Source organism: Lissotriton vulgaris, unplaced genomic scaffold (assembly GCF_964263255.1).
Source record: "Lissotriton vulgaris unplaced genomic scaffold, aLisVul1.2 SCAFFOLD_2901, whole genome shotgun sequence".
Classification (NCBI taxonomy): domain Eukaryota; kingdom Metazoa; phylum Chordata; class Amphibia; order Caudata; family Salamandridae; genus Lissotriton; species Lissotriton vulgaris.
Window position 1 is genome coordinate 239279 of NW_028252987.1, and position 61232 is coordinate 300510.

Below are 61232 nucleotides of genomic sequence, written 5' to 3' on the forward strand. Positions count from 1 at the left end.
TATTATCCAAACGTAAGGATGTTGTAACAAGGAAGAAGCTTGAAGACCAGTGGGGTAGATGGGTGTTGATAGAATGTCTGATTAACAGTGCCTGGATAACTCTGGGGTCAATTTATGGCTCAACGGAAGATGATCCTGAGATTTGTAATTGTCTAGATTTAGAAATGGCTATGTGGGCCCCATGTGTTGTTCTTGCTGGGGATTTTAATATCAATGGGGCAGGGGTACTGGACTTAGATTCCAATGGGAGATACCAGGGCCGGAAAAAGAGAGTATGTCAGGCAATCCTCAGCCTCGCAAAGAATAATGCATTGGTGGATGTCGGGGGAAAACTAAAACCTAATGACTACAGGTTCACTTACTATTCGGCTCCCCATAAACTGTGTGTCAGGTTGGATTATTTTCACATATCAAACTCACTTTTATCAAAATTGCAAATCGAAAGACTCCCCCGGATCATTTCTGATCACAACCCTATGGTTTCATCCTTAGATGTATCAATTAGATGCAGGCAGGAACGGGTGTGGACCAGCCGTGGCCCGTGGAGGGAGTTACGGTGGGGCAGGCAGTTGGGGCGGGGAGGGGCCAGAATCTGGATGATTACAGGTAAGTAAACAATTCAATTAATAAAACGAACTTCGTAGCGTGCACTGCATCGCAAAATGCGATGCAGGGCGTGCTACGAAATTCGTTTTATTAAGTTGATTATCAACTTACCTGCAATCATCCAGATTCCGTTGTATATCCCCCGCCCCCACCCTGCCACTCCCCCGCCCCGCCTGCCTGCCCCACCGCAACGCCCTCCATGGGCCCCGGCTGGTGTGGACTTTCGAGAGGGGGCTATTGAAAGACGATAACTATATCCGGCATATGACAGAGTGGATTAAAAGCTTCTGGGAGATTAATTGGGGTACCACTGCACCAGGAATTGCTTGGGTTGCCTTTAAGGCGGGTGTTCTGTCACGAATTCCCTTCCACTTTACCTCACAATTTCACGTCTCCCCTTTCCCCCCCCAGGGGCACATATACAACTACAATTTTGTAATTCTTGTAATTGCTTATCACTGCTTTTCTGCCTATAATGTGAATTAAACATTATAGATGCATTTTTTGTTGACCTGATTTATTTAAATGGCTTCCAAATAGTATGTTCCTCTTTTTCACTGGGACCCCCTTATCCTTCCTTCTGGTAAAGCAGCAGGGCCAGATCAGATCCCAATTGATTTTTTTAAAACCTTCTGGGATGTAATTAGTATGGATCTTGTCACTACAATACAGCAGGCATAATTGGGGCATATGTACCAGCTACCTGGGCAGGAGCTGATATAGTGATTATTTTGAAGAAAGGGAAGCTGCCTGCAGAACCAGGGTCATATAGGCCGATCACGCTTATGAATTCAAATGCAAAGATCTTTTCTAAAGCATTTGCAGTTAGATTTGCAAGGGTAACAGGCACATTGGTGAGCGTTAATCAACATGGTTTCATCCCAGAAAGAGGCACGGTGCATCACATACGAAAGGTGATTACCTAATTTGACGCCATGGAAGTTCCGGGAGACCCGATGGCAGTTATGCTACTAGATGCCGAGAAAGCTTTAGATCGGGTCTCCTGGGATTTCCTATGGTTAACTCTAGGGCGAGGCTGCTTCGGGAGGGTTTTATTAAAGAAGTACAAGTACTATATAAAGCTCCTACAGCTCGACTTTGAGTGAATGCAGGATATACACTGCCTTTACAGATTAGACAAGGTACGAGACAGAGTTGTCCGTGCTCTCCACTTCTTTTTGCCATGTATATGGATCCTCTAATTCGTAAAATGCAGCTGAATGATGGGATTCCCCATTAGAGACCCATGGAGGACATTGTAAGATCCTGGCATATGCGGACGACGTGGCTGTTATTACCCCAGCACCCACGGAGGCTATAAGACAGGTTGAGGTGGAAGCTGTGCGCTTTGGTCAGGTTGAACAACTCTAAGACACAAATTATTAAGAATGGGAACGTAGAGTGCTCGGATTCTCGCATGGTGCAGTCTGGAATTTATTTAGGGGTAAGCATTACCGCTGATTTGGGTAGCGTAGTGGAGACAAACATACGGCCAATAATTAATAAAGCCAAGAAGGATCTCGATAGGTTAACAACCTTCATTTGTCTATAGTAGGGCGCACCAACATTGTCAAGATGATGCTTCTCCCAAAGTTTCTCTATCTATTTAGGGCAATCCCGCTTATGTTTGAGACAAAGTGGTTTACTATCATAGAGCAGATGATAAGCAGGTTTGTTTGGGTGCATGACAAGACTAGAAGACCGGACAGGTACATGTCGCTTCCTAGGGAGAGAGGAGGGAGGGCCTTTTAACGTATACATGAGCCCCCTCGCGACCATCGCACGCCAACACAACCTCAACATCATCTCCTACGCGGATGACACTCAACTGATCCTATCACTCACCAATGACTCTCGCACCGCCAAAACTAACCTACACGAAGGAATGAAAGAAGTTGCCGAATGGATGAAACATAGCCGTCTGAAACTGAACTCTGATAAAACAGAAGTCCTTATCTTAGGTACCTCCCCCTCTGCATGGGACGATTCTTGGTGGCCAGAAGCCCTTGGAAAAGCACCCATCCCGACAGACCATGCACGGAACCTGGGCGTCATCCTGGATTCCTCACTTTCGATGTACAAACAAGTCAACGCCGTCTCTTCATCCTGCTTCAACATTCTTCGCATGCTCAAAAAAACATTTCGTTGGATCCCCACCAAAACTAGGAAAACGGTCACCCACGCCCTGGTCACGAGCCGACTGGACTATGGAAACACCCTCTACGCCGGTACTACCGCTAAACTCCAGAAAAAACTCCAGCGAAATCCAAAACGCCTCAGCCAGGCTCATATTAGACATCCCGCGTAAAGAACATATCTCTGGTCACCTGAAAAACCTCCACTGGCTTCCCGTCAATAAGAGGATCACCTTCCGGCTCCTAACCCACACACACAAAGCACTCTACGAAATCGGACCAGAATGCCTCAACACACGACTGTCCTTCTACTCCCCCTCCCGCCAGCTGCGATCATTCAACCAAGCCCTTGCCACTGTACCTCGCATCAACAAAACCACCATGGGAGGTAGATCCTTCTCCTACCTGGCAGCTAAAACCTGGAACTCCCTTCCCACTCACCTTTGCCTTACTCAGAATCACCTAGCATTCAGAAAGCAACTTAAAACGTGGATATTTGACAAGTAATTCCCCTCCCCTCCTCAAGCGCCTTGAGACCCTCTGGGTATGTAGAGCGCTATATAAATTCTTTGACTTGACTTGACTACCCGACTTAAAGCTGTACTTTTGGGCAGCAGCCCTACAATATATGACGGGGTTGTTTGGGGGAGCAGAAATGGAGGTGGAGGATGTGCTAGGAACTGTAGCTATATATGCATTGGTGTTAGGTGCTGATGCAGAGAATGCCTTTCTAAAGTATACTGACCCTATCTACTTTAAAAGAACTAAATTCAAAACTGTGATTGCAGCGCACAGCATATGGACGGCGTTTATGAAAAATGTGGTTTGCGGAGGTTTAATGTGTATACTAGACTGATTGGTAACCCCACATTCCCTCGGGAAATATTTTCAGATGTTGTTACTGCAGATTGGGGGAGGCGGGGGCTAATCAAACTGGGAGATACTATGGGGGTCCAGGGAATTAAGCAATTCTCTGATATACGGACATCATATGGCCTTGACTCAAGGAGTTTTTTTTAATACTTGCAAGTTAGAAGTTTTTTAGTGGCTAAAAAAGGTGGACCGGCTGGCTTTGGGAAGAATTCAATTCTGGAAGTAATTCAAGGTGGAGCCGATTGTACGATAAAAAGATTCTATACCGAGCTGATTAATTGTAAGCAAGATGACTTCGAGAAATATGAAGCCAAATGGGCAGACAAGCTAGGGATAGGGCAGGAGTGTTTTCACTTGTCAGTAGAGCTGGGTCAGAAAATTCTATGCTCAGCACCCCTTCAGGCTCAGCATTAAAAGACACTCTACTCATTGTATTATACACCTGCAAGGATTGCACAGTGGGGAGGAAGAAATGGAGTCAACTGTCCTCGCTGTGACAGCGTAGAGGCTGACATAGCGCATATTTTCGCCACATGCCCACATCTGCAACCAATCCAGGGTGCAATAGAAATATTTCTAAAAAGGTCACAGGGAATAGAAACTACCTTCACGCCATCAATAATCTTGCTTGGGGTAAACGATGATGCCAGGCAGGCTCAATTTGGCCAATTTATATTTGTAGCTATGACAGTTTTGTGCATGTGCATTGCCTCGGCATGGCTTGATTGACTTCCACCTACTTTTTATCAATGGCTTGACAAACTTTTGTCTGCTTATAATTTAGAGAAGGCGATTTATGCAAGAAGGGGTCAAAAGGAAAGGAAATTAGGGTTACAAATATAGGAACGCATAAACAAATGGAAGGAAAAACAGCCTTAGTTTAATTACTTATCATTTGAGGTGTGTTACCGCTACAACGCATCTTTTACAACGCGTTCCGTTACAACGCGATTTTTACATCGCAAATACCATTACAATGCATGCCATTACAACGCATGGCATTACATAGCAGATGCTATTACAACGCATGGCATTACATCGTAAGTATTGGTAAGTATTTAATTTTTTTTTTATTTTATTTAATATTTTATAATTGATTTAATTATTATTAATTATTTAAAAATATTTATTTCGTTTTTAAATATTATAAATTAAATATATTAATTTAAGTATTTTTTAAAATAAGTATGAGTATAGGAGTATATGTTTTGGGGTACTGATGTATATGTTTTGGGGTGTTTGGGTATTTTTAGGTTTTAGGGCAGTGTTTGGGTTTTGGGGTACAGGGGTGTTTTTAGGTTTTAGGGCAGTGTTTGGGTTTTGGGGTACAGGGGTGTTTTTAGGTTTTAGGGCAGTGTTTGGGTTTCGGGGTACAGGGGTGTTTTTAGGTTTTAGGGCAGTGTTTGGGTTTTGGGGTACAGGGGTGTTTTTAGGTTTTAGGGCAGTGTTTGGGTTTTGGGGTACAGGGGTGTTTTTAGGTTTTAGGGCAGTGTTTGGGTTTTGGGGTACAGGGGTGTTTTTAGGTTTTAGGACTGGGTTTGGGTTTTGGGGTACAGGGGTGTTTTTAGGTTTTAGGGCTGGGTTTGGGTTTTGGGGTACAGGGGTGTTTTTAGGTTTTAGGGCAGTGTTTGGGTTTTGGGGTACAGGGGTGTTTTTAGGTTTTAGGGCAGTGTTTGGGTTTTGGGGTACAGGGGTGTTTTTAGGTTTTAGGGCAGTGTTTGGGTTTTGGGGTACAGGGGTGTTTTTAGGTTTTAGGGCAGGGTTTGGGTTTTGAGGTACAGGGGTGTTTTTAGGTTTTAGGACTGGGTTTGGGTTTTGGGGTACAGGGGTGTTTTTAGGTTTTAGGGCTGGGTTTGGGTTTTGGGGTACAGGGGTGTTTTTAGGTTTTAGGGCTGGGTTTGGGTTTTGGGGTACAGGGGTGTTTTTAGGTTTTAGGGCAGGGTTTGGGTTTTGGGGTACAGGGGTGTTTTTAGGTTTTAGGGCAGGGTTTGGGTTTTGGGGTACAGGGGTGTTTTTAGGTTTTAGGGCAGGGTTTGGGTTTTGGGGTACAGGGGTGTTTTTAGGTTTTAGGGCAGGGTTTGGGTTTTGGGGTACAGGGGTGTTTTTAGGTTTTAGGGCTGGGTTTGGGTTTTGGGGTACAGGGGTGTTTTTAGGTTTTAGGGCTGGGTTTGTTTTTTGGGGTACAGGGGTATTACGACTTTATATAAATTAAATTAATTAAATTAATTTTATTTAATTTAATTAAAATAATAACTATATTTACAATTATTAATTTAATTGTATTAATAAACGATTATAATTAAATTATATTATTTAAAAATGTTTAATTAATTAAATTCTTTTAATTTTATTAAATATAATTATATTATGTATTATTTATAACTTAATTAAATTATAATTATATTTATTGTTATTAATTACATTATATTATTTTCTATTTATAAATTTTTTATATATCATTAATTATATTATTTTAAATATATTAAATTAATATCAATTTTAATATTAATTAAATTACTATAATTAAATTAATTACTGTTTTAAAAATGTTATATTATTTTTATTATTTTAAATTAATTTAATTAACTTTATTACATTTTTTTTAAAAAAGATATACTTACCTATACTTACGATGTAATGCCATGCGTTGTAAAAGTATCTGCTATGTAATGCCATGCGTTGTAATGGCATGCATTGTAATGGTATTTGCGATGTAAAAAACGCATTGTAACGGAACGCGTTGTAATACATCGCGTTGTACTGACACCAATCCATCATTTGATATCAATTTTGAGTATATATGAGTAGTAAACATTTAAAACCCTCTGGGTGCTTCAGCTTATGTATGCTTATGTATATTTGTATGAATTTTTGTATAAATACTGTTTTTTCATTTTTCTTCATGTTTCACTGTGCCCTGTACAAAAAAAGGGAAAAAATACTTGAATAAAGATATTTAAAAAAAGAAAAAGAAACCTGTTTGGAGATTAACAAACCAACGCAAATTGGTGTTTGTGTTGGTATGTATGGAAAAGTAATGCAAAGCAGCGTAAAACACTGCTTTGCCTTACTTTGCATCATGGGGGTGTTACATGGGTGGCACTTGGGTGTTCCCATGCAACCACCCATGCTTTTTGATGCAAAACCCTATCTACTGAGGGGTAGTTTAGTGCAGAGTGTTGCGCCAAAAATTAACGCTGTGTAAAAGCAGGCATTAAAAGGAGAAATTGTTCACTTCTTCTTCCTTTTCTGACTTTGACTGTGTGCTGCACGGTTGTATGTTGGAGCAACAAGTTCCTCAACAAACGACTACAACAACGACTACCTAAATAGCGTGGTCTCTATTACGACCACGTCTCAACCATGATGTTTTTTTACCACTTATACCTTTACCATGAATTTTCGTGGTAAAGGAATGCATCGTGAACGGCCTTCTAACCCAACCCCCTCCCTCCTCCTCCTCCTCCAAAGGTCGCGCCCTCTCATCAGACTATGCCTCTTTCCTTGAAGTCTACCCCCTGCTTCCCATGGCTGTCTCGTCTCCATGCCATGTTTGGGATGTGGGAGTGGAGCAGCAGCCATATGTGCCGGGGTCTCTCGACCCTAATTGCACCCACAAACAGATGGTAGTCGCTTGGCGGGTCCAAACTGCTTTCAGTAAATTAAAAAGCTTTCCCGTTACGACTATGAAACATATTAGAGCCCCGCTGACAGTGCACTCTCATGCAAACTTCAAGTTGGATCCGCATTTCCAAACAAGGAAGTGGAAGGTCACCCTCTAGACACCCGCCCCACACATGGCTCAACACATAACTAACTCACCACATGCCTGAAGCCCCGCACCGTCCAAACCCACCACCGCCCGCCCATGCTGACACTCTCTTACCATGGTGAGTCCCCCACGGCCTCACTGATACTCTGTCCTTCTAGTTTGTCGGGTTCTCTCTTGCAGAGGCACTTATCACGTCTTTCACTCTCCCCTCGCTGTAGCCTCTCCCTTTCTGGACTTTTTTCTCCTAGTCTGCATGCTTTCTCTTGCAGGGAGCCCTCTCTCCTTGCTGTCTCTAAATATTCTCCCAGACACCCTTTTTACTGCTGACGTTTCGTATTACTTCTTACAGGCGGGGCACTCTCCTGGGGCTGTCTCCTTACCAGTGGCGGATCCTCCATGGGGGTGTTTGGGCGCCGCCCCACTGCTTTCTCGCCGTGAGAGAAGGCAGAAACAAATAGTAGAGAACTACCATTTGTTTCTGCCTTCTCGCACGGCGAGAAAGCAGAAGTTCCTGCTTGAGAGAGTGGGATGGGTTACTCGAGGGCAGGGGGGAGTGGCTTCCCCCACTGTTGTTAATATTGTCTGTTTGGGCAGCCTGAGAGGCTGTCCAAACAGACAGTATTAACTGTATTGATAACAGCGGGCAAGCCGCTCCCCCTGCCCTCGAGTAACCCCTCCCACTCTCCCTGTTCTCTGTATGCTGCAGCACACAGAGAAATGACATGGTGTTGGGGAGCCGGCCGAACCAATCACAGCGCTGTGCTGTGGTGGAGGGGAGGGAGGCTGCCTGGCTTCCTGCGTGACGATGAATTCAACAACAGGACGTCTGGAGTCAGAGCTAACTTGAAGGCAGGAAGCGGAAGGTAAGGTAAGTTAAGTTTATTGACTTTGTTTTATTATTTTCAATACCCAAACAATATTTTTGCACTGGCTTGATATTTGCAAAACTGGTAAGAGGGCAGTTGAAGGTGCTCTGAGCAGTTTCTATCAGTTTGTGTATTCCTGTGTGAAATGGCACTCTACGTGTTTCACTTCTTTTATCTTCGGTTTTATCTGCCTTTGCTAAAAATCTCCTACATACTTTAAGCCCTGAGATAGTCTAATTGTGTAATCCAACCTCTACCGTAATACAGATTGTGTTTTGCATTCTTTACATTTTCGGGTCACAAAAAGAAACAAAATTCCTTTTCGTGACTTGCCTTCACATCTGGATTTCTGTCACGTCCTTTTGCGCCCTAAGTTAACATTCTTGGAAATGGGATGCCTAATGGTTGTTTAATGTTTTCATTGTGAAGCATCACCTTGTGCACTGGGAACAGAGAGCCGACAATGGAATTTTGGTAGTTGTTTTAACAGTATGTGTTTTATCAGGGCGTGACAGATACAGTTTAATGAAAATTGAAGGGTCATGTGAAGAAATGCGAGGTGCACCCTTGATGCGTTCATGCTTGCTGGCTGCGCTTGCTCGCCACAGTGCGCCGTCCACAACTTTTACGCCCCGCCACTTTCAAATGTCACCAGCCGCGACTGCTCCTTACTGACACTTGTTTCCTCTGACCTCTCATGCTGTCTCTTGCATGGGGAACGCTCGCTCTCCCGGGGCTGTCTCGTTCTTCTCTTGATGACACGCCTTCGGTCTGCTGGCGTATGGTGGGGCAGGGGGCCAGTAGGGGGTGTTTTGGTTCCGCCAGTCTGAGATGTGGCGTCACCTGCACTCCCTCCTTCTGCTCTCCTGTACATCACAACACCCGAACCTCACACACCCACCTCTGCAGATCCAAAATCATATCTTATGTACCTACACCAGTGACCAGACCCACTGTCTGCCTCAGCAGCAGTAAACCTCGCGCTATACAACCATACAACCTCTCTACCATGGCTTAGCCTTAACCACACACATGCATAGTTAAGGCTATGTTGTTGTTCGAGCAAGTCTTGTTTGGCTTGCGTGACTCCGGAACTCGTTGTTCCGGAGTTGTCGTTCAGGATGTTTCCCTTGCTGCACTGTACTTTGCATGTGTGGTGCACTGTTCATCACCCATGCAAAGGAAAAGGTTTTAAACTTGTCTATCCATAGTATTTTGTACAGGAAGTACAGAACATATTGTAGACGCAAGCACACAGCCTAGCACTATGGCGCTGAGCTGTGTGCCTGGCGCACAGTTCAAAAAACAGCGCTGGCACCAGAGAGAGTGGAGGGGAGTACAACATCTCTGTAAACATGGCGCTCTTCTGCTCTCTTCCTGTCATGCAACCAGGGCAACCTCTTGGGTGCTGCTACCATGTGTCAAAATATAGTAAATAAGGCCCTCAATCCGATTGAAAATAAAGGGATTTCTAACCCACATACTCTTGTGATCTCACCGCTGTTACAGCCACTGCCAGCCTTGAGGGAACTCTGCTGTCTGATTCGGGTCTGCAGTGTGTCCGCGCACGTGCATTCTCGAAGCCAAAACAAAGCACACTTTGGGGAATATTTGTCACATATGTTTCTAAGCGCTTAAGAAGATCCCGCCTCCTCACTCACGTCCTGTGCCAGGCTGTATACATTGGTTTGAATTAAATGAATGGAGGACATTATGTGTACGGCTAGGCCAGGGCCCTGGGCATAATCCTATTTTCAGATTGTGGAGCTACCACGGTGACCTTCACACAACCAACCTTAAGAAGAAATTGGACATGGCATGGCTACTTAGTACTTATGGTTACAGGTGGTGGACGGCCAGGGCACTGCCTATATTAACTGATAAGCCTGGTCTGAAGGTGCTGCTGCCTGCCTTCAATGTTGTCCACAGATGACTCCTGTGCCGGGGCGTGGCATTCTAAAAAATATCTGCGCATGCTGCCTGACGCCCCTACCCCTGGCAAACCAAATCTAGCCGTGTACCATCCTCCCACCGGCAACACTAAAGTTAGAGCTGGCGGCGGCGCCTAAGGCAAATATGCAATACGCATGCAAGGTGGATATTTGAAGTAAATAATTATAGTTGGACCAGTAATAAATCATTATTCATATCATACGAATGTTGGCTCTGACAGCCGTAACACTTGTGCAGACGCGTGTAGACCGGGCCTTGGTGAATAAATGCGGTGCTTAGCACCGGAAAGCACTGGCACAAATTAAGCACTGGTCTGCACTGACTGTGGCTGGCAGGGGACATGGCAAGCATCATAAGTAATACCCTCCGTATCACCGCCCTGTGAAGACCTATAGGTGGCAAGAGAAGTTGAAAGGCCTATGGATATATTATTTGCCATTTCGTTGTCTGTTTCTCTTCTCTGAAGACCATGGGAAGGTGGAGAAACAACCGAAAACCGAATGCTTGCTGCACAGGGTGTCAGACACTTGAAAAACAAGCTATGTTTTTCCCTCCTCTGACGTTAGAGCAGTGAATAGCTGCGATTCACATATGGTGCTCACACTAGGCCCCTCTTTACAAGTCGAGCGTAAAATCTGATGCCGGCATACTGCACCCGTAATTACTCATACCAAAGGGTATCATAAACACAGGTTCCACAATTACCGAGCCATTACCAATTGTGACTGTAAGGAATAGGGAAGAACCTGAAGAAATCGGGGGCATATTATCAAGAAACAGCGTTAAAGTTATCACCGCTGTAGAGGCAGGAAACTGCTGCTAAAGGGGTGATAATGGGCTTGATAATATGCCCTTGTGAATTCCCATAGAAGCCCATGTTCTGGTGTGAACATTGGCTTCTATTGGAATTCTCCAGGGCATATTATCAAGCCCATTATCGCCTCTTTATTGGCACTTTCCTGCCGCTAAAGCGTCAATCATTTATTGCCCCTTAGTATTTTCACATTTACTTCTGCAGGGTTCCCCTCATTCCAAGACACTTTCTCTGGATAAAATCTGCCCGGTTTTCACTGCCAAATTAAAACTAGTGAGACTCGTGGAGGTTAGGGTTTGTTAGCACAATTCGGAATTTCTATTTAGCCTTGGTAAAGAACATTGCAATGTTAAAGAGCATTTTCGCGTATAAAAATATAATGTACTACAAAGAAAAGATTTTCTTTTATCACCTAGCTGGTGTTCATACCCTTACCCTGACCTCAACAAAATATGAGGTACTTACAAAGTCCTGGAATTATGGGATTATCTTCATTTCTCCTTTGTGTCCTAAATGTAGTGGGCACGTACAAGGTTAATAGTTGAATGTGTGTGTATCAATAATGCTCTGGAATCAGGAAGCAGCACCTGCGATACTTCTTGAGAATTCATTACATGTTTACATTACTCACTATGTCATTAAAGCATCAGATATGTACAGCCAATAAAAGGTATGCGTTGTTTCCTAACACGATTCTCCTCCCTCTTGTTACTGTATATATCGCTGCATGTCTCAGCTTTCATCACAGTCTTTCCTCGGTCACTGGTGGTCCTCCGATCCGGATATAGTATTCAGAAGAACTTTCTTTTTAGGAGGTACAGTATGACATTTATTTTTCTCTAGAAAGATAAATCGTCTGTCATATTTATTTGTGTGTAATAGTTATAGCAGGCAGTGCTGAAAGCCAGGTAAGAGGGTTGAGTGTTTTGCATGTTCTTTTACGGTGCAGAGAAAAGCTGTTTTAAAGACCAATTGGCCATACATAGGGTTAAAACACAACCCTTACATCAGTTAAAGATGAAAACGATGGAAAGTCCAGGACTGGACAAGAAGTGTCCGGTGACCTCTGGTCGTCGGGTGACCTTAGCAGAAATGTATTGCACTGGTCCCCAGCGCATTTGATTATCAGCCCATACCATACTGAAAGCAGCATTCAGGGAGTGGTGTTCATTATTGTTACAGGTATATATCCATGATGTGCTGCTGTGGATAAATAATGCTTCTGAGTACTGAAGCAGACATTGAAGTATTGCAGTATTTCATGAGTTCATTGACAAAACTGTCTGCAGCCCAGGGTTTTCTTGTCGGTATGAAGCGTGCTGTAAATGACCATCTTATACCTTAAAATGCAATATAGGTACAAGAAATCTCTTTTACCTAACGTTATTGTTTGGCATGAGCGCACTTGGTGCACCCCTCCCTTGGTGCAATACACTGTGTGAAAACACATTCCAGGGTTGATAATAGTTCCTAGACCAACTCTGGGCCAATCATGACTGCCCCGTAATCCTTTTTTGTAGGCGAGGGAGAGTGCTGCAGAGGGAAAATGTTATTTTGTCTGTTATACTGGACACCCTTGTATCGTTTCTATTAATATCTAGTGCAGTGTTTTCCAAACTGTGGGTCGCGACCTACTGGGGGTCGCCAGACGATTCTTGGTGGGTCGCAGAAGTCCAAGCAATAAATAAAGAAGCATTTAAATGTTGTGTTCATCTTGTCACATGTTATGTGCTTCAAAGACAGTGATGAAATGTCAGGCTAGGTCTCCTATGCATATTAATTTTCTTAACATGGGGATTGGTGCTTACGAACTCCTCTCACTTTGAAATCAGACAAGAAAAAAGTAAAGTGAATCATGTGACAATCTTGCTGGGGTAGAGGACGACTGAAAGGTAAAGCTGAAAATGTGGATAAAATGAGACTTTTAGCAGTTATGATAGCAAAAATGAAGCACATTTTTTCGTAATTCTGAAGTGTAATGGAAACAGAGTATAATAAGATCAAGCCAAATCAAGATACTTTACTTGCTGATTCACAAATGATAAATATTCACTGACGCCCGATTTCCACACATCATCCTTTGTGTGCAATATAGTTTTATCAATAAAACTGCGTGTCTGTGCACATTTTGTGGACCTTTCAATGGAAAATGTGGAGCGAAGTAGGTTACAAAAGCTTGTCATCCTAAAAGTTGTGTTGTGTTTCTAAAAAGCTTCCGAAGCACTGATCTAGTGTAAGATCTCATACCACCAAAAGAGGTAAGGCTACATAATATGTAAATTAAAAATAAAACATCGCAAGAAATAAAATAAATCGCCACCAAATGCTAGACTTCAACTTCCATTCAGGTCAGTCTGTTATGCACTGTATTTTAATCGTATATATTTTTTTAGCACTTACATTGATTAACCTATCCTTTTTTCACAGATAAGAAAACACTTTAATATGCACAGGCTAGAGTTTAATGGTTCGTAAGAAGCATATACATTTTAACTAAAAAACAATCATTAAATGTAATTAATGCTCTAGAAGATCTACCCTTGAGCTGCTAAGAGAAAATAATTGAAAATATTAAACGCTTTGGGCACGATTCACAATGGTAAAGTTAGACGAAAGTCCAACTTTACGACATTCAGTATTCACGAAGGGCATTTGCGAGTAGTAAATGCCCTTTGTGAGTACCGAAAGTCGTAAAATTAGACTTTCCTCTAACTTCACCTTTGTGAATCAGGCGCTTTGATTCCCTGCGATATTGATAATTCCGAGTAACCGTGTCAGACTCTGTGATGAAACTTCCATAGGAAAGAGCTAAAATATTTCATTTGGTCTCAGATGCAGAAAAACCTCCGGTAAACTATGGTTTATACATGTATGGAATGTATGTAAGGGGATTTATAATTGCACCTACTGCTCCACAAAGAAGGGCACAGACACACGTTTACTGCCTGGTGTGAGGGAACAAGTGAGGTCAGTGGAACAAGAGGAAGCAGCTGGAGAGTAGAGGGGTCCCTCAGACAGGACCTCCCATTGGGTGGTGGAGGAGGGGTGCACAAAGATGAGGTGCTGCTTGAAGCGAGGCGTTCTTCAGCTTCCGCACAGAAGGCAAGGTTGGGTGGACCTTCGTCTACAATGCCTTTATGTGTGAAAGAGTCGTGTTCATGTTCAGACCTCTCTCCCCTCAACCAGCGCGGTCACTTGCGGCGTCCCCCAGGGCACAGCCCTCTCTCCCGATCTGTGTATTCCGTCGGCCTGGCTTCTTTCTGGTCTTAGCCAAACACATATATTTCAACTGCACATCTATGAAGAAAACACTCACATATTGTTCCCATTGAGTGGACGTCCCGGTGATGGCTTATCTCTTCCGCGCTGTCTTCCCAAAATTAGAGAATGGATGGGGCAACATGGGCTGGGGTTTAACCCAAACAAAGCAGAGATTCCCATCAGCGTTCCCACCCTCTGTCACTGTTTTCCATTGCTTTCTGATTTTGGAATCTGTCTCAAACGATTCTGTGAAATGTTTAGAAATTAATTAAAATGCATCTGGGATTATGATTGGAAATACAAGTTGTGTCTGTTAGTTCCTTCCTTTGTGAGGAACATTTAACTTAGCCTTTTGATTCTGTTGGAGGATGGTTGTTGTGTCATTTTGACTATACTTGACCGCAGCAGTGGTACTTAGGTCTTGTTTTCTCTGAACCGCAGGCTTTAGCCAATCCAAAATCGAGTTGTGTCCATGGCGCTTCCATCTGCTGGATCCCTCCCAGTTTGAAACCCTTCCATTGGCTGTCTCTACAAACGTGCATATCCTTTAAGGCGCTCTCTATTGTCTATCTTTCATGCTATACCAGATTACCCACCTAAATCCGTCTTTGTTTGAAGGTGTATGCTCCCCCTAGAGCTCTCCACTAGTCCCATCAAATCCTCTTTTCCGTTCCTAAATTTCTTAAATTTCGTGAGGGAGGTCTAGCCTTTTCTGCCCTGCCCCTACACGCTGAACTCTGCCATTTACACTCGTCGCAGAACTACACTGCAAAATATGACACTCAAATATTTTGCCTGAGATTAAGATCTTTTCTAGCCTGTTTTTTTACTGGTAAGGCACCAAGCGACACTACAGATATTTCGCTCACAAGAAATACTCAGGTACACAACATACAAGTAACTTGCAATGGATGAAAACGACATCGAAATATTCTTTACTCATACAGAGTTGTGACTTTATTCACATTTGCTGATTTCATAACGTTCTCAAACCCCAGAATGGGATTAAAAACATAATCTGATTACAGTTTTCATACCCCACTGTAGTATGCTAGTATTTAGTATAGTGTACCTTTCATAGTTATCCCCCTTGCTGCTCAGCCAGTGTGAGTGAGCTTGGAATGTTGGTATGTGTGATGTGTGAATGGAATGCTGGTATGCCTGTGTGTGGAGTGGCAGTTGGAGTGGATGGGCTGAGCGGCAAGGAAGCTGTTCCTGGTGGGGCTCTCCCTTTGGGCTTACTTACCTATGATGCTAATGCTTGATACTTATATCCATCTAAGATAGTATCAATAAAGCACTCATCTTGAAGAATACCTGTGGCTCATTGGACTTATTACATTTGGCGACGCTGGGAAACAACCTACACCTCAAGCAACCCCATGTAACTTGGAATGGGAGATCATCAAGCAAGTTAAAGGACATTTAAAAAAAAAAGAAGAAAAAGGCAACTTAAGATTACTGGCACCACGACAAGAGCCCCACCAGTGACCTCCATCGGTCGCCCACAACGGTATGGTGTCAGCTTCTATCTGTTGTCTTTCTATCTTTCTGCACATAGCTGAAGTGTGCCACTGCTTGATGGTTTTGGTTTGTAGCAATCTATTTTTGCTGTTTAACTGCCTGCTGTCATGTGCGATGTCCCTGATGTAAATTAAAGCGATTTAAAGAGGTAAATTCTTAACCGGATTTAAAGGAAATAAATACAATCTGAACTGGAGTCTAAAGTCAGCCGGATTTCCAAGTCCGTGTATTGAACAAGTAAATTCTTAACCGGTTAGCAAGAAAGAAATAGAACTTGACCGGAGTCAAAAGTCAGCGGTGGTGAGCTAAAGCTAAATTAATTTTAAGCTTTAATATGTCTGGGAGCCGGTTGGGAGCATCGTGAATCGTGCTGAAAGACATATTATCCGCCTTTCTTAAAATTCTAGCCATGAGTAATGTTATGGATTTGGCCTGTGAATGGGAATGGATATTTGCTGCCATCTACTGGAGAAATAATTACTTATTAATTTACCGGCACATTTTACGAACACATCTTCAGTTTAAGTCTGTTCCAGCATGCGTCAGTGGATTTCAGCACAGGAACTGTTTAGTTATCTGCGAGGACGAAATGAGGGGCAAGTATGTCGATTAGGATGTCAACTTCGATGTTTTTGGGCCAGGATGATGTCTTTGTTTTGTTTGGGCAGATCGGATAATATTTATTTTTAATTATTTGCCAATTAGCCTTGTTATCACAAAATTGCCGGTTTAACTGTTAGCTGTTTTCAAAATTAAATAGCGCGTGTGTCCAGGCACGCGACCTTACCGGCATTGTTGTGGTGTGAGGTCATCTTGTGCGCCTTCCCTCGTCCTGTCTCTTCGTTCTGGGCCTGCTTTTAGACGCTCTGCCTCACTAACGTGCCTCGAGCCATTCGACTCAGCGTCAAAAACGTGTCTTCATTTGGAGTCTTTCAGGATCTTCCTTTGGAATGTCATCGTTCCGATCGTCTGTGGGGACTCCTGGATTTCTTCAGACTTTGGAGGTACATGCTGACATTATTCGTCAAACGGTATTCTACTTGGTTTGGAATTAATTTCTTGTTATGAGGCCAACAAAACGAAGGAGACTATTGTTGCTGTTCCAGGAAAAGTAAAATAGGCAAATCTGAAGAAAGTGTTGTCGCTTTAGTAATACATCTTCTAGCTTTCCTTTCATTCTTACAGTGCACTCAAGGATATGTTTATTTTAAAACGTACATCTAGGAATATGTTTATTTTAATGTGTACAACTTAGTGTCTTGACAATCTAGGAATATGTTTATTTAAAAAAAATATATATATTCAACTAAGAGTCTTGGCAATCTAGGAAAATGTTTATGTAAAAACGTTCTCCTATGGGACTTTATAGTGAATTTTGTTACTGTTATATTCAGTGTGACGTAGGTTACTTTTATTAATTTTATTTCCACCTCTGTAATAAGCACTGCGATGTTTATTTAACGCATGTATTTTGGGGAAATGTTTGGTTTGGTTATAGCTTCATGGCTATGTGGCATTACACCGTCAAGTGGATTTGTCACCTATTTAAAAAAAAAAAAATGATTTCTCCGCAAGTTTTAGCAAGGATTCTAAATTTGCACTGTAATAGCTTATTGGCTATGTGGCCTTGCACCGTTAAGTGGACTGGTCACCTATTTTATTTTAAATGTATTACTCACACCTTATAATGGCAGTTTGGTTAAGGCAGTGCCATGGTTTAGAGTATTTGTTTTTTTAATAGCCTTCTGGCTATATGTGTTATTCCACTGCTGTGTGGATATGGTATGCATACATAAGATGGCCGACAAGCTATATGATATTCCACGGGGATATCTTACTTGATGTATACATTTTTATAGCTTATATGCTATGTGGTATTGAAATATCACCTACAGGGATTCTACTTATAGCTTATATGATATGTGGTATTGAAATATCACCTACAGGGATTCTACGTCTTTTCTTTAGTTTTCAGTTGGATTGCTTATTTCACTACGTGTAGAATCTACTGTTGTTTGTTCCTCACAGTGTGTGATTTTCACTCTTTTTCTGATTTTCTCGTATGTGATTTCACACTCATTTACTGTCCTGTTGGATTATGCTTAAAATCCAACTGAGTATTGTCATAATCTTCTTTTCTTTTCATTATCTGTAGTCTCTCTTACTTGGATTTTGTGTTGGATCGCGACCAACCTTTTTCTTTGTATGTGGGAGTACTTTTTCTTGTTCTTTTCATTGTTTTTCTATTTTCTGCAATTAGTTGATGTTCACTGCTTGTCATCTGCTTCCTAGTCTGGCCTACTAGTTTGTCTTGATGGTAACTCTGATCTCAAGTTCTTGTTCTTTCTTTAGTCATGCTATTTATTTTTCACATTCTTCTTCTTATTTTTGCATTCTCTTGATTTATTCTGTTTCTTCCTCACACCTTTCTTGCGAGTTGTGTCTTTGATTGTATTTTTCTTCGTCTTGCATTTATTATTTTTATTTTCTCCGTGTAAAAAGGGAAGGTTCATTTATTTAATGCAATGTTTTCCTATGTTTACTCATGCTTTATGCTTTGGACTTTCACAATTCTTTTGTTGTTGTTTATAAGGGGGAAGGTATGTAGTATGCTAGTATTTAGTATAGTGTACCTTTCATAGTTATCCCCCTTGCTGCTCAGCCAGTGTGAGTGAGCTTGGAATGTTGGTATGTGTGATGTGTGAATGGAATGCTGGTATGCCTGTGTGTGGAGTGGCAGTTGGAGTGGATGGGCTGAGCGGCAAGGAAGCTGTTCCTGGTGGGGCTCTCCCTTTGGGCTTACTTACCTATGATGCTAATGCTTGATACTTATATCCATCTAAGATAGTATCAATAAAGCACTCATCTTGAAGAATACCTGTGGCTCATTGGACTTATTACACCCACGTCATACATGATTTTATTATATCTAGGCATCACGTTCGCTGGTTTGAAATAAAAAAGAATGGCATCATTAAGTGTTCCTAGTTTTTGATACAATCGCTTTCTTAATCAGTTTGCGTTTCATCATCGCCGGACAGGTATTCACACAGGCAAAATGGTGGCTGCAGAGATGCCTCCTTGTAGAGAGCTATGGAGGCTGCATGTGCCTAGTAAAATGTAACATTGCAAATGGTTCTATGGGTGCAATGTGTAAATTACATCACTTGCTGAAATGCATGCATGTATGAGGTGTCACCGTGTACAAAGAAAGGGGAGGCCTGATGGCTCATACTTGGCCATGAGCAGCAAACACGTTGGCCAGGTCCAGTTCATCAGTTCATCAAAGAAGATGGTGGACGAATGTGCTTTTGAGCTGCCACGTTTGGGGATCAGTCACACTGCGCTCCTCCTGTTTTCTTTTGTGTCGTTTCCTAAGAAGTTTTATAAGAGAACATCAATATTCAGATTTTTCAGCTATGTTTGCTCCGTTTCCCCTGTTTTATATATCTCAATCCCAACTGTCTAAAGCTACTTGTTTTCATTACTTTTTGCATTATAAAAAAACCTGTTAAATGTGTAAAATGTGTGCTTTACTAAAACAATCATTGCATTTTTTTATTAGCAGCATTTTTGTGAGACATGGGCATCCTTCCAGGCATCTGCCTCCTGGCACTGCTCTCGGTGAATTTGAGTCAAGCCACAGAGATTTCTCCAGCCAATCTGAACTACATTGTAAATCAGTAAGTACCACCATTCGTGCTCAGAAACTGACATGGCTTGACGAAATTACAGCTGATATGCTCGTCGTTAATGTGATCAGAGCAGCAATGATATGTGTTGGTCAATGGGGGCAGACGTTTAAGGGGCAATGCATAAGGTAACTTGGTCACTTGCAGCTTTTGATAACCAGGGTGTTAGAAATGGGGTTTCTGGTTGGCTAGGGTATGTACCTAGGCCAGGCAGAACCCACCACTCTAGTCAGGGCAAGGGAGTTACACACTGAAGATAACCCCTGCTCACCCCCTTGGTAGCTTGGCAGAGCAGTCAGGCTTATCCCAGAGGCAATTTGTAAAGCGTTTGCGCAACACACTCACACAGCAGCGACACACTAGGCACTCCTCACAAGGTTATGTAAAAATAGTCTTTGTATTGTCCATAAAAACACTTTAGAACGCAATCACATATATTACATAGTGCCACTGGCACTAGCCAAGACTTCACAGGGATTATATAAACCACATGGCCAATCGGGCAATGGTCATAAACATTTATCATATACATCACAGAGCAACAGTCCCTGTAGCTGCCTTGCAGGTCAGAATCCAGCTGCAGTTCCTCCTGGCACACTGCAGTCCACTCAGTGTGCTCACCTCCGTCCAATTCCAAAAGCAGTTCAACAAGTTCAAAAAGCTCAACAGACATGGGGTCACAGCCCCAATATTTATAATACTAACAGTCTTTGTTCTCTTCTGCTAGAGGGCTCTGAGCCCAGTCCAAACCAGTTCTAGGAACAATTTAACAATATCATTCCGTGCACAACACTGCCCATTGTAAGTGTAAGCCCTGGCCACAGATAGACCACAGGGGGGCAGATCAATCATTGTGGAAGGCAGGCACCGCCCTAATTAGGTACAGGTGCTACTCCTCCCACCACTCCAAATGCAGACCAGGCCTATTCAGCCTAGCGCTGACTCATCCAAACTCTCTGAAGCCACTGCACATACCCAGCCCCTGTCACTCCAGAGCCAGACAGGCAATACACATCCTAGCAGAGGACCAAAGACACATAGCACACATAAATGCCTACTTCTAAAAGTGGCATTTCTAAAATAGTAATAATAACTCTGCTTTCAGCAATAAGCAGGATTTATCACTACTATTCCAAACATATAGAAATTGCTCATGCTACCCCTGAAGCACATGTCAGGGAATCCCCAATGCATTCCTATGAGAGGGCAGCCTCATAGCAGTGAGAAACCAAATAGGCTGTTTTACACTATCAAGATATGCCACACAGTTAAGGCACATGTCCTAGCTTTTACCTACACCTCACCACACACATAGGACTAGCCAGGGCCTCCCTTAGGGGTTTCTGATATGTAGTAAAAGGGGAGTCACAGACGAGACAACCCCTTTATGAGCCACGTCACAGCAGCAGTAAAGTAAACTGCGCGCAAGCCCTGCAGTGGCAATGGTGTGAGACAGGTTTGAAAGGCTACTTTGGTGGGTGGCGCAAACAGTGCTGTAAGCTGGAATCAGGCTATCCTGGCTGAAGAGGGGTGAAACCACAAAGCCGGTCCTAGGATGCTTGTTTCCGGTCCAGGGAGGACCTGACTTGGCAGTTCGGGTAGACTGTTCCCATGAGGCACAGGTTCAAGACTGATTTGCATATGGCCAGGTCTAAACTGGGGTGGCGTGGTGAACAAAAGAATGATGGATTTAACCCAGATCTCTTGACTGGGGGTGAATGTTTTAATTTGTTCTGCATTCCGTCCATCAATTGTGTGTCTCTTGCTTTCTCGCCCTAAGTGCGCTGGGTATGCCCAGACATGGGACCCGAGCTCACTGTGTCACTGGAATCAGGCTATCCTGGCTGATATGGGGTGAAACCCCAAAACCAGTACTAGGATGCTTGTTTCCGGTCCAGGGATGACGGCTTGGCAGTTCAAGCTGGACTGTTACCAATGAGGCACAGGGTCAAGACAGATTTGCATATGGTCAGGTCTAATCTGAGGTCTCATGGCGAGCAAAAGTGATGGATGTAACCCAGATCTCTTGACTGGGGGGTGAATGTTTTGATTTGTTCTGCATTCTGTTCATCAAATGTGTCTTTTGCTTACTCACTCTATGTGCGCTGGGAATGCCCAGACGTGGGTACCGGTCTCAGTGTGCCACTGGAAGCATGCTATCTTGCTGGGGAGTGGTGAAACCTCGAAACCAGTCCTAGGAGGCTTGTTTCCGGTTTAGGGAGAACCTGGCTAGGCAGTTCGGGCTGGACTGTTCCCATGAGGCACAGGGACAAGACTAATTTGCATATGACCAGGTCTAAACTGGGGTGGCAGGGTGAGGAAAAGAATAATGGATTCAACCCAGATCTCTTGGCTGGGGTGAAGTTTTCATTTGTTCTGCATTCCGTCCATCAATTGTGTATCTTTTGCTTTTACGCCCTAAGTGCACAGGGTATGCCCAGACATGGGTCCCAGGCTCACTGTGCCACTGGAATCAGGTTATCCTCGGTGATGAGGGGTTAAACCCCGAAACCGGTCCTAGGATGCTTGTTTCCGGTCCAGGGAGGACCTGGCTTGGCAGTTCGGGGTGGACTGTTCCCATGAGGGAACAGGGTCAAGACTGATTTGCATTTGGTCAGCTCTAAACTGGGGTGGTATGGTGAGCAAGAGCCCTCTAGAAACAAGGGGCCATATTATCAGGAAAGGGCGGTACATTATCGCCGCTTTTATCAACAGGAAACTGCCGCTAAAGCGGCGATAATGGGCTTGATAATATACCCTTGTGAATTCCCATAGAAGCCCAGGTTCTGCTGTTAACCCGGGCTTCTATGGGAATTCACAAGGGCATATTATCAAGCCTATTATCGCCGCTTTAGCGGCAGTTTCCTGCCGATAAAAGTGGCGATAATGTACCACCCTTTCTTGATAATATGGCCCCTTGTTTCTAGAGGGCTCTGGTGGTGTCTGTTGGAGGATCTGGGAAAATTCAGCATTCTGTTCCTGTGAGTGCCCAGAAAGATTGTGAGTATTAAGTGGAGCCAAGACAAGTGCCCACAGTCATAAAACCACCAACAACAGGTCAGACAAAATACAGGAGGAAGGCAAAAAGTTCTGGGATGACCCTGGAAAAAGGGCCAAGTTCAAGACAACCCCCTTCCAGCCTAAAGCCAGGATAGACCAATCAATACCTTGATGGGCTTCCCTGCTTGAGGCAATTGAACATGGACGCAAGCCAACAACTACAGGGGCACCCTCCAGTTCTACGCCAATCTGAACCCATGTAGTTACCTCTGTCTAAGGTCTCTGGACCAACTCAACTACCCCACTGGGACTCCTTAGCTTTCTGCTGCCAGGACCAGGCTCTTGGCCATCTAGATGTCTCTGGTCCTTGCCATCTCACAGAGTGGGGGGCAGTACCCCTGGGTACATAGTATACATGCTCTACTCTACCTCTCATCAGTGCAGTTCTACACTACCACTGTTCCCTCAACCCAGGTACTGTACCCTCATGCTGATCAGGGGTCACAGGTGGGGCTCTCCTCAACATTCCCCTCCTTCTGGGGTTCCGCACTATCCTCTTAGCAGAGACACCCTCAGAACCTAAAACTGTCAGGGTCCTGAAATCAGCCCCCCCACACAATTCTCCCATGAGTTCAGGATTTCTACCCTGCAACTGGTCTCCCAACGCAGGGACCAAACCCTCAGGTTGAAACAGGGCCAGAGGTGAGTATTCCCCCCCTGCACCTCGTTCCAGAGTCCTGCACCCTCCTACCTGGAGTGGTGCCCCCAGAACACAAAATGGTAGGGATACTGCTAGCAGATGTCCTTCCCTCCAGGTCAGGCATTACCTCCTGAACCTGGCCTCCCAACCCAGGGTCTACACCCTGTGGCTGAGTATTTGCCCGGCAAACCAGGGCTTTCTGGGGAGCACGCATGCCCCTCCCAAGGGTAACACATACCTCATGTGTCATGTGACAGTCTGCCTACCACTGATCTCCTGACCCCTGCCCATCTGACAAAGCACGAAGACCCCCCAAACCAGAAGCAGTGTCACCATGGTCATTCCTGGGGAGCTCTGCTCTCAGAGCTGGCCCCTGATGCACAGGTTCTCCTACTGCGGACTGCATCCCCCTCTTACCCCTCCATATGGGCTTCTGCACCCTCCACTTAGGAGTGGCGACACCAGAACTGGTGGAACGCTGCATACAGACACCCCTCCAAGTTCTCCTGACACTAGGAAATCTCCATCAATGAATGGCCTTCCAGTGCAGCCTAGGCTCCCCAATTGGTGTTCCCTTAGGGAACCCAAGGCCCTGGGACTGGGTTTCGGGCACCTTGAGATACATCCCATTCACACTCCTTCGCTGAGACAAGACCGAGTGCCTCCACCCCTCCCACTACACCAGGACCTAACTGGGCTCCCAAGAACCTTTCCCACCACCCTCGGTTGGGAAATACCTGAGCTACTCCCTTTAGGGTCACTCCCAAATGCTTTTCCAGACCCTCTGGCACTCACTCAGAGGTCTGCGTCCTGTGCAATTTCACTAGGATTAAAGAACTCACACTCCAACAGGTTTTGACATAGCCCTGGAAAACAACAACGGAATGTGTGCTCTCTGACAATCATATTGAACAGCCCTTCAAAATTGTTTGCTGTGCTACCTATCACCCAACCTTCCAGTTCATTGCAACATTCAACCAAAACCTCCCCCCAAGACTGGTAAGACAGTTTCCTACTGCCCCTGAACCTCAACCTATACCCTTCAGGTGTGAGACACTCTTCCTGGGAACTAGGTACCATGCTCTGGGATCTGGGAGTGGAAGCTTCAACACTGGATACTACATTGCTGTCACCATTGGACTCCACCCTTAGTGGTGAATCCAGAACACTAGAACTACTCTCAGGGGATAACCTACCCTCCAGAGCTAACTTCTCTCTGGCGAAGGCCCTCTCTGCCTCCGCCATCCTCTCCTGCACTAGGACCCTTTCAGTCTCTAGCTTTTTCTCCTCCACCGCTAGCTGCGCTAGCTCTGCACCCAGCTTGGCATGCTCCAATTTTAGCTGATCTAACTCCTTTCCTTCTGACTGTCCACCAACGCCTCTGAGAACCAATAAAAGGAATTGGGCACTATCCCCGGCACTAGACCAAGCAAGGAACTCCCTCTCAACGGGGTCCTTACTACCTAATGACATCCCTGCCCTGCCATTTCCTTCCCCCCTGTTAGAAAAAGTGGTACTCAGAGAAAGGATTTAAGGTCTGGGAGAAAAGGGGGAAAGAACAACAACTAAAATGTCCTCTAGGTAAATAAATAGAGGCTGAGAGGTAGAGGTATTATTTCCTTCCTCCCCTTCAGACTCTTAGGGATTCTCAAAACCACCACTTAGGTATGCGGGGGGGTAAACAGCAGGCTCCCCAATGATCTCTAGGACGTCCTGATCCCATCAGAAGCGGTCGCTCCTCACGCTGCTCCCTGCTCCAATTGCTGCTTGGTATGGTAGTGCCAGACTGCCAGATTAATATTCGCTAGCTCGCATTGCTCCCAAATTTAGTAGTGCCTGACTGCTCTTAATATCTGTATCATAGCGCTATACTGCGAAAGTGCGTTTTCACGATCATTGTACTGTGCTGTGCTGCCTTTGCCTGATATCTCTTGTGCCTGATTGTGCCGGTGCTATTGCCAATTTGATCGCGTTTTTAGGTTTGTGCCCCAATCCTCTTTCGCTTTTGGCTCGCTGCCTTTTTGTTGTTTGTTTTTGTGCCTCCCTGCCCGGCTCTCCACCCCGCTCCCGATTCCCAGCTGCTCCTCCCTCCCACTGATACTGTAGGCTCCGCTCTCCCGTTGTAGCACTGTGACCGTCCTGATCCCATCAGAAGCGGTCGCTCCTCACGTTGCTCCCTGCTCCAATTGCTGCTTGGTATCGTAGCGCCAGACTGCCAGATTAATATTCGCTAGCTCGCATTGCTCCCAAATTTAGTAGTGCCTGACTGCTCTTAATATCTGTATCATAGCGATATACTGCGAAAGTGCGCTTTCACCATCATTGTACTGTGCTGTGCTGCCTTTGCCTGATTATATCTCTTGTGCCTGATTGTGCCGGTGCCATTGCCAATTTGATCGCGTTTTTAAGTTTGTGCCCCAATCCTCTTTCGCTTTTGGCTAGCTGCCATTTTGTTCTTTGTTTTTGTGCCTCCCTGCCCGACTCTCCACCCCGCTCCCGCCTCCCAGCTGCTCCTCCCTCGCCCCTCCCCCCTCCCCCCCTCCACTATCCACATATGACAGATGCTTTTGCGTGCAGCGTTCATGCGCAGCGGACGCGCCGTATGCGCGCCAATGGTAAGCCTGTCTACGCCCGTCCGCGCCTGGACCGCGCCCAGCACCAGACCCCCTGCCCCTGCAAAACCCACTCACCCGCATAACGTATGACGCCGCAACCCTCTCAGCACTCAACCCCGGCCGTCTCCAAGACTGCTACCAAGCTGCACCAAGATACACCCAGGGACCCTTCGCCTGCCACTCCTGCAAGTTCGACTGCACCAGGACCCACACCAAATCCACAATCTCCAAACAGAGCTCCGACACTAACCACCTAAAGTGCATCCTGCTCAACACCCGCTCGGTCCACAGACACTCCATCGAACTCTGGAACCTACTCGACACTACATCGCCGGACGTCGCCTTCCTTACAGAAACCTGGATGAACGCCTCATCAGCTCCTGACATCGCCATAGCCATCCCGGGCGGCTACAAAATCATCCGAAAGGACCGCACCAACCAAACAGGCGGAGGAATCGCCATTGTCCATAAGAACACCATCCGCATCACGACCAGTCCCGACGATAACCTCACTACGGCCGAACACCTTCACTTCCAGATCCACATCGACCCCAAGACCACACTCAGAGGCACCCTCATCTACAGGCCACCAGGACCCCACACACAATTCAGCGAAGATATTGCTGACTTCATCAGCCCACATGCCCTCCCCTCTGAGAACTACATTCTACTGGAAGACCTCAACTTCCACCTGGAAAAGAAAAACGACAGCAACACCACCACCCTCCTGGACAACCTGGCCAACCTCGGACTCGAACAACTTGTCAATACCCCCACCCACTATGCCGGACACACGCTCGACCCAATCTTGACCTCCAGCAGGCACATCTCCTTCGATCACACCACAGCTCTCCATTGGACGGACCACAGCTGCGTTCACTTCAACTACAAAAAAAACACCACGACCCACAACCCCCCACAACCTATTCCCCGAAGAAACTGGAACAAAATTACCACCGACCACCTCTTCACTTCACTTCACCAAAACCCTCCTGCCATATCATCGGACCCAAACCAAGCAGACACCAACCTCACACAATGGATCACCCACAGCGCCGACGAACTAGCACCCTTGAAAAACCATCAAATCAAGCAAGGTAGCAAAAAAGCCCCCTGGTTCAACGATGACCTTAAGAAATCCAAGAAGTTCTGTTGTACCCTCGAGAAAGCCTGGAGAAAAAACCCAACCACGGACAACCTGGCCACCTTCAAGAACGCCACCCGCAAACACCACCAACTGATCCGCTCCACCAAGAAATCAACATTCAAGGATCGACTTGATAACAACGCCCAAAACAGCAAGGAACTATTCAACATCGTCAAAGAATTTACCAACCCCTCCGCCGGCACCAACGACATCACTCCCCCCCAACACCTCTGCGACTCTCTATCATCATTCTTTCACAACAAAATCGTCGACATACATAACAGCTTTGAAAACCAATCCGAAGACCAGTCCACTCCACCCACCTCCGAACAAAAACCGCACTCTAACAACCTTGTCGCCTGGAACCCAATCACCACTGAAGACACCATCCGCCTGATGAACTCCATCCATTCAGGATCGCCAACCGACCCATGTCACCACCACATTTTCAACAAAGCATACTCCATTATTGCACCCCATCTCCGCGACATCATCAACTGCTCCTTCAACTCCGCCACCTTCCCGGAAAGCTGGAAACATGCTGAACTCAGCGTCCTTCTGAAGAAACCCACAGCAGACCCTACTGAACTTAAGAACTACCGCCCCATCTCGCTCCTCCCATTTCCTGCCAAAGTCATTGAGACGGCCGTCAACAATCAGCTCGCCGCCTTCCTTGAATCCAACAAATCCCTCGACCCCTCACAGTCCGGCTTCCGAGCCAAACACAGCACTGAAACCGCCCTCATCGCAGCAACAGACGACATTCGAACTCTTCTTGACAACGGAGAAACAGCCACCCTCATCCTACTTGACCTCTCCGCAGCCTTTGACACAGTCTGTCATAGCACCCTCATACAACGCCTCATCAACGTCGGAATAGAAGGAAAAGCATTAGACTGGATCATCTCGTTCCTCGCCGGAAGAACTCAAAGAGTTCGCCTCCCCCCTTTCAAATCAGAGGCCACCAAAGTCATCTGCGGCGTACCACAAGGATCATCACTCAGTCCCACCCTCTTCAACGTATACATGAGTCCCCTCGCTTCCATCGCGCGCCAACACAACCTAAACATCATCTCCTACGCAGACGACACCCATCTGATCCTCTCACTCACCAAAGACCCAAACACCGCCAAAACCAACTTACACAATGGAATGAAAGAAGTATCTGAGTGGATGAAGAACAGCTGTTTAAAACTAAACTCGGACAAGACGGAAGTCCTCATCCAAGGTTCATCCCCCTCTGCCTGGGACGACTCATGGTGGCCACCGGCCCTGGGAACCGCACCCATACCTATGAATCACGCACGGAACCTGGGCTTCATCCTGGACTCCTCCCTCTCGATGACCAGACAAGCCAACGCCATCTCATCATCATGTTTCAACATCCTACGCATGCTCAAAAAAATCTTCCGCTGGATCCCGACCGAAACAAGAAAGACAGTCACCCACGCCATGGTCACAAGCCGCCTTGATTACGGAAATACCCTTTACGCCGGAACCACAGCCAAACTACAGAACAAACTCCAACGCATCCAAAACGCCTCAGCCAGACTCATCCTAGACATCCCCTCCAAGCCCACATTTCCGGTCACCTGAAAGACCTCCACTGGCTCCCCGTCAACAAGAGAATAACGTTCCGTCTCCTCACCCACGCACACAAAGCCCTTTACGACCTAGGACCCGAATGCCTCAACCCGCGACTATCCTTCTACACCCCCACCCGCCATCTACGATCGTCCAATCAAGCCCTCGCCGATATTCCGCGCATCCATAAATCCACCATGGGGGGTAGATCCTTCTCCTACTTAGCGGCAAAAACATGGAATTTTCTCCCCACCCACCTCCGCCTTACACAGAACCACCTCTCCTTCAGAAAGCAACTAAAATCTTGGATATTCGATAAGTAATGCACCCCCCCCCCTCCCTCAAGCGCCTTGAGACCCTCTGGGTGAGTAGTGTGCTATACAAATTTCTGAACTTGAACTGGAACTCCCCTGAGGGATGCCTCAAAGAGGAACAGTTTCCTGCGGAAGTTGCCTTTTATCGGTATCCCCTTTCTCTGCAGAAACGTTTTAACTCCTACTCAGTATACTCCCACAGATCATCCTCATTATAGACTAACCCCATTCTGGCGAGATACAGAACCAACAGTGCAACACAAGATACCTAGGCATAAGAGCTGAAGCAGGAGTACACAATTAAAAATGACAATTTGAGGAGAAACAACAAAATCAGGAGAAATCCCAAAACACATGATTGTCTAAAATGCAGAGTATGTAATGCAACCAAGCATCACTGTGGTACTGCGCAAATGCAAGTCCTATCCTCACCGCTGACAACCAATGTTACAAATGGGATTTCTGGTTGGCTAGTGCATGCACCTAAGCCAGGCAGAACCCACCAGTCAGGGCAAGGGAGTTACACACCAAAGGTAACCCCTGTTCACTCCCTTGATAGCTTGGCAGATCAGTCAGGCTTATCGCAGAGACAAAGTGCAAAGCGTTTGCACAACACACTCACACAGCAGCGACACACTAGGCACACCACAAAAGAAACCCCACATAATGTCATATAAAAAATGGCCTTTGTATTATCCATAAAAACACATTAGAATGCAATCATATATTACACTGTGCCACTGGCACTAGCCACGATTTCTCAGGGATTATATAAACCACCTTACTAATCGGAAAATGGTCATAAACATTATATACATCACAAACCACTTTGTATCACAAATCAATTTGTATCAGATGAGGCCATAGGCACATAAGTTCCCCCAGATACAATCAATCAATCTGTCACGATCCGACACGCTTCTCCTCGGGCTGTGTTGAAAGACCTAAACCCGCTTTCACGCAACCAACCCGTGACCCGGTAATAATCACAGACCAATAGGAAGGTTCCGCAATCGCGGGAAAGGAAGGGGACAGCGGGGAGGGAGATCTGTAACGATAAAAGACAAGGGATTTAGCTTCACACCCCTCCCTATGCACTCGAGAAGACAGAAACACTATTGATATAGTATACTCTTCATTCGCACTAATGTCCCGGCCTACCTGAAAAGGAAAATTCTAAATCTTTATATGCAGGAGAGGTAAGGAAGGTCCTATCAGTGGTAGAAATCTGGTAAGGAAGGAACACAGAGATGTACTTCAATATACAACAGTTTACCATGTACTCTTAAGCTTTGTTTCACCGCTCACATACCACTGCTTGCTATGATTCTGTCTGGCTCCACTCTTCTGTTGAACTAGGTACCCCCCCCCTGATTCCTCTCCTGCAGTGTGAAACAAAACACAAACAAGTTGTCGCCAAAACACAGGAAATAGCCAAAGAGCTGAAGGTTAACTGCACCTTCTTACTGTTTCTTCCCGCTGACAAATAATAATATACTTTGCTGTCTGTCTTGCATTGGTTCGCAAATTACAGTCACGAAAACCTCACTTCCAGGTGAGGGGGTATTGAAGATCCCACAAGAACCACAATCATTCACTGTTCCGTATTCTTATTTTAGTCAGTTTATAGTGTTCTTTCCAAAGAAAATATCCCAAGTTTGAAACACATAAGCGTTTCTCCGCCACTCGAGAAAACCAACTCCAAGCCTTCCGTAGGAATCAGTAGCAATGGGGAAACGGACTAACACAGCCGTGTCAGTTATCCCCGGAGAAGACACACACACAGGTACGGTTTCAACCGTTCTCCGAATCAGAGCGTTTCCAGCCGGAAACCACCCTGAACTCCTACTCACTGTTACACCAAGACGGGACGTCCTCCTGATTCTCCAGCTCACCAAAATTATCGGCTCCGTCTCTCTGCCGGTTTGGTTTTTGTTTCCTGGTTTGCGCAACTCATATCTCGCGCGACTTCACCCTTGGCCTTCTGGGGTTTGTGGTTCGAATGAAAGCCAGGCATAGATTCCCCACGCATTGCGCGGACAGCGGACCCTGCGGACCGATTCTGACAGTACATCCCCCTTTACAAGGGGCGCTGGCCAGGCGCAGGTTTGTCTGGATACTGTCTGTGAAAGAGAGACACCAACCTAGGAGCATGCACAGACCCCGCAGGTTCCCATGAATTCTCCTCAGGCCCGTAACCCTTCCATGAAAGCAGGTACTGCAGCCTCCCCCTCACCCATCTGGAGTCCAACACTCGCAACACCTCGTATTCAGACTCATTCTGCACCCACACTGGCACTGGAGGACGGTGGACAGGGCTACGAGAAGGCTTCAAAAGAGATACGTGGAACACTGGGTGTATGCGTAAATGGGCAGGCAACCGTAATTTCACCGCCACCGGATTCACCATCTTTATCACCCGATAAGGCCCGATGAACTTAGGGTTGAACACGCTAAACCTCCGGAATCTGATGTGTTTAGTAGATAACCACACCAGATCCCCATGCTTGTACACAGGACTCGGCCTGCGATGCTTGTCCGCCTGAGCCTTGTATCTCCCTTTGGCCTAAACCAGATTCTTGCGCGTTGACAGGAGAATCCTGCGAATGCGCAACAATCGCGTTTTGACGTCTGGTAACCTGACCGTGGGTCTAGGGAGGATGAGAGGAGTAACCCTAGGGTGATGACCATAATTGCTAAAGAAAGGAGAATGACCAGTCGAAGAGTGTTGTGTACTATTGTAGGCCAGTTCAGCCACCCACAACCAATCTACCCAGGAATCAGTGTCTCCCTGAACGTAGCAGCGGAGGTACTGTTTTAAAGACTGGTTCAGTCTCTCGGTTTGGCCATCCGACTGCGGATGGAAGCTGGTAGATAAAGAGGTTGAGATTCGCAATTCAGCACACCACGCCTTCCAGAACCTTGCAGTGAACTGGGCCCCCCTGTCTGACACTATCACTTTTGGAAGCCCATGCAGCCTAACTACGTGAGTTAACATGAGATGAGCTAAACGACCCGCAGTGGGCACTTTGTCACAAGCTATAAAATGGCCCATCTTAGTTAGGAAGTCCACTACAACTAAGATGGCTGTCTTCCCTTGATCTTTTGGCAAACCCACTATGAAATCCACGGAAATGCTTTCCCAAGGCATTTCGGGTGTCGGCAAAGGTAACAGAAGACCTTGAGGTCGTTGTCGGTCAGTTTTCATTTTGGCGCATTGCATACACTGGTTTCCCCATTTTTTCAAGTCCATCCGAATGGAGGGCCACTAAAACTGTCTCAAAGTCTTTTCCAATGTTTTTACATAACCCATATGTCCTGCGCTCGGTATTACATGGCACCATTTAAACACTGTACGTCTTAAAGCCACTGTGGGTACTAGCACTTGTTTTCCTTTCATAGCTACCCCTTGCTTCAACCGCCATTCTGGATGATGCCGAAGCCAGGTTCTCCACACACATGATTGTATCCCAGAACGCAAGGTTTGCAAATCGTTGGTTTGAGTCACACACACCACTTTCGACGGGTCTATGATCGATCTTTTAGGGGTCTGCATGTGTAATACTGGATGTTTTTGTCGGGTCAAAGCGTCTGCTTTTTTGTTCATTGCTCCGGGTCTAAACGTGACTATGAATCGATATTCCTCAAAGAAGAGCATCCAGCGTACTTGCCTGGGCGTCAGATGGTGTGCCGCTCTTATGAATTGCAGGTTGTGATGGTCTGTATAAACCGTCACCTGATGGACTGCTCCCAAGAGCCAGTGCCTCCACTCCACAAAGGCATCTTTTATAGCCACTAACTCCTTTTCGGCTATCGTGTAATTGATTTCTGCCGGGTTGAGTTTCCTGGACATATAGGCGATGGGATGCAACAAGCCTGTGTCCTCTTGTCGTTGTGACAGAACCGCCCCCAATGCAACTTCAGACGCATCAGCTTCAACTATAAAGGGCATGGAGGGGTTGGCATGTCTTAAAACAGGAGCTTTGATGAATGCGTCCTTCAATCCATCAAACGCCAGTTGTGTCTCATCGTTCCAATGAAATGGAACATTCTTCCTTGTTAAACGGGTCAAGGGGGTCACCAAGGCAGAGAATCCACAAATGAACCTCCTGTAAAAGTTTGCAAACCCCAATAGACATTGGACATCCTTCACAGTACAGGGACGAGGCCATTCTTTTATGGCCTGTACCTTTCGTTCTGCCATGACCTGACCTGACGGCGTAAGCATCACTCCCAAGAACTCAACGGTGGTTACGTGAAATTCACATTTCGTGATCTTACAATAAAGATGATGTTTCATCAGGGCACCCAACACCTGCTTCACGTGCTCTTGATGTTCACTCGTCTTGGTGGAGTAAACCAGGATGTCGTCTATGTATATGACTACAAAGAGGTCTAAGAATTCCCTCAATACCTCATTTAAGAAGTATTGAAACGCGGCAGGGGCGTTACACAATCCAAAGGGCATCACTAGGTACTCGAAGAGCCCATACCGTTTTTTGAAGGCCATCTTCCATTCATCGCCCTTTCTTATGCGGACCAGATGGTAGGCTCCTCGTAGATCTAGCTTCGTGTAAATGGTGGCCGTTCTGACTTGCTCTAGTAAAACAGGAATCAGAGGTAAGGGATACTGTTTTTTTACCGTGATGGTGTTCAAGGCGCGATAATCTATGCAACACCTCTTATCTCCATTGGCTTTAGGTATGAAGAACAAGGGCGAAGAAGCAGGCGACCTAGAGGGACGTATGTATCCTAAAGCCAAATATTTGTCCAAGTATTTTCTCAGGTATTCATTTTCGGGTACCGTAAGGGCGTAGAGCCTGCCATTCGGTATTACTGCTCCTGGAACCAGATCGATGCGACAATCGAAAGTTCTATGAGGCGGGAGGGTCTCTGCTTGCTCTTCACTGAAAACACTGGCATACTCTGCATAACAGGACGGGAGTTGTACTTCCTTCTCGGCTGCTGTGGCGATGTTGTAAACCCTTGCCAAGGTTTGCGAAGGACTCGTCGTGGAATCCATACACTGTTCCTGACAAAAATCAGAGACGAAAGCGATCGTCCTCGAAGCCCGATGAATGTAGGGTTCATGTTTTTGCAGCCACGGAAGTCCCAAAATGATGCCGTACTGCGGAGCTTGGATGATATTAAAGGAAATTGTCTCTTGGTGCGTGTCATTACTGATACATCGATATTCTGGCGTGTGGTATTTTATGGGTCCTGCAATTAGCTCGCTGCCATCCACTGCGAATACTGGTTCAGGTTGTTTCTTTTCAATGAGAGGGATCCCAAGTCTTTCGGCCTCGGCATAATCCATAAAACACCCAGTGGCTCCAGAATCCACCATAGCTTTTATGCCGTGTTCTCCAGTTTCCATCACCAGTAACATTGAAAGGAAGACATGATTCTTCTCTTGTTCACAACAGGCCATTATTGAAGGGATGGTGATTCGGCTTGAGGGTTCCCCTCCATTCACGCTCAAGCTTTGAAGTTTTCCGACTTCTCTTCCTGCGATGTTCTTTCTCGCTAAAAGATAAGGAAGCCCTAACAGCTCCTATCTCCATAGCTTCTTGAGCGGACGGAGGTTTTTCACTGTTCCCTCCTCCTCTCTCATGCACCATTACCACCAGCTCCTTCTTACGTAATTCGCCTTTGCGCTCCCTTATGCGGTGGTCTAGGCGAAGAGCGAGTTCTATGAGCGCGGTGCATGTACGGGGTTGAGGGTCAATGTGTGCCAAGACATCTTTCATTTCATCGTTTAGTCCTTGGTAGAACAGAGCGGACTGTTTGGCCTCTGGCCAGTCAGTTTCAGCGACTAGACGACGAAAACTGTTCAGATAGGAAACCAGGTCTGATGAGCCTTGTTTAAGCACCAACAACTCCCGGTCTGCCGAAAACGTTTCAGCTCTGCAGTCAAATGTCTTTTCGAACTCCAACCGGAATTCGTCCCAGTCGTGTAGAAGGGGATCATCTCTCCTAACTATGGGAACCGCCCACTGAGCTGCTTCCCCACCCAAATATGAAATCAAAAAGGCCACTTGTGCTTGATTAGTCGCAAACATTTTTGGCTTACACATGAAATGTAGACGGCCTTGCGTCATGAACACCTGGACCTTTTTGTTATCCCCATAAAACCTCTCAGGGGGAGCTAACGGAATTTGGGTGGGTATTTCTACTACTAGGGACGAGGGAGTAGATGTGCTAGCCCCTGCACTAAATGGATTTACTTGTAGACTATCTAAACGGGTTTTTATCTGAGCATTCTCTGCCCTGGAAGCAACAACCTCTCTATTGGAGGCAGCTAGTTCCGTTTGAACCAAAGCTAGAGCAGCCAATACGTCATCCATCGTGGCCATTGTCTTTCAACACAGCCAAGAGGAGGTTAACCTCCTTGGGCCGATAATTCTGTCACAATCCGACACGCTTCTCCTCAGGCTGTGTTGAAAGACCTAAACCCGCTTTCACGCAACCAACCCGTGACCCGGTAATAATCACAGACCAATAGGAAGGTTCCGCAATCGCGGGAAAGGAAGGGGACAGCGGGGAGGGAGATCTGTAACGATAAAAGACAAGGGATTTAGCTTCACACCCCTCCCTATGCACTCGAGAAGACAGAAACACTATTGATATAGTATACTCTTCATTCGCACTAATGTCCCGGCCTACCTGAAAAGGAAAATTCTAAATCTTTATATGCAGGAGAGGTAAGGAAGGTCCTATCAGTGGTAGAAATCTGGTAAGGAAGGAACACAGAGATGTACTTCAATATACAACAGTTTACCATGTACTCTTAAGCTTTGTTTCACCGCTCACATACCACTGCTTGCTATGATTCTGTCTGGCTCCACTCTTCTGTTGAACTAGGTACCCCCCCCTGATTCCTCTCCTGCAGTGTGAAACAAAACACAAACAAGTTGTCGCCAAAACACAGGAAATAACCAAAGAGCTGAAGGTTAACTGCACCTTCTTACTGTTTCTTCCCGCTGACAAATAATAATATACTTTGCTGTCTGTCTTGCATTGGTTCGCAAATTACAGTCACGAAAACCTCACTTCCAGGTGAGGGGGTATTGAAGATCCCACAAGAATCACAATCATTCACTGTTCCGTATTCTTATTTTAGTCAGTTTATAGTGTTCTTTCCAAAGAAAATATCCCAAGTTTGAAACACATAAGCGTTTCTCCGCCACTCGAGAAAACCAACTCCAAGCCTTCCGTAGGAATCAGTAGCAATGGGGAAACAGACTAACACAGCCGTGTCAGTGTTCCCCGGAGAAGACACACACACAGGTACGGTTTCAACCGTTCTCCGAATCAGAGCGTTTCCAGCCGGAAACCACCCTGAACTCCTACTCACTGTTACACCAAGACGGGACGTCCTCCTGATTCTCCAGCTCACCAAAATTATCGGCTCCGTCTCTCTGCCGGTTTGGTTTTTGTTTCCTGGTTTGCGCAACTCACATCTCGCGCGACTTCACCCTTGGCCTTCTGGGGTTTGTGGTTCGAATGAAAGCCAGGCATAGATTCCCCACGCATTGCGCGGACAGCGGACCCTGCGGACCGATTCTGACACAATCAATCATGGCATTTGTATAGCGCTCTACTCACCCGTAAGGGTCTCAAGGCTCTGGGGGAAGGGGTCCGTTACTGCTAGAAAAGCCAGGTCTTGAGTTGCTTCCTGAAGGAGAGATGGTTCTAGGTGAGCCGAAGGTGGGTGGGGAGGGAGTTCCATGTCTTGGCTGCCAGGTAGGAGAAGGATCGTCCCCCGGCGGTGGCTCTGAGAATGCGTGGAATGGCGGCAAGGGCGAGGCTGGTCGACCATAACTGGTGTGTGGGCGTGTAGAAGGTCAGCCGGTTGTTGAGGTAATTGGGGCCCAAGTCGTGGAGAGCCTTGTGTGCGTAGGTGAGGAGTCTGAACATGATCCTCTTGCTGACGGGGAGCAAGTGCAGGTCTCTCAGGTGGCCGGAGATGTGGCTGCGTCGGGGGATGTCCAGGATTAGTCGAGCGGAGGCGTTCTGGATGCATTGGAGTCTTTTCTGAAGTTTGGCTGTGGTTCCGTCAGGCGTAGAGGGTGTTTCTGTAGTCCAGTCGGCTGGTGACGAGAGCCTGGGTGACAGTCTTTCTGGTTTCGGTGGGGATCCATCGGAAGATCTTGCGGAGCATGCGCAGGGTGTTGAAGCACGAGGATGAAACGGCGTTGACTTGTCTGGTCATCGAGAGGGAGGAGTCCAGGATGAAGCATGGTCCGTTGGCTTGGGAGTGGTGCCCAGGGCGGGGGGCCACCAGGAGTCGTCCCAGGCGGAGGGCGATGATCCTAGGATGAGGACTTCCGTCTTGTCTGAGTTCAGTTTCAGGAGGCTGTTCTTCATCCATTCGGCGATGTCTTTCATCCCTTCGTGTAGGTTGGTTCTGGCGGTGGCTGGATCATTGGTGAGGGAGAGGATCAGCTGGGTGTCATCGGCGTAGGATATGATGTTGAGGTTGTGTTGGCGTGCGATGGCTGCGAGGGGGCTCATGTAGACGTTGAAGAGGGTGGGGCTGAGCGATGATCCCTGTGGTACGCCGCAGATGACTTCGGTGGCCTCGGATGTGAACGGGGGGAGGCGGACTCTCTGGGTTCTTCCGGCAAGGAACGAGATGATCCACTCCAGTTCCTTATCTTGGATTCCGGTGTTGCTGAGGCGCTGTACTAGGGTGCGGTGGCAGACAGTGTCGAACGCTGCGGAGAGGTCCAGGAGGACGAGGGCTGCTGTTTCCCCATTGTCGAGCAGGGATCTGATTTCATCAGTGGCTGCGATGAGGGCTGTCTCGGTGCTGTGGTTGGCTCAAAAACCGGACTGTGTGTGGCCGAGGATCCGTTCGTCTCAAGGAAGGCGGCAAGCTGTCTTTTGACGGTCTTCTCGATGACTTTGGCAGGGAAAGGGAGGAGCGAGATGGGGCGGAAGTTCTTGAGGTCGGAGGGGTCCGCTGTTGGTTTCTTCAGGAGGGCGCTGATCTCGGCGTGCTTCCAGCTTTCCGGGAAGGTGGCAGTGTTGAAGGAGGAATTGATGATGTCCCGGAGTTGGGGTGCGATGACGGAGTCGGCCTTGTTGATGACGTGGTGGGGACAGGGGTCGATTGGGGATCCGGAGTGGATGGTGTTCATCGTGCGGGTGGTGTCTTCGGTGCTGACCGGGGTCCAGGCACAGAGGGTGGTGGTGGGTGGCGTTGGTTTGGTGGTTGGGTGCGTGGTTGGTGCGCCGAAGCTGTTGTGTATTTTGGCGATATTGCAGTGGAAGAACGAGGCGAGTGAGTCACAGAGGTCTTACGAGGGAGTGATGTAGTTGTTTACGGCGCTGGGGTTGGAGAGCTCTTTGACGATGCTGAAGAGTTCCTTGCTGTTGTGGGCGTTGTTGTCCAGTCGTTCTTTGAATGCTGTCTTCTTGGTGGTGCAGATCAGCTGGTGGTGTCTGCGGATGGCGTGCTTGAGGGCAGTCATGTTGTCTGTGGTCTGGTCGATGCGCCAGGCTTTCTCGAGGGTGCGGCAGTTCTTTTTGGAGTTCGTAAGTTCATCGGTGAACCAGGAGGCTTTCTTGCTGTCGTGTCTGCTGGGCGGGGTCTTCAGTGGTGCGAGGTCGTCTGCGCAGTTGGTGATCCACTGTGTGAGGTTGTTGGCCGCTTTATTGGGGTCCGTTGTGCTGGCGGGAGGGTTCTGGCCGAGGGAGTCGGTGAGTTGGTCGTGGTGATCTTGATCCAGTTCCTGCAAGGGACCTGTTGCAGGTGGTGGTGGTTCGTGGTTCTTCTAAAGCTGAAGTGGACACAGCTGTGGTCAGTCCAATGAAGTCCAGTGGAGTGGCTGAAGGCGATGTACTTGCTGGAGGAGAAGACTGGGTCAAGCGTGTGGCCGGCGTAGTGGGTGGGAGTGTTCACCAGTTGCTTGAGACCGAGGTTGGCGAGGTTGTCCAGCAGGGTGGTGGTGTTGCTGTCCTTGTTGTTCTCCAGATGGAAGTTGAGGTCCCCTAGGAGGATGTAGTCGGCGGAGTGGAGGGCGTGCTGGCTGATGAAGTCTGTGATGTCTTCACTGAATTGTGTGCGTGGTCCCGGGGGTCTGTAGATGAGGGTGCCTCTGAGTGTGGTCTTGGGGTCGGTGTGTATCTGGAAGTGGAGCTGTTTGGCGGCGGTGAAGGTGTCGTCGGAGCTGGTCGTGATGCGGATGGTGTTCTTGTGTACGATGGCGATGCCTCCTCCAGTCTGGTTGACGCAGTCCCTCCGGGTGATCTTGTATCCGTCCGGGATTGCGATTTCATGATCACCTCAAGCCCACCTTAGACGTATGCAGATCACCAATACTGCACATCTTGGTGCCTTCCTGGGTAATGCAACCCCACATACATGTGAGCATCAAGCATTAGGCTGATTAGTAACTACTGGCAGTATTACACAGGGCATTAAACATTATGTAAATATATCACCCACAGTGCAACATAGGCAGGCCACAGCGCCTCTGCATTCCCACTATACTTTAAGCCCTTTAATTACCATTTGTCTGGTGTCCTCAAGACACCTAGGTGCTTGCCTCGTCCTAGGCTCTTCCCACGGTCGAAGGGGAGAACATCAAATAGTGGGCCAATGTAGTGAGAACAGTCTTCCCTGCAATCCAGGATTCAAAGCAGCTGCCCGCCACAAAGATTTGCCAAGTTGGTGGGGAGGCCTCGCTCGGTCCTCCCTGGTGCTGTGACCTTGTCAGGCCTCCCACTACTGCCAGGAGCCCTCTCACCTCCGTTGGGGCTTCATGCCCTAGTTGGCTGCTGCTTTGCTTATGCCGACTGGAAGACCCCTCCTAGGTCTCACCAATTCACAGTGGGAACGGCCCGTCAACTATTGTCCCATCCTTGACCTCCTGAAGCACACGGAGTCCGCAAGGCTCCGACCCGGTCTCGCCACCGACCCCGCCCACAAACAGGCACAGGCTCTCCTCTTTCTCACAGGAGCTCCGCCCATGACCATACGTCCTCCATCTGATGTCCGGTTCGGGGCGGAGCTACTTTCACCACTTTTGAAGTAAGAGCCCACTTCTCAGGCTCAGAAGAAAAAATGTGAAGCGCCCACAATGTGCTTCTGGTGTGCGGACACCACACCTTTCCCACGCATAAGGGAAGCGCTCCCTGCACTTGGCAAATGAACACTTCCTCACATGGGGGGAGCACAGCGCTCGGTCACTACTGCCTCACTTTCTTCCAAGGCCAGCCACATTGCCCAGGTAAATCTCTGGAGACCGGGCTCAGGCAGGGCAGCGCACTGGGTCTCCTCAACAGAGCAACAGTCCCATCAGCTGCCCAGCATGAAGCAGGTCAGCCCCCAGCTGCAGTTCCTTCTGGCACACTGCAGTCCACCCAGTGTGCTCACCTGCGTCCAGTTTCAGAAGCAGTTCAACAAGTTCAAAAAGCTCAACAAACATGGGGTCATAGCCCCAATATTTATAGTACTAATAGTCTTTGTTCTCTTCTGGTAGAGGGCTTTGAACTCAGTCCAAACCAGTTCTGGGGGTATTTCAAAAATATCATTACATTGCACAACAGTCCCAATTTTAAGGGTCAGCCCTGGTCCTAGACACACCACAGGTGGTAAAGCCATCAATGTGGATGGCAGGCACAGCCCTATTCAGGTGCAGGTGCTACTACTCCTACCACTTCAAGTGCAGACCAGGCCTATTCAGCCTAGCGCTGATTCATCCAGACTCTCTGGAGCCACTGCACACCCCCAGCCCCTGTCACTCCAAAGCCAGAGAGTTAATACACATCCTAGTGGAGCAGCAAAAACACAAAGCACACAGAAATGCCTACTTCTAAAAGTGAAATTTCTAAAATAGTAATAATAAATCTGCTTTAACCAATAAGCAGGATTTATCACTACTATTCCAAACATATCAAACTTGATCACTCTACCCCTCTCAGATCAGAAATTACCACTGAAGCACATATCAAGGAATCCCCAATGTATTACTATGAGAGGGCAGTCTTACAGCAGCGAGAATGCAAATAGGCTGTTTGTCACTTCCAGGACATGCCACACAGTTAAGGCATATGTCCTACATTTTACCTACACCACAACATGCCCATGGGGCTAGCTAGGGCCTCCCTTAGGGTGACTGATATGTAGTAAAAGGGGAGTCACAGATGTGGTAACCACTTTATGTGCCACGTCACTGTGGCAGTAAACTGGGCACGTGGGCCCTGCAGTGGCAGAGGCCTGAGACAGGTTTGAAAGGCTACTTTGGAGGGTGGCCCTGGGTATATGGAATAACACTGTACAAGAGAATGACAGGTATATTAAATATGTCAAACAGGTGTAGACCAATCTTACTAAGTTTACCATAGAGAGCACTGAACAGCAGTGATAAAGTGCCCAAAGTCATAAAACCACCAACAACAGGTCAGAAAATATACAGGAGGAAGGCAAAAAGTTATTGGATGACCCTGCAAAAAGGGCTAAGTCCAACACAGGCTATGTCATGAAATATTTAAAATGGTGTGCTATCCGATTACAACTGCATATAATGCACAAAAGATGATTATGCTGGCTCAAAGAATCTAACTTAATTCCCATTCTCTGTATACAATCAATCAATCAAGGATTTGTGAAGCGCACTACTCACCCTTGAGGGTCTGAAGGCGCTGGGGGTAGGGAGGAATATCGGCAGCTCTGAGTCATTCGAAGAGCCAGGTCTTGAGGCTCTTCCTGAAATCTTGCAGAGTGGGGCTTCATATGATGCTGAATGGTAGTTTGTTCCGGGTTTTGGCCAAGATGTAGGAGAAGGCTCTTCCTCCCATTCTAGCTCTCCGGATGGAAGGGATTTCAGCCAGGGCGAGGTCGGTGGAGCGGGGGTGCATGAAAGAAAATTCTTTCATTGAGGTATTGGGGTCTTGTGGTGTGGAGGGATTTGTAGGCATGAGTGAGCAGCCTGAAGGCCACTCTCTTTTTAACGTGGAGCCATTGGAGGTCTTGTAGGTGCTGGGGGATGTGGTCTTGTGTGGGATGCCGAGGACAAGTCTGGCTGCAGGGTTCTGGATGGTCTGGAGTTTGTGGAGTAGAGATTTGTTAATTCTGGCGTAGAGAGTGCTTCCATAGTCCAGTGTGTTTGTTATGAGTGCACTGGTGACAGTCTTCCTTGCTTTGGGGGGATATCCACTTGAAGGTCTTGCAGAGTATACAGAGGGTGTTGAAGCACATGGAAGATACAGCGTTGATCTGCCAGTTCAAGGTGAGGGAGGAGTCGAGTATGATGCTGAGGTTGCGGGCGTGGTCCATGGGTGTGGGAAGTTACAGAGGGCACGTGGCCACCAGGTGTCATCCCATGCGGAGGGGGTGGGTCCTAGGGCGAGGACTTCTGTCTTCTCCGAGTTAAGTTTCAGCAGCTGCTGCTGCTCATCCAGGATGTGACGTCCTTCATTCCTTCCTGGAAGTTGTGTCTGGTGATGTTGGGTTCCTTGGTGTGGGAGACGATGAGCTGGGTGTCGTCGGCATAGGATACCATGCTGAGTCCGTATATCCTGATGATGTGAGAGGGGCCATGTAGATGTCGAAGAGCGTGGGGCTGAGTGAGGAGCCTTGGGGTACTCTGCATCTGATCTCTGTGGGTTCGGAGAGGAAGGGTGAGAGTCTTATTCTTTGAGTTCTGTTGGCAAGGAAGGAGCGGGCCCAGTCTAGGGCATTTTCCCTGTATGCCGGCGTCGTGGAGTCCCGTGGCTTGATTCTGGTGGGTGACGGTATTGAATGCTGCTGAGAGGTCTTATAGGTTGAGTGCCGCTGTGTGGCCTTGGTCGGGGAAAGTGCGGATATATCATCCGTGGAGGGTAGGAGGGCGGTCTCAGCGCTTAATCCAGATTGACAAGTGATGAGGATCGAGTTTTCTATGAAGTTTGTGAGCTGGTTGTTGACAATCTTCTTGGTGACTTTGGTGGCGAAGTGGAGGAGCGAGATAGGTCTGTAGTTCCTGAGGTCTGTTGGGTCTGCAGAGGGCTTCTTGAGGAGGAGTTTTACTTATGCGCATTTCCAGTTGCCGGGGAAGGTGCCTGTTTCAAGGGAGCAGGTAATTGTAAAATGTAAATGTAAATTGATACTTGTATAGCGCACTACTCACCCGCAAGGGTCTCAAGGCGCTTGTACGAATACCGCTGTGGAACCCATCCTGGCTTTCCCTGTGAGGCGTCCACTCCTGGGCACCCCCAAGGCGGAGGCCAGGCATCCTTAGCGTTGTGGGGGCCGTTGTGGAGATTAAGCAAGCTATTGCCCAGAGTTGCACTCCATGATTGGAATAGGCACCAAGGCGAGAATTATCAGGTCCGTGGAATTTTGAGCCCAAGACCCGCCGAGGCAGGGAATTGAACCCTGGTCCCGGGTTAGACCTCTGCATCAGGGTCTGCAGCTCTAATCATTGAGCCACACTTCTCCATTGTACATCATAGTTCAGGTGATCTGGTTGAGGCGGCTCTGTGGAGAATGTGCAGGGGTTGGTGGGAGCTCCTGAGTGAATGCTCCTCATGGTCTGCGGTGTCTTCTGTGGTGACGGAAGTCCAGGCGGTGATGGTCAGCTGGGTGGCATTGATTGTGAAGTAGTGTGGCTCACTGGTTAGAGGCGGCAGACCCGAGAGCAGAGGACGGCCCGGGACCAGGGTTCGATTCCCGGCGCGGCAGGTTTCTGGACCTGGGTCAGCGGACTCGACAATTCTCTCGCCTCGGTGCCCACTCTGATCAGCGATCACACTCGGCAACTCTGGGCATTAGCTTGCCTCATCTTCACTAACGGCCCCACCAGACCGCCGGGGATGCCTGGTCTCACCCTGGAGATACCCATTAAGGGACCATCTCTCAGGGAAGCCAGGAAGGGTTTCGCAGCGGTCGAAGCGCCTTGGGACCCTACGGGTAAGTAGTGCGCTATATAAATGCCAATACATTTACATTTACATTGTGGCTGGTGTGGTGTCTGTGCCTTGGTTCTGTTTGTCAAATCCGTTTTTACGATAACTGCTGAAAGCCCCCACAAGGCAGAGCAAAGGGACAACTTCACATTTCTGCAGGAAAAGTCACATCCGCAGATTCATGCTTTTCCTGTAGCCCCATTATATTATGGATGTAGTATTACTGGCCCATTTCTAGTGCTCCAAAGTGCTGCATCTGGGAGCAGACGCTTGCCTGAGGCACATGCGGTATAATTAAGATAGGAGACCATGGGGAAGAGACAACAAGTTCACAAAGGTTAACACGTCAAGCACCCAAATTGAATATATTGGAGATGGAAGGAGGGGTGTTCAAGCCACAAGGAACAGAGCGATAGCAGAGAGTTACAAAATATAGCTTCACAAATCACCTGTAACTTTCATGTTTTGAAGCAAAGTCTAACTCAATAGAGCATGGTCTTATTCATTGTTTGTAAATTCCATTTCTTGGAGCACATCCTTACTCATCTGGTGTGAGTCCAACTGAACATACGTTACACACCTTGGAGCACAGTCTTATTCACTGTTAGTTGCACTTCATGGAATGCAGTCCCACTCATTGTTATTCTCACATCTTGAAGCACAGCCTCACTGATTCAGGGTAATTACCATACACCCACAAGCAACTCCATTCATCGTATGAGCTATAACACAGACAGATGTTGCATGAAAAAATACACACACAGGGCATCTGAAAAAAGCAAATACTCCTAGAGAATGTAAGAATAATTAAATTGATGCGATGTAAACATGGGCTCCTTCGTTGACATGGATTACTTTAAGGGGTTTTACAGTCATAGTTGAGAAACCGATCCATGTTTTTTGTCTGTACAGTGAAGGACACAAATATAGAACCTGATTAGAACCCGTTTCAAAGTCCACCATACTTAAAGCCATTTACAGGACATCCCCAGTAGTATGCATGGAAACCTGAGCTTGATATACCTTTCTGTTTACACTCGTGGAAATATGTGTGAATTTCTAAAAGTCATAAAATGTGCTCCCCATGTATGTGTAAATCTCTGGGTGACGATTTAGGCCATTTTTGTGAAACAATTGCGCCAAGGATAATCAATTGAGTAGTAAGTGACACCAAAGATGTGCAATCCGTGGATTAAGTATAGGTGAAGGGAGAGGTGGTGCTGTTATTCATGCTCTCGCCATCTCGCTCCCCAAAAGTAACAATCAGTGGCGGCTGGCACAGGTAATTATGGTGTGGCTGTAAGGTGGTTGCAGGGCACTGCAGGGGGGAAGTCGACAGACGACAGAATAGGTATTATTTATACATTTAATTATACCTCTTCGTCGTCTGTCGACTTCCTCCCTCTCCCACCCCACTCTGCTCCGCCACCGCCCCCACCCACCGCATTTACCTTTGCCGGCCGCCACTGGTGACAGTCATTGTACCTTGGGTAAAGTGATAAGATATTCAACAAACTTCAGTAACATACAGCACAGGACCAGAATATAGGATAGGCAGCAACAGTGCAACTTAAACATATGTGGTAAATAATAGCTCGTACTGCTACTCATGTGCAATGTCTTCTGTGCTGTTCCCAACATCCCAAACATCTTGTCAACATACAAAAGACAAAAAAGTCATTATCAATGCTAGTTTAGTGAAGCACACAGAAAAGGGAGTGAAAATTATTATTTATTCCCAGACCCCCCCCCCACGCCCTCCGTTCCACCCCCTTTCCATGCTAAAACATTTGGGATTGTTCAGTGTGGACGCCCTGAAACCTTGTGACCATCTTCTTTGCTACTCTCAAGACCTTAGTCCTGGCCACAATACAGTGGAGCTCACTCTTGTTTTAAATGTGTAATTTCTTTTATTAGTCATCAGTTGGATACCTTAAACATAAATAGCACAGAATAACAACATAAATATCTATCTTCAAAACACAAAAGAGCACAGAGAGAAATAAAAATGCATTAACAATATTAGAAAAGTTCAAGTGATTGAAGACAATAACATTGAATTACATATCGTAGACAATGCATCTTCTAGTCCCACTGAAGGCTCGGCTACACCCTTTTCAAATTTGACCCTTGAGCTTGAACACCCTTCAGTGTTTTAATCCATACTCTAAGCAATGCATAAATGAGCAAAAATATAATAATCGAAACTAGAGATTTCCTTAAATTACCCGGATCTTCTACTACCCCAATACAATTTCTTTCTCAGTTAGTTGAATATCATACCCTGTGAGTTTAACCAGCTCGCTGCTTACATCAACCCAAAACGTATTTAGCTTTGAACATGTAACAAACATATGTCGGAGATCAGCGGAGTATTCATGACACTTCGGGCAGGGTGACTTTAGAGAAGCGTGGGTCGTGGCCCACTTTGAGATGACCTCTGGGGTACTATAGTACAACATAAACATAATCCGATGTTGCTGTAGCTTCAAGTTAACTGAGGTAACTGCAGTATTTATTACAGCCAATGATTCTTGCATTTCCCCATTTTGAATAAAATAATCCCTGACTTGTAAATACTTAAAAAACTAATTATGTGAAACCCCAAATTCTTCTTTCATTGATGCAAATGATTTAAAACCTTGCTCATCATACAGCTGCCCAAGCTGTGTTATGCCACAGCGTTGCCACCCTCTCCCCACAGTCAAAAAATATTTCAGACAATCTCGGATTTCCCCAAAGAGTAGTATATTCGTGCAATTCAAGTAGTGCACAGGCCTTACATATATCTTGCCAGATACGAGTAATATGTCTGACTACATTGAAACAAACACTCTTATAATAATTATGGTCGGCCATCTTGTACAGGAAAAACCCTGTTCTTGGGGGTGGGGGTAAGGAGGGTGTCATCTGTATGCTGTCACTCAAGGACAGAAAGGAAGGGGGCGATTCCTTTTCTTAGATATGGGGTGGGGGGTTAGAAGGGTGAGGGACGTGTTGAAATTGTTGCACGGCCAATCATGGTCATTTTTCTGGGTTAGTAGGTGGAAGGGTTGCCAGGGAGGAAGGGGGACAAAAAGCCAAAGCACAGCAAAAAGCACAGTAAAAAACGCACTGATAGAGCACAGGAGTAAGGAACTTTTATTTTGGGGGATGAAGACCGGTCTGAACTTACAAATTTTACACAAATTTCACACAATGCCATGTGTTAAATATATGTGTTGGAATGTATCTGGGCTCAATCAGGCCAGTAAATGACGATTGGTAGCAGAAGAACTTAAGATATTTAAACCTCACATAGTCGGAAACACACTTGGCCTTTAAGAATAGAACCCTCTTTAAACAACTTGGTTATGATTTACTTGTGTGCACCTCACAGACAGTGTCTATTCGAGGGGTGGCCTTACTAAAGTCTAAACAATGCACAGTCTTGGTGTTACATACTATGGATGACTCTAAAGGAAGATAGGCAATTGCCCAACTTCTGATCTTTCAGCGTAAGGTTACAATGTGTATGGCGTACGGTCCTAATATTGACTGCCCGGCGGTCATTTCTTTTTTGTGTTCTGAATTGCTGGAATGGGTAGGGGAACCTATAGTTATGGGAGACTTTAATTGTACCTTAGATAAAAAAATTGACACCACGACTACTGTAGCACGATTCCGAATGGCTCAGACGAGGGCAGCTATACTTGACTTACTTCATATACATCAATTGGAGAACGTCTGGTGAAAATTCTTTCCTACAATACCAGGCTATACCTTTTTTTTCTAATCCACATAAATAGTACTCTAGAATCGATATGATTTTTACTAACAAAGCTATGTTAGAAAACTCTTCCATGGAGGTCTGTCCGAAAGGCACATCCGTCCATAACCCTATTATGCTGACAGGTCAGCTTCAGCCTAGGGGGAAGAGCCAACAAAGGAAGTTTCATTTCCCAGGCACCTCCTCAGTAACCCTGACTATGTAAATTGCATGCAAGGAACGCTGAGAGAATACATAGAGAATAATCAATATACTGCATCTTGTGCAATAGTTTGGGACTGTTTGAAGGCATACATGAGAGGGGCAACATTACAATATATTATTAAACAGAATCGGCTAAATGTAAGCTTGGTAGAAAATGAGCGTAGGCAGTATATAGAATTAGAGCAGTTACATTCTGGAGCTATTGCCTTGAAGGACACCAGGGTAGCAATGGTTTATTTTCAGTTAATCGAATTGAAGGCGAAGATCAGGAGAAGACTAAGGGACAGAGTAGCTAACAGCTTTCATCAGTTTAAAACTAGACACTACAAACACAGAGAAAGGGTTGGACATGTATTGGACTATCAGTTAGCCGATCAGAGGGCTAATTCACATATTAAGCAAATTAAAGGAGCAGATGGTTTAGTTTATACCAAATACCAAGATATAATAGAACAATTTAGGTTATTATATGCTGAGCTTACAGCGGCCCAACCTGTTTTAATCAGCAAATAGCTATGGAGTACATACAAAAAAGTGCAAAGCCTGTTTTGGATCCACTTAAATCCAACCAATTGGATTAAAATGTTGATCTAATAGAAATAAATGCAGCAATCAGTGCACTACCCTCAGGCAAAGCTGTAGGCGAAGATACCATTCCTCTTGAGTATTATAAAACTTTTAAGGATACATTGATCCCGGTCCTGCATGAGCTGGTTAATAAAATATTGCAAGGTGGGGATGCACCATCCTCCTGGAATATAACTAACATTATTGTTTTTCCTAAACAGGGGAAACCTGTAGAGGATAGGAGTTCATATCGACTAATATATTTAATAAATGCGGACACAAACATTTTTTTTTAAATTCCTGCCTCCCGTCTAGCTCCTATGATCCATCTTTTGGTATCTGAACAACAGCATGGCTTTGTACCGGGTCGGGGCACAGCTGCTCAGATAAACACAGCTGTAATTGTATTTGGTGATTTTAGCCACTTAAATCAACAGATTAGGATGCTGATGTTGGACGCCGAGAAAGCCTTTGAACGAGTGGCTTGGGGGTCTTTATGGTACATGATGTCATCTTTAGGTCTCGCTCGGAGGTTTATCTCTGCGTACAGAAATGATATTATAAACCACTGCTGCCATCAGGCTTAATGGTCTTTCTTCTTCTTTTAGTATCCTGAGGGGTACGCAGCAGGGATGCCCGCTATCCCCACTATTATTTGCTCTTTACATTGAGCCTTTTATTAAGCATTTTCTCCATAACGTTCTCATCTCTCCAGTGTCCTTCAATGGTATGGTTTTAAAAGTAACTGTGTACGCAGGCGATATTTCTATATACATTACGAGACCAGTGGAAACTATAGCCGTGATAACTAAAGAGGCTCAGTGCTGTGGGTTTTTTCTGGCTATAAATTAAAATTAAATAAGATGCAGTCAATTTTACATTTTCGACTCGAATCAGCCCCACTATCTCTAGGAATTACTAGAACCGCTACATATTTTGGAGTTTGCCTCAGTTGTCATACTGATGATGTTATTGCTCTAAATTACAACCACTGCTCATAAAGGTTGTTGCAAGTATGTGTAGCTGGCATAAGTTACCACTTAGTATTATTGGGAGGTGTAATGCAGTAAAAATTAACATCCTTCCGAAGTTCCTGTACCTGTTTCGCACTATTCTACTGAGGGTTCCCCTGTCTTTCTTTAAGCGGCTAGAGAGTGCTGTAGGCAGTTTCATATGGGGTTATCGGAGGGCAAGGAGAGCTCTTAGGTATATTAATTTAACATACGAACAAGGTGGATTTAAACTCCCAGACTTTAAAGCTTACTTCTGGGCTGCTTTTGCAAGTCGGATTCAGAGTCTACTCAAGGGGCCTGGTTCAGGGAGGAGTCGGTTTGCGTATCAGCTGGCCTCTGGCCCAAACACGGAGCTCACTCTTTAAGGGTGAATTTCTGTGAACAACCTCTTTGGCTCTGTAAACACTGTAAACAACACCCAGTGTAGAAGAGGTGTGGCGGAGCGGCCAGGGTGCCTGACTCCGGACCACAGGGTTCATGGTTCGATCACTGGCAGCAGGTTAGCCCAGCACCATGTGACTCTGGGCAATTTATTTATTTATTTATTTACGTAATTTTTATAGCGCAACAAATACCCTGGGGTGTCTCGGCCCTGTGGAGCTACTGGAGTCAGCCATCCTCTTACTGGTTAAACAACCATGTTTTTAAGAGCCTGTGGAAGCTCATCAGGTTCGGGCAGTTTTGATGGTAAGTGGCAAAAGATTCCAAAGTTTTGGAGTGGCCACAAGGAAGCGCCTGTCTCCCCAGGTGGCCGTTCTTGTACGTGGCACAGGGAGGAGACTGGTGTTGGCCGATCTTAATTGCCTTCTGGGAGTATACAGCTGAAAAGCTTCGGTCAGGAACCTGGGTCCTATGCCATGTACTGCCTTATATGCAATGCAGAGGGCCTTGAATTTAATACGGCTCTCAACTCTCAGCCAGTGGAGCTGACGAATGCCAAGAGTGGTGGATTTGCGGCGAGGAATGTTTAGGAGGATCCTGGCAGCCGCATTCTGGATGGATTGCAGCTTCGTTATGACACGCTTCTGGGTGTGAAGAAAGAGAGCGTTCCCATAATCTATTTTAGAGAAGACTAAGGTAGAAACCAGAGTTTTCCCAGCTGAGGGGGGGAGATAAGGTAGCAGCTTCTTGATTTTTTTCAAGATAAAGAATGATGACGACACAAACTTGTTAGTGTGGAGGTCAAAAGCCAGCTTGCTGTCAAAAATTACTCCCAGATTTCTGGCTTTTTCCACTGGGACAGGTGGATGGCCGAGCTTTTCCGGCCACCAACTAGGGGACCATTCAGGGGAGAGTTTTCCAAAGGTCATAACCTCGGTCTTGTCCGAGTTGAGCCTAAGACAATTCGAGGCCATCCAGGTACTGACCTTAAGCATAGCTCTCTGGAAGTTGGCTGCCACAGTGAGGCCGTCCTTGTGGATACCCAGAACCAGCTGGGTATCATCTGCATAAGATGTAAGCCGTACCCCATGGGCCTTTATTACCCTCGCTAAGTCCGCTACATAGATGTTGAATAGCATAGGACTTAGCGAGGAGCCTTGTGGGACTCCACAAGGGAGTGCAGAGATAGGAGAGTAGAAATCTCCCAGCCTTACTGTCTGGGTACGGTTTGCCAGGAAAGATGAAGTGAGATCCTTGGCCAAACCGTTTATCCCCAGGGCTGTGACACGGTTGACTAGAGTGACATGGTCGACCGTGTCAAAGGCCGCTGACAAATCCAAAAGGATGAGGACAGCCCCCCCTCCCTGATCCAAGATCGCCCTGATCTCATCAGAGGCCTTTATCAAGGCGGTCTCTGTTCCATGCCCTTTCCTAAAACCAAACTGCGTTTCGTCGAGAAGTTGTTGGGTCTCGACGAACTCTGAGAGCTGTCTATTCATCAGGGATTCGCATACTTTGGCAGGAAAGGGCAGGCATGCAATGGGTCTATAACTGGCGACAGCTGTAGGGTCTAGGGAAGGTTTTTTTAAAAGGGGTTTTATAACAGCCTTCTTCCATATACTGGGAAATTGGCCTGTCTGAAATGCAGTATTGCAGATCTCCATGAGGGGGGCGTGAGATCACTTCTGTGAGTTTTAGCATCACAGAAGGAGGGCAAGGGTCCAGAGGGGAGCCCGATTTGATGGTGGAAATGAGTTTAATTACATCATCATGTGAGGCAGGTGAAAAACATGGAAAGGAATCATGATTGTGGTGGGAAAGTACTTCTTTCACAGTACCGCCTCTGTGTTCAGTTTTGATATCATCTTCAAATGAAGCATATATATCTGCCACCTTTGTGGTAAAGAAAGTGGATAATTCATTACAGAAGGTCTGTGAGGGCTCAACTCCAGGGCCAGAGGGGGGGTGGACAAAGTCGTGACAACAGAGAACAGCTCTCTGGCAGAGTTAGCAGCGGTCTCAATTTGCGCCGAGAAAAAAACCGTTTTTCGAGCCAAAATCGCCTTTTTATAAATCATAAGGGCGTCTTTATAAATTTGTCTGGCTATGGGGCAGTAGGCTTTCCTCCAGCGCCTTTCTAGATTCCTACAGTGTTGGCGATGAAGTCTGAGATCTTCATTATACCAGGCGGCTGAAGGAGATGCTCTGTTAGGTCTCGTGAGTTTCTCTGGGGCCACTAGATCGGCGGCATTTCGGATCCAATCCTGGAAATGTGAGGCTAATAGTGCAGGATTATTTCCTCCCTGAAGACAGGAGGAGGCCAGGGAATCTAGCATCTGAGGGATGTCTGCGTTTTTCCAGGCGCGAGTCCCCACCCTAGTTCGGGGCCTGGGAAATGAAGGGTACGTGGTCCGTATATCTAGCTGAAATATAATAGCCCTGTGGTCTGACCACGTGATGGGAATAATGTCCAGCACAGAAATGTCAGGATCATTAGTGAACAGACCATCAAGCATATGTCCAGCTTGATGTGTGATGCCCTTAATTAATTGGTGCAGTCCTAGGTTAGAAAGGTCAGTGATGAGTTGAATAGTATCAGAGTTGTCCTGCTCTTCCAAATGGAAGTTAAAATCTCCCAGTACCGTATATTTATCTGAACCTATGACGTTATCTTTCAGGTCAGAGAAAGTGGAGAGAAAAGAGTTACAGGGGCCAGCTTCCTTTATCTTCCCGCCGGCCGCCGGGACACCTCTCCGGAGGTAGCTGTGCGCTTACAAATGCTGGCATTTACCCAAACCCATTCCTATCTTCCCAGGGGTAAATTAGCACATGGTGTGTAGACTGCACACACATACCCACCATTCCCAATTATAGGCAATGACTAATGCAAACCTTTCTCAGCCGTCACTACTCCTGTAAACTCTTTCACACGCAAATCTACTACTCCTGCACACATTACCGTATGCTACATCCCACAATATCATACTTCCTCACTCTCCCCTAACCTAACTACCACACCTCCCCATGTCTCCTGCTAATGTCTGATACCACCATAATGTACCCAAAAAAAGTTCTGGAGATACAAAATAATGTAATTTGGAAAAGTTATTCAGCAAATATTCCTTTGAGAAGTTCACAGTATTCTGATTTATTCTGACAAATCATTAATTATCATAAGAAGTAGGCATATATAGCTCATTACAATGTTAACACTTCACCTCATGCATTGACCATTAGCACTGCTAACTCATCACGAACACTGCAATATCACCCCAAAGTCTTTGGAAAATAATGATCCCTGAAGTTGAGTGACATTGTGAGAAGTATAATGTTTAATTGTCTTCAAAATTAAAACACTTATAGTGCCACATTGTAAAGTATAGTACCCATCATCCATATTTGTAGCATTTATTGCCATCAGTTGACATATTTAATAATCATTCAATTTGAAATATTTTAAAGACTTACTAGAGTTATTCCTTTCCAAATTAACCAATATCCAAAACTTCATCATCATTTTTTACTTTCACAATGGGGAAGGGGAAAGGGTTCCAAGGCGATCCCTTCCATTTTGCGAATAGGTTACCATACAAACTCGAGAATCAGGGAGTCTTCAATGGTTTGTGGGCTGACTGTGGTGACACAACTTTGATATATCACGTATCCGTTTGGTATTTAGAAGGGACACCCACAACACGAATTAATATAGGGTAGCAGTCCCATTGTAGAAGTCCGTAAATGTTTATTGACTCCTGAACTCCGGATTGTTAAATTAGGAAAAGCATGTTTGTGTTTACAAACTAGGAAGCAGAGTATTTTTGACTTAAAAAATGCTGTATAAAGTTGGGTCTAAGAGCACATGACCTTAGTACTTAGATATATTTATATATTTTGAAACTAATGGCTGTGTTTTTTCTGTGTCTTCAGGTTTCATAATGCTGCTGGCCCATCATCCTCTACAGCTGACAAGCTCAAACAGTTTGCCTTCCTCATGGTTCTCAACAGTGCACAGTGCACTGATGGGATCAAAGACTTTAGCCCCTCATTGAAGAATCTAAAACCAGAAGAAAACCGCAATTATATAGCCACTCAGCCTAAGAAAATGCCAAGTAAAGACAAACGTATTTGCTGTTCTGAAACCAACATATTGTTTTCCTATGAACCAAATGTACCACCCGCAGCTCAAATATTTGCAGACCTGAACACGGTCAAAAAGACCCTCCAAGCTGGTGGTTGTGTTATTTTCTACACTACATACACGCCCTGCAGTAGGCTGTGTTTTGGCCAAGCAGATTATGACATTGTTGCCCCACTGACTGCTGCCCCCTTCAGCACTTGGAAAAGGAACAATAACATCCATATGTATTTTCTTTATTCTGAACAATACTTGCCCACGAAACACCTAACCACCGCCGCTGCATATGATCAATTCAAGCAGCTTACAACCAGTGGTTTCCAGAGGCTCAGCAACAACAATTTCTACTTGATCTATCGGTGTGGCAATAACGAGTGTAGGGTCTGTGAAGAGAACAACGCATTCTGTCTGCTATGGCAACCTTGGCCTCTAACTGGGTGACACGGAAAAAGTAGTGACCTAATGCAAGCCACTTCTCAGATAAAAGGGGATATGGTAATCAGATATGGGTAAATTCTATGGGGCAGATTTATATATATATATGTGTGTGTGTGTGTGTGTGTGGGTGTGTATATATATAACCACCCTATCACCTAGATTAAATTACTCGAAACTGTATCTTTTTTAGCTATTGCAAAGCTTTGTTTTCTTCCATTATATCAAATAAAAGCCATTTCTCTTGCCATGTTTTCATAGTCTCTATTCTATTTTATTGAATGTTGACTTCTGTAAAGGTATGCACAAATAATGGTATAGGATCTAAGCTCCAGCAAAAGGGACACAGCAAACGTACAACGGAATACCTCCTACAAATTAGTCCCAAAGGATACAGTCCTGTACAAATATATAGTTAGGAACACAAATACTAGAGCATGCAAAATGTCCTACAACTAATAAAAATACAATATTGGGAACATATCAAAATGGTGTAAGAATGTAACAATGGGTTGGTGAAAGAATGCAGTAGCCTGGGAAGAAACCAACAAGTATGAAAAGGAGAAAAAATCCTGTAACTGTTTTTTCTAAGATGATATACTCATAAACTTGGACTGACCAGTGAATGAATTTAATAGCTGTTTATTAGATTGAATGAAAATTGATTAATTTAAGATTCATTTGCAGAACAAAAAAATCAAGGGTGACTTACCTAGATAGAAAAATATACATCATAGACAACCAGATACAAGCGACACTACTTAAAAGTTCAACTGCCAGAAATAGCATATGACATAAAGAAAGCTTCCATCAACAGAATCAAAAATGGATCATCCCTCATTGCGAATTCCTACCAACAATATAGAGTTGCCCAGATCAACAGGAATTTAAGAAACACAGCAACGAAGCTCTGGCATAATTTGAAGAAGAAAACGTTATTTTTTAAAGATTAGCAGGGGCTTGAAAAAGGCAAAATGCACAAATAGAGAGGAACGTCTAGTGACAGAAAAAAAATCAAAATAGAAGATGAGCAAAATATCAGAATAATTATACCATATTCCAAAGAAATCGCTCGAATAAAAATAGTAATGCAAAAACATGGGGTGCCCTCAAGAGTTGCATGAACATTGGTAGACAAATAGACAATTCACCAATTATAGCATTTAGTTGATCAAAGACCATTACAGACAAATTAGCAGAAGCCATCTCCAAAACCAAACAATTAAATAGGACATGATGGAATGACAATAGGGATTTTTAAACTGTAATTGATGTAAACCATATATAATTGGGGAAAACATGCAACAGTATGGAACACCTGATGGAAAGAAAAAGCAAATCAGATGTAAAATTACAAGCAGAAGTAAATAATTTTGCCTGATTTACAGAGGTTAATATACTTGTGTATATTAACTCTTGCACCAAGATTTAACTATCCCTTTTTTGCTAATCACCATTTTCAATTGCAGATTTACAACTAGGTGTAGACTTACATGTCTCCACTCCTCAAATGAGCGGTTAGAGCATCCTACAACAGAATTTATGAGCATAAAGTTACTGCTACTAGTAGCTTTTCAATCCATGCTGTTTTATTTTATGCCACTCCATTGCACCGCACACTAATCCAGCTTACACCACTACACTCTATGCTGCTCCACTGGATGCCACTCCACTATACGTCACACCACTCCATGACAATTTACAGTACTCTCTATGCTGTACACCATTCATTCCATGTCACTCTGCTCTAAGTCATTCTGTTCATTATCACTTCTCCCTCCGTTATTCCACTGTGCAACACTCCACTCTATGCCACTCTACTCTACAGTACTCCACTTTATGCCACTATACTCTACGTCTTAATACATTACGCCAGGACTCCCAAAGTTATTATACCCTATGCTATGCCACTGTACACTATTCCACTGTATGCCACTTCGCTCCGCCCCACTTCTCTCTACACCCCTCCACTCTATGACACTGCAATCTGCACTATTATACTTCATGCCACTTCACTCTGTGCCACTCAACTGTAAGCCACTCTACTATACACCACTACATTCAACGACCATACATTGTACACTATTACACTGTACACCACTCCACTCTATGCAGTTGGCAGCAATCCCTAAAATAAGGAAAGCATGAAGCGGCGGACGCCGCTTCGCGTATAACGCCGCAAAGCTGTGTGAACCGTTTAACCCTTTGGATTCGCCTTGAAACTAACTACCTGACTTTTCGTAAACTTCTAAAGACCTTTTATTTCCTTAACTTCTCTCGAACTCGAAGCGGCCTATGTCAGCGCTGGGATGCCACTGGGTAGCCATGCGGTTTAGAAATGTTTTTCATTCATTCATTCATGCCATTCCAATTTACGCCACTCCATTCTATGTCACTACAATCTACACTACTAGGCTCTACACTATTCCACTGTAAGACTTTCCTCTTAACGCCACTCTATTCTATTACACTTAATACCACTCCATCAAACTCAATGTAATATCACTCGACTGTACGCTATTCCACTCTATGCCACTGCACTCTATGCCACTCCTCTTTATGCCACTACACTCTACACTATTCCACTGCTGTAATCGTCCGTTTCCCATATTTTACACAGCCCCACCCTGCCCCTCCCCACGTCACCGTCCGGTGTAACGCCCTACACGGGCCGTCGCTGGTCACACACCATCTCTGGGGGGGACCTCGACATCTCTATAATCACACACTATCTCCGTGGGGACCTCAACGCCTCTATAATCACACAGTATCTCTCTGGGGACCTGGGCATGTCTATAATCACACACTATCTCTGTGGGGACCTCGACATCTCTATAATCACACACTATCTCTGTGGGGACCTCAACATCTCTATAATCACACACTATCTCTGTGGGGACCTCAACCTCTCTATAATCACAAACTATCTCTGTGGGGACCTCGACTTCTTTATAATCACACACTATCTCTGTGGGGACCTGGGCATGCCTATAATCACACACTATTTCTGTGGGGACCTCAACCTCTCTATAATCACACACTATCTCTGTGGGGACCTCAACCTCTCTATAATCACACACTATGTCTGTGGGGACCTGGGCATGTCTATGATCACACACAGTCTCTTTGGCAACCTTGGTAATACTATAGTCACACACCATCTCTGTGGGGACCTGAGCATTTCTGTAATTACACGCAAGCCTGGTTTTGGCTTGAGCATCATCAGCTTTGCATTCTCTGTATGGGGCTTTGTGAATACTGAAAAGTAGTAAAGTTAGACTTTTGGTATAAATTTACATTTGTGAAATTGAAAAGTAGAAAAGTTAGATTTTTTTATCTAAGTTTACTTTTATTAATGGGGCCCTATTTTAATGAGGACTAAACACAATGATCTTCATACACTATATCTGTGGGGACTCAAACATCGCTATAATAACACTCTATCTTTGTGAGGACTGGAAAAAAACTATAATAAAACACCATCTTTGTGGGGACTTGAACATCACTATGAAAACATACCATCTCTGTCGAGACTTGAACATTCCTGTAATTAAACGCAAGCTCTGTTTCGACTTGAAGCACCTGGTAATGCCATGAGGCACAGGATCAAGACTGATATGCATATAGCTGGGTCTGACTGGGGGTGAGTGACTGAAAAGTTTCAGCACTCCATCCATCATCTCCTTGCTTTTGTTTTGCTCGCTCTAATTTGGCAGGGTATGCCCAAACGTGGGCCCCTTGCTCACTTTGCCACTGAATTCAATCTAGGCTGGCTGATGAGGGGGTGTTAGTCCGAAACCGGTCCCAGGATGCTTGTTTGCAGGGAAGACCTGGCTTGGCAGTTCGGGCTGGACTGTTACCACGAGGCACAGGGTCAAGACTAATTTGCATCTAGATGAGTCTGAACTGGGTGGCGAGGTGAGCTGAAGAACAACGATGGATTCAACCCAGATCTGTGACCGGGGTGAGTGACTGAAAAGTTTCAGCACTCCGCCCATCATCTCCTTGTGTTTGCTTTGACTTGAACATCATCAGCTTCACATTCTCTGTATGGGGTTTGTGAATATTGAAAAGTAGTAAAATTAGACTTTTGGTCTGAATTTACCTTTGTGAATACTGAAAAGTAGTAAAGTTAAACTTTTTGTCTAAGTTAAGCATGGCGGGAAAATCCGTTTCGCTCGCGGATTTTGCGGATTTTCGGTAAATTCGCAATCCACGAGATTCGCGAATCTCCCGCAAAATCCGCAAATCCGCGAGCAGAGGATTTTGCTCGCACTGTTCGCGTGAGTTCGCGGCTTCCCAGTACAACTTCGCGCCCCGCGAATAAGTGCAAAATTGCAGAAATACGATCTTAGCAAAACTGAAACTACTTACCAGGTTCAAAAGTTCAGGCTCATCATTAGTAGCCATTTCCTGTAGTGCTTCCTGAGGGGCCCCTCCAGAGTTCAGTTGCCAGTTGCAACTATTATGTGACCCTGCTCTGAACCTCAGAATAGTTACACATATGCCACAAAGGTCCTGAATTACAGCTAAGGGAGACAAGCAGGAGCCAGGCTGGAAGTTCAAATCCATTAATCAGCCCCTATTTCATTATTGTCAGTTGGGGCAGGGCAGGTGTTGTAACTAATTTTGCAACAATGAAAGCACTTAGCAAGTGCAAAAGATCACTAATCAGGAAGCACTAAGGAAGCAGGTGCCAGCTAAAAAAATATTCTGTGACACATTAATCAGCCCCAAATTAATTCAGGTCACTTGAGGCAGGGAAGGTGTGCTTGCGTTGCCACAATAATGTACACTGACTGGACAACCAGAGGGTGCTGTGATGAAACAGAGGGTGGCATGGGTGGCCCAGAGGGTGGCATGAGTAGTCAGAGAGTGGCAGTGGTGACAGAGAGTGGCAGTGATGAAGAAGAGTGTCCCAAACAGGCTGGACACGTAGAAACAACAAGTTCGCGAAACTTGCGACCCGACAGGTAAGTTCGCAATTTGCGACATTGTACAAAACCCTCGCGAACTGGCAGAAACCCGCGCAAACACACAAAAAAAAAATCTGCAAATTCGCGAGAATTCACGGATTTTGCGGATTGCGAGTTCGCAAATCCGCAAAATTCACGAATGCGAGATTCGCAAAATTCGCCCATGCTTAGTCTAAGTTTACCTTTGTGAATTGGGCCCTATTTCAATGAGGACTTAAACACAATCACCTTCATGCACTATCTCTGTGGGGACTTAAACATCACTATAATAACACACTCTCTTTGTGGGGACTTGAACTACACTGTAATAACACACTATCTTTGTGAGGACTTGAACATCACTATAATAACACAGCATCCCTGTGGGGACTTGAGCATCTCTATGATAACACACTATCTCTGTGGGGACTTGAACATTGCTATAATACCATGCCATCTCTGTGGGGACTTGAGCATTCCTATAATTACACACAACCTCTGTGTGGACTTGAACATCCTTAGCTTCACACTCTTTATAATGAGATTTAAGCTTTGAATGTGCACACTATTTCTATGGAGACTTAAACACAATGATCTTCATACATTATCTCTGTGGGGACTTGAACATCTATTTTGGCAAAAATGTAAGCAGTCAATCAAGCTCTGGTTTCCACTTGACCATATTCCTTGGTTCCATATGTTAATTTCTTTGTGTAAATTCCCTAATCTCCTAAGATTTTAAGCACTAATAAGTAGGTTGAATACAGCTTTAAGCGTCTTTCTTTAAGCATGATATGATATTTTCTGGCACATTAACATAATCTGTGTTTAATGTATACCCCTAGTATATATGCAGCAATTCATATATGAATAGATTAAAATGTTGTTTGTGTATATTGATGATAAAATAAACATTTAGCCATGGGCCTTTGACAGTATTCGAACACAAATAGTGTTACAGACTAGGTCCCCACAAGGATGGTAGCACGTGTTCAAGTCCCCACAAGGATGGTGCTGTGCGCGTGATTAAATAACAATATATTTTCAAATTTGAAGCAGGATCCCGCATCATGAATTTTTTCTTAACATTTTCCTGTTATTAGTGTATTTTAAAAACATTGGGAAAGGTTAGTCCCCACAAGGCTGGTATTCACACATAGTCCCCACAAGGATGGTAACACGTGTATGTGTGTGTGTGTGTGTGTATATATATATTTTTTTTTTATTTTTTATTTCAGTGGTTTTGTTTTTTTCAGAGAATATCTATTTTTTTTAAAGTAAAGATAGATATTCTTACAATTCCTAACTATAACGTCACATTAACCTTTGTTTTTTTTGTTGTTTTTTTTTAATTATTTTTCAGAATTTTCTCCCCATTTTACAATATTTTCCATTCCATTATAGCACAAATCAAAAATAGGAAATTCAAAGCCATGAAATCATATTCATACAATACCTTTTTCAAACAAAATCATTAACAGCAGAATTGCTAAAAATCATAACTTTAGACTTTGCTTTTTATCTCTACTTTTCTCTCTGTCTACTTTTCAACTGATCTAATGGTTGCCAGATTCTATCTCCCAATGCTCTCGCTCTCCTACCCTTCCTTTCATAGATAGCTTTCTCCAGGTTATAAGTTGAGATCAATCTAGCTATCCATATTTGGAATGTTGGCGGGATCCTGTCAAGCCAAGCCCTTGCAATTCCAATTCTATAAACCGCAGCTATCATAAACATAAATTTGATATGATGCCCGTGATTATATAACAATATATTTTCAAATTTGAAGCAGGATCCCGCATCATGAATTTTTTCTTAATGTTTTCCTGTTATTAGTGTATTTTAAAAACATTGGGAAAGGTTAGTCCCCACAAGGCTGGTATTCACACATAGTCCCCACAAGGATGGTAACAAGTGTATGTGTGTGTGTATGTGTATATATATATATATATATTTTTTTTTTTATTTCAGTGGTTTTGTTTTTTTCAGAGAATATCTACGTTTTTTTAAAGTAAAGAT

The 61232-nt window shown here is 45.5% G+C and overlaps 1 protein-coding gene across 1 annotated transcript; it reads left to right on the forward strand.

The window, feature by feature from the left end:
- Window positions 1-19386: 19386 nt before the first annotated feature.
- LOC147661194 (uncharacterized) lies at window positions 19387-54515 on the forward strand. Its single transcript, XM_086951248.1, has 2 exons — window positions 19387-19487; window positions 53616-54515. Exons 1-2 carry the CDS (start codon window positions 19387-19389, stop codon window positions 54262-54264), a joined length of 750 nt encoding a protein of 249 aa, XP_086807374.1. The 3' UTR covers window positions 54265-54515.
- The last annotated feature ends 6717 nt before the right edge of the window (window positions 54516-61232 follow it).

Bases quoted from the DNA above. Each gene is read 5' to 3' on its own strand.
- LOC147661194 (XM_086951248.1), top strand. From the start codon at position 19,387: ATGGGCATCCTTCCAGGCATCTGCCTCCTGGCACTGCTCTCGGTGAAT. The intron at 19,488-53,615 runs GTAAGTACCACC...CTGTGTCTTCAG, and splicing joins CTGAACTACATTGTAAATCA to GTTTCATAATGCTGCTGGCC.